This window comes from Vigna unguiculata, chromosome 6 (assembly GCF_037176805.1).
Source record: "Vigna unguiculata cultivar grain cowpea cultivar isolate G323 ecotype 2 chromosome 6, ASM3717680v1, whole genome shotgun sequence".
NCBI classification, from domain to species: domain Eukaryota; kingdom Viridiplantae; phylum Streptophyta; class Magnoliopsida; order Fabales; family Fabaceae; genus Vigna; species Vigna unguiculata.
Genome location: NC_140797.1, coordinates 24,280,293 through 24,352,381, shown reverse-complemented (window position 1 = coordinate 24,352,381; position 72,089 = coordinate 24,280,293). Strand labels below are relative to the sequence as shown.

General features: G+C 38.4%; 3 protein-coding genes across 3 annotated transcripts; all 3 read left to right on the top strand.

Moving 5' to 3' along the window:
• Positions 1-41,867: 41,867 nt before the first annotated feature.
• On the top strand, positions 41,868-46,173 carry LOC146885669 (uncharacterized). Its single transcript, XM_085675042.1, has 3 exons — positions 41,868-41,889; positions 43,680-43,748; positions 45,608-46,173. The coding sequence occupies exons 1-3, from the start codon at positions 41,868-41,870 to the stop codon at positions 46,171-46,173; spliced, it is 657 nt and encodes a 218-aa protein (XP_085531168.1).
• A 165-nt stretch (positions 46,174-46,338) lies between these two features.
• On the top strand, positions 46,339-48,579 carry LOC114175478 (uncharacterized). The gene is made up of 4 exons (XM_085675041.1): positions 46,339-46,698; positions 46,903-47,223; positions 47,716-48,125; positions 48,474-48,579. The coding sequence occupies exons 1-4, from the start codon at positions 46,339-46,341 to the stop codon at positions 48,577-48,579; spliced, it is 1,197 nt and encodes a 398-aa protein (XP_085531167.1).
• A 5,237-nt stretch (positions 48,580-53,816) lies between these two features.
• LOC114188375 (AT-hook motif nuclear-localized protein 21-like) lies at positions 53,817-54,618 on the top strand. Its single transcript, XM_028076965.2, has one exon. It carries the CDS (start codon positions 53,818-53,820, stop codon positions 54,424-54,426), a length of 609 nt encoding a protein of 202 aa, XP_027932766.1. The 5' UTR covers position 53,817; the 3' UTR covers positions 54,427-54,618.
• The last annotated feature ends 17,471 nt before the right edge of the window (positions 54,619-72,089 follow it).

The following is a 72,089-nucleotide window of genomic DNA, read 5'->3' as shown; positions in this document are numbered from 1 at the left end:
ACTTACATGAAGAGCATTTGACTTGATAAAATCAATTGGGGATGATGTTGTTTCAATATCAATATGTTTACACTTTAGGAAAGGGGAAGTGTCATTCTTGAAGCAATATTTAAAGAACAACTTGTACAAATTTTCTTTAATCATCTCTAACTTTGCTTCCCAACTGAGAGGGTATATCTTCTCAAAGCACTATTCCAAGGTTTCCAACTAAAATTGCCCTAAATGCAAGGAAACTGTTATATTCATCCCAGTATTTATCAAACTTTACCATCATCTTTTTTGCCATATCTTTGATAACTTGATCTTCATCTTTTACACTTTCCAGTAAAAAGGTTTGGATGTTCCACACTTGTAAAAAATACAAGTTTGATGTGGTGTGCACAAAAATGCACATGCAAAAACTCACCATTAGAAACTAGAGAATTTTGCAAAACAAGCTCACTTTTTAAAGTTTTGATCAAAACATCATTAGTAGATGCATTATCCAAAGTCAAAGAAAATATTATTTTCTCAATTCCCAATCATTCAAAAATCCATTTATTTTCTTTGACATCTCAAACCCAATGTGAGGTGGAAAGAAGTGGCAAAAGTCAAAATTTTACTGAACAATTTCTAATTTGTGTGAACATAATGTGCTGTCAAAGCAATCTCACCGGTTATAGAAGTCCACAAATTCGATGTCAAAAAAATCCTATTTCTGATTTTCCTGAACTCTTCCTTTAACATGTTTTTTCTTTCATATGTATTTTCATAACATCACTTCTTATCATATTTCTAGAAACTAAACATGCATCAGGATTCAGATAAGTTATCCAAATTCTAAGTGCTTCATACTCAACAAAGTTGAAAGGTAAACCGTGCTGGATAATTAAATTGGCACACAGCTCACGGGAAACCATTGGATCTATTCTTCTAGCTTTTAATTTTCATTGCCCCTCCACTATCATTTGCCTCACATCTTCAAATTTAAGTTTACTACGTCTCTCAATGTTGCGCTTCAAATGAGAAATGTCATACTTTTTACTCCTAATAATGTATTTTTGATTGCACTCATTACACTTTGCCCTCTCTTTTCCATCATCACCAACCTAATATTAGTGAAATATTTCCAGCAATCAGAAGTTGTTGACTTATCAAATTTCTTATTAGAAGGGGATTCTCTATGATGAGTCATTATTTCCCATTATTTCATTGCCTTTTTGTGTTCATCTTGATAGTTGTTTGGTGCTTTATTGTCTATTTTAGTGCATTTTCAACCATTGGCTTTATTGGGCCATTGTTCCGAATTTTGATTAATTTGGGATTAATTGGTCTAATTTTTGTTTCTAATTATTTTTAGGTATTTTGTGAAGTAATTTTGGAGCTTAGACACTAATCTTAAGATGAAAAGAGAGTTGTCACATCATTTCCACGTCTGTCTATGTCATTTCCATGTCATTTAAGTGATTAGGCCAACATTTTGGGTTTAGAGTGACATTTTTGTAATTTTGTTGACCATAATGGCCTTTTTGTAATTCTGCTGACTAGAATGACATCTTTGTAAATTTGTGGGTTTGTGGTGATGTGACCACGAAAATTTAGGTTTCCTTCGTAGTGGCAGCCAACATCTCTTTGATACACTCCATTTTCACGTCGTTTAGCTTGTGTTGGTGACCCATGGAGGTGTCTTCTTCATTTTTCACGTTTTAGCACTCACTATTAACGTTTGTATGCATTATTGACAACACCTAATGTGGGTTTTGCGTTTTCAGCTCATTGCTAGCTTGGGCATTTCGTTTTCTGGATTGTAATGACTTAGAACAGCACCCATGTATGAGGTTTTCATTTTTATATCACAGTAGCCATTTTTGTTCCATTAAAGCCTTAGAAATCTCATTTGCTCTTGAATTTACGTTTCAATATGACCCAATTTAGGGTTTGATGTTCTATTTTGGTTGTTTACATTTTTGAATGTTCTCCTATGAGGAATTTCCGTTTTGAAGTGTTTAATTGCTTTATTTTCATATCCTTGATGAAAAATGCAATGAAGCTTTGAGGTTTTGTTGGTTTTGTTAATTTTGCCATCTCTTTATCTTGAATTTTTGGAGTATATGTGGTTCATCTATTTATGCTTAATTTACAAATTAAGTGCATATGTTTGGGTTAGGTTACGCTCATGCTTAATGTATGTAGCTTGGTTGTCATGCATTCATGGATGTATGCATTGCTTAATTGCGTAATGAAATTGGATTGTAACTTTTGCTTAGTGGTTTATTTTCTAGTGGATTAAGAGTAGGCAGAGGTGTTAATTTGGGGGCCTGTGATAAGTCGATTTATATTTGAATCAAGGAAGTTAGTACGTTTTAATCACTGTTACATTTCATTTAATCTATTGTTAGCATTTGAATCTGCCAACCCCCTCTCTTTTTCTGTTGAATCTAGAACCTTTGATTGAAAACAATGGTCATTGGGTGATGACCTTAGGTTAATTCTTGGGTATTGCATTTATATGTTTTATTTGGTTGGGTACGACCTCGATCACTCTAAGTTTAACACTCTTATCCATATCCTCTTCAACCGCATCAACATTCTCAAATTCATGATGAATATTCTACATTTCATTATCAACACTTGGAGGAGGAATAGTATTTGACTCATCCATTATATCTTACTAACCAACCTAGGTTCACTAAATCCTAACACAAACAAATACAAATAGCATAACTAAGTAAAAAAACACAAACAACATAACTTAGTAAAAAAAACAAAAACAAGAACCCAACCACCAAAACAATTGAAACACCAACGCTACTGTGTAGTAAAACAACAACACTTTCAACACAAAATTGTGTGCTAAAACAACAACATTTTCAGCATAGAACATCAATAGTGTGAGCTCCAAAAAAGCAACACAACATACATAAACGGCAGGCCAAAAACATACACATCAAATAACAACAAGAAACATCTCAAACAACAACATACATCTCAATATATTACAGCAATTTACTAGTTGATCTCAACAAGCAGTCCAACAATTTGGGGGAAAATAGAAGCAACACTAGCAATCATAGAACGACTCCAAGGAATGGGAAATAGTAGCAAAATTAATCAAAGATAGACTTTCATCTCCAATTAGGGGAAATGAAATTTAGGTTTAGGGAATTTCATCCATTATGCTTACAAATTGAAAAATAGGGAACCAAAACACAATCACAGTTCCTTTTTAAGATTATTGAATATGGTGTGAGTTGATTAAGAAAGCTAAGTGAAATCCCTATTAGATATTAAGATAGCATGCTATCTAGATGTGAAGGTTCCTTTCACAAAGCTCAAGAGAAGAAGATGATGGATTGATTCAAACAAAAAGGAAATGGAAAGCACATAAACCATAGAAAACCAAGAACAATTAAAGGAAGAAGAAAACATAAAACGGAAAGGAAAGAAATGGTAAAAATGTGAGAAGCACGCCACTAAAAGGCTAGGCTAGAAGCCATGGCAACCTTGAAGATGAGTGGATGTGTGCCGTCACTTGCTATGCAAGATAAGGCTTAAAAGTATTCACTCCCTAGGGAGGAAACTCTCACAAATGGTTGAGACACAAAAGTGTTTTTACTTCAAAATCTTCAACCCTTTTACATGTCTAGGAGCACCTCTTATATAGAAGAACTTAGGGGCCTCTAAGCAAATAATAGATACATAAGGATGTCTCTACAAAAACCTAACCCTAGCTTCTAGAAACTAGGTCAAATAAGGTTACAAAAAATGAGAGACAAAAGAGCTAACTATGGTGTGTGCAAGGCTAATTTCGTTCTAGCACAAAAGGAGACAAAGAATGTGTCTCATATGTCTCCAAAAAGTGGCCAAAGTGTGCTAAAAACAAAGGAGACCAAAGGTACATAGGTACATTTGCTTCATGCCTTTTACTTTATGCTTTATGCCTTTGCTTTACTCACTCCTCCACATCATTTATGCTCCCCAATCACCATGCACCACCTAGCATTGCTTTCTTACTCCTAATTAACCTACAAAGCAAATAAACATAGATTAGCATGTTGGCTTAAGTCAAGTCAACTATAGTCAACAAGTCAAACCTAGTCAAAGGTCAACAAGTCAACTAAAGTTGATTCAACTAAGTCAACTTTGGGAACAAAAATAATAAACACAAATGAAAGGGATGAAGGATTAGTGAACTTCCTTTCTAAACATGCTTAGTCTTCTTAAGCATGTGCCTCCATCCTTGGTTGGGGTCAATCCTTCATCATATCTCAATATATTACAGCAATTTACTAGTTGATCACAACAAGCAATCCAACAATTTGGGGGAAAATAGAAGCAACACCAGCAATCATAGAACGACTCCAAGGAATGGAAAATAGTAGCAAAATCAATCAAAGATAGACCTTCATCTCCAATTAGGGGAAATGAAATTTAGGTTTAGGGAATTTCATCCATTATGCTTACAAATTGAAAAATAGTGAACCAAAACACAATCTCAGAACGACTCTAAAGAGAGGGAAATTGTAGCAAAATCAATCAGAGATAGACTTTCACCTCCAATTAGGGGAAATGAAATTTAGGTTTACGGTATTTCATCCATTACGCTTACAAATTGAAAAATAGGGAATCAAAACGCAAATTTACTAACAAACTTGTCCGCGGTGGTCTGGTGGTCAAAATCGTCCCTCACGTCATAGTGTGGTGGTGGTGGCTTTGCGAAATTGCATTCGTTTCGTTTTTTCCCTACACTATAGCCAGTGACGTCTCATGGATGACGGAGGAGGAAGAACACCACCCATGACAACTAACATGACACACAAATGGAGGACTGAGAAAGGGTTGGCTGATTTGTGTTTTGTAATTCGTAGACTGTGGTTGGTAAGGCAAGGAGGTAACATCAAGGTTCTTTCTATTTTCGTGAGAGAGAAAGAATGTGTCTACTAAGTCTAAGACATTTTGTTTCTTTCTTCTATAAAGGCTGGCCTGGCAAATGAATTGAACAACACAAAGCAACTACTCCACTACACCTACGTTGCATGTAGTTTTTAATTAAGTAAGGAGGGTTGTGAGTTAGCCTGTTTTGGCCCGCGTGTTGGTGGGCTGGGCGAGCCAGGTTGGTTTAGGTTCGCATGTTGATTTTCTTATCCCAACCCATGTTTTTAGGGCTGGGTTGATGGGCTGGCCTATTGGGCCCAACCCTTTTTTACATCCCTAATTAGAACCCAGTGGCATGTGCCCTCCCTTGTGCCCAAGTGCATTCAACCAGCACCAGTGCAATCTTCCCCTAAAGCTCTATGTGAAAGGAGCGCCCAATGCCTAACCATTTCAACTCACTATGAAATGATCGCCTAACGTTATCTACGTGACGCCCGATGCCAAAACTTCTAATGCTCTCTGACTTGGAGCATGCCTAACATAAGAAGAGTGGTGCCTAGCGCTAAAATCCCTGTAGCTCTCTACCAAGAGGAACTCGACAATTGTCTCTAGACTTTCCTTGGCTGCCCATTGTCTCTAGACTTTCCCATCCTTTAACATTTAGACCACAAGTACTTTAACAAAAATAAAGAGATTAATTCGTTCTCAGCAAGGGTTGAACCCACAACCACTCAATCACAAGGCAATTTACACAACCAATTCAACCAAGTCATGTTTGTGATAAATTCTCTAATTATATAATTATGTTAGTACCGAACATAACAATGCAATTTATTAAAATTAATAATCAATCAAATAACACACATATGGTATACATAGGACTCAAACCCAAGTCCTTTCACACAATTAAGTACTCTCAACCACTTGAGCTAGTACTTTTCCACGTCACAACGATTAGCATTAAAATCCATAAAGGCTTCTACTACCCACATTTACTAACTAATTATTAATTTAATTATTTAAATTTCTTGGGTCTTACATTCCCTCCACCTTCAAAGATTTTCGTCCTCAAAAATTGCACTTACCAGGAAACAAGTGTGGGTAAGATTGCCTCATGCTATCCTCCATCTCCTAAGTCATCTCCTGAGTGATTGCATCCCAGAGGACCTTCACTGTCTTTATTTCCTTTCCTCGCAACTTTTTGACTTGCAAGTCAAGGATCCGCACCGGCCCAGCGTTCACCGTCAAGTCTTCCCCGATTTGAATATCGTCTGACTCTAGTACATGGGATGGATATGCTATGTATTTGCATGAGACACGTGAAACACATTATGCAAATTTGCCAAGTACGGTGGCAAGGCAATTTCATAGGCTACAGCACCAATCCTTCTCAGTATCTAATAGGGCCCAACAAATCTTGGAGTTAACTTTCTCGATTTGATAGCCCTTCCTATTCCTGCCGTCGGTGTTACTCGGAGGAACACATGATCCCCCGCTTCAAATTCCAAAGGCCTCATCCTATTGTCCGCATAGGACTTTTGCCTGCTCTGAGTTACCTTCATTCTATCCTGAATAACTTTGACCTTCTAAGTAGTCTGTTAGAGGAATTATGGACCCAACACTAGTGATTCACCATATCTTGATTCCAACACAGTGGCGTCCGGCATCGCCGCCCATACAAGGCCTCATATGGTGCCATACCAACACTGGAGTGATAACTGTTGTTGTATGTAAATTCCACCAAAGGAAGCATATCACCCCAACTGCCCATATGGTCCAGAACACAAGCTCTCAACAGGTCTTCCAAGGACTGAATCGTCCTCTCAGACTGCCCGTCCGTCTGAGGATGATAAGCAGAACTCATTCATAACTGTGTCCCTAAAGTTGCTTGCAACGACTGCCAAAAATGAGAAGTAAATCTCGGATGTATGTCAGATACGGTACTATTTGGCACCCCATGCAATCTGACTATCTCTCTCACATATAACTCAGCCAGCTTGTCTATTGACATCTTCTGATTAATTGCCAAGAAATGGGCACACTTAGTCAATCTATCTACAATCACCCAGATTGAATCATTTCCCTTAGTTGTCCTCGCAAATGCGTCACGAAGTCCATTGCAATACTATCCCATTTCCACTGTGGAATGTCTAATGGTTCTAGTGTACCCCCAGGTCGCTGATGTTCAATCTTGGCCTTTTGACACACCAAACACGACGCCACAAAATCAGCGACATCAGTTTTCATTCCATTCCACCAGAAAGACTATTTCAAATCCTGATACATCTTAGTCATACCTGGATGTATGCTAAGACGGCTTTTGTGTCCCTCCTCCATAATTTGCTTCCTCAATCTCCAATTTCCCAGTACATAAATTCTATCTCGAAAACGCAGGATGCCATCTGATCCCATTCTGTAGTCCTTCCCTTTCTCAATACCCAACCAACTCATAAACTGTTGTAATTCAGCGTCACCCTTTTGTCCCTCACGCATCAACCCCATGAGGTCACTAGTCAAGGTCAGTACACTACATCGGATAGAATATTCTCCCAACTGCATACCCAGATTCATATCCTTGAATCCTTTGTCGACTTAAGGCATCCGCCACTACGTTTGCCTTACCGGGATGGTAAAGTAACTCGAAGTCATAATCTTTGAGATACTCCATCCATCGTTGCTGTCTCATATTCAACTCTTTCTGGTCAAACAAGTATTTTAGACTTTTGTGATCACTGAAAACTTGGAACTGGGAGCCATACAAGTAGTGTCTCCATGTTTTGAGAGCAAACACTACGACAGCCAACTCTAAATCATGAGTGGGATAGTTCTTCGCGTGCACCTTCAATTGTCGAGAAGCGTAGGCTACAGGCCTCCCCTCCTGCATCAATACACACCCCAAGCCCTGATAGGATGCATCACAAAACACCTTAAATTTCTTACTAGTATCTGGTATCGATAGCACCGGAGCTGTTGTCAATCTCTTCTTCATCTCCTCAAAGCATTCCTCACATTTCTCCGTCCAGGAGAATGGTTGGTCTTTTCTAGTAAGCTGTGTCAAAGGACTCACCATTTTAGAGAATCCTTCCACAAACCTTCTGTAGTACCCAGCCAAACCCAAGAAGCTTCGTACCTCAGTCACAGTTCGCGGTCTTTCCCATTTCAACACCGTATCAATCTTGCTTGGATCCACTAAAATACCCTGTGCTGAAATAACATACCTCAGAAACTGCACTTCTTCTAACCAGAATTCACATTTAGACGGCTTACCATATAGCTGATGTTCTCTGAGTACTGCCAGTACCACTTTGAGATTATCTGCGTATTCCTCCTTGTTTTTGGAGTAGATAAGAATATCATCTATAAACACCACCACGAACCTGTCCAAATAGGGTCGAAAAATCTGATTCATATAGTCCATAAAGACCGTTGGAGCATTAGTCACTCCAAATGGCATTACTACATACTCGTAATGTCCATACCTTGACCTGAATGTTGTCTTCTGAACGTCTTCCGGTTTGACCAAGATCTGATGGTATCTAGACCTCAAATCAATTTTGGAAAACACAGCTGCCCCTCTTAATTGATCAAGCAAGTCATCAATCCTCAGAAGTGGGTATTTGTTCTTTATCGTCAGTTTATTCAATTGTCGATAGTCTACACATAACCGAGAACTTCCATCCTTCTTTTTCACTAGTAACACAGGTGCTCCCCACGACGATGCACTAGGTCTGATAAACTTCTTCTCTAACAGATCCTCGATCTGCCTTTTCAGTTCTACCAATTCTGCTGGTGCCATTCTATACGGAGCCGCTGACACTAGACCCACCCTAGGTATTATATCAATAGAGAAGTCTATGTCCCTGCTAGGTGGCAATTCAGGTATTTCATCGAGAAAAACATCAGCATACTCGTCGACTACTGGTATACTTCTGATCTTTTCCTCTGAGCTTTTCTTTTCTCCCTGAGCCACTATCATATAACGGGTAGCTCTTTCTTCAATCTCCTTTAAAGCTCTGTTGGTTGAAATCAACTTCAACCCTTCCGATTCTGGGAACACCACTTTGTGTCGTTTGCAATCAATAACAATGTGATTACTTGACAACCAGTCCATCCCCAGTATCACGTCCAGTCCTTCCAAATTCATGCATACTAGGTTCACCTTGAATCGCCTGCCCTCTACCTCCATTGAGCATCCAACACAGGCAGAACTAGTTGAAACCTGTCCAGATGCTGGTGTTGAGACTATTAACTCGCATCCCAGATCACGAGTCGACAATCCTAGATTCTTCACGTAGTCATGAGATATAAAGAGTGCGAAGCTCCTGAATCAAACAACACTAACACCCAATTACCCAACAATAAGCAAAAGTCGAGTATAAGACTACCTAACTGAGTGGCCTCTGTGCTGGTCAAAGCAAAGACTCGGCCTGCTGCTATGGGCCTGTCTGACGAGGATGGTAGAGGTCGTGTTCCCGTGGTAGTCTTCTTATTAGGACACCTATTAGCAAAGTGGTTGGCTGATCACACGCACAACACTTGCGAGTGCTAGCACTGTTTCCCGCACTACTCGAAGGTTGTGTACAATCTCTCCTCAGGTGCTCTCCTCCACAATTATAGCACCACAACTTCTGTAAGATGATGACGGTCGGCTGTAGGGCTTCTTCTGTTGTCTGCCCTCAGCACTATTCTTCTGGGATCTGTTAACTCTGCTGGGTCCCATCTCCAATTGCTCCACACTCTTGGCCTGCTTGACTAAGACGGGAAACTACCTCGAAGATTTTCTCACATTCGCATACCCACGCATCTGCTTCATTCGGGGTAGCTTTACCAGTAAACTTCGCCAGCTTGTGGCGCATGAAATCCTCCATCGTCGCAGGCCTAATAGGCGGAACCATTGCCCTTGGCTACGCTGCGACAGGATGCATAGCATCCACCATCCTGTGGATTGCGTTCACAATCTCATTTGCCCCCGCATTATTTCTACGCCTCCTATAAGCCATTGCTTGTGCACGCCATATAATTCAGTTGTTCACATTAACCAGCTCAGATTATAACCAAAACAACAATCATTACACACCATAACATACAATCACACACAACCGCAGTAAGCTCACTCCCCAAGTTCCCCAAAATCTTAAAATATTTGCTCTGATACCAAATGTAACATCCCTAAAAGGATATTACTTAAAATATTTTAAATATATAAAAAAGAAGTTGGAACGTCACATCTTCATTACCATACGCCACGGAAATAAAACAAAAATTTAATATTCAACGCAACAATTATTGAATAAAGATAAATAATTCCAAAAGCTTTTACAAGTTCAAAATAAAACTTTAAAGCATAGTAAATCCCTAGCTCTAATTCACAGCTAGTCCCTCTCTCCATCTCGAGTGTTAGCAGCATTACCTGTATCATCAACTGCTCTCGTGTAAATTACACGATCATCGCCAACCACAGACAGAAAGGGTGAGCTCAAAATGTATATAAAAATCACAAAAATTAAATAATAGAAACCACCCAATTTTATTATCATAATTACGTCTTGGTTACATTCTCAACACGCCCCAAGGCTGTTCAACTACTAACATACAACAAGGTTAGTCATGGACTCAGGATTCCTGATGCTCACACGAACCTGCCCGCTCGTGGTCCTGCCTCTACGAACCTCCCCGCTCGTAGTCCTACTCTACGAACCTACCCGCCCGTAGTCCAACACATGTGATCCACAAGCTACATACCTTCCCGCACGCAGCATCTCTCAACTGTGAGCACGGAACATACGAACCTACCTCGCTCGTATCCCCACAGGAGAGTAATCGAGTATGAACCTCCCCATCCATACCATCACATGTTATCCACCATCCATGAACCTACCCGCTCATGATACATCATCTGCTGATCCATGTTTCATCAAAGTATACAAACAATACCCATAGACCGTCCTAAACTCGCTTGGGCTAGAAGCCTTAGCTTAAGCGACCAGGCCTGTCTCGCTCAAGCTAAGGTTTCTCGCCTGAGCTAGCTGCAAACAGGTCTCACATGCGAAGGCTCGCTTAGGCTCGCTTATCTCTCCTGGGCGAGATCCCACTTCGCTCACCACAACAACACTCGCCTAGGCGGTGAGACATCATAACACACAAGCATCGAACTTGAGTTTTCGCTTAGGCGAGTACCTCTCGCCTAAGCGAGGTACTCTATCGCTCAAAACATGGGCTCCTCGCCTGGGGAGACCCTCGAGCTCCACCTCACGTTTTCACGAATCCTCGCCTGGGCGAGCAGCTCTCGCCTGGGCGAGCAGCTCTCGCCTGGGCGAGCAGCTCTCGCCTGGGCGAGATGTGCAGACATAACCCAAAATCTCCTTTCTGCTATTATCGCCTAGGCGAGCCTAGTTAGCTCGGGCGAGAATAGAGGACCTATTCGCTGTCACGCACACAAAGACACCAAACCAATTGCCAAAAGTTCACACACCACTATGCTAAGTACTCCATTACTGATTGCAATTGTCAAGAGCACGAATTGTACACAAAGTTGATCCCCAATCAAGCGCAATTGAACCACAATCCATTAACAGTACCACAAAACCCCAAAATTTACGTGCACTCTCAAAAGGGTTTAATTCCATTACCACAAAACAATCCAATTCCCCAATTTATAGCACAAATATCAACAATTCGCATGGCAAAGTTACACAAATCAGTGCACATCACAGAATACATCAAGTTTCTACACAAACATATAAATGCATGGAAAGGAGCTCTCCTAACCTGTGAATCTTTCGTTCCAAAGGTTGCCTAACCTTGACTTTGTGCTACCTAAGAACCCTGCCTTCTTGCTTTCTCAACCACCACCGCTTGCCCTCAATCCCAATTCACCTTCACACTCAAAATTCGTACTCCCTTCTCACTCTAGGTTTCAGACTTCCAAAACCCTTCAAATTGGTTAATTTTCCCCTTTTATATGGCTCCTAATTGTGGTAAAAAAAATAAAAATGAATAATAGTTCTTTTTAATGTTTATTACTACCTTTCATAGACCATTATGGGTTGTTTCTCCCAACTCCCTTGGGAGCCCATTGTCTCTAGACTTTCCCATCCTTTCACATTCAGACCACAAGTACTTTAACAAAAATAAAGAGATTAATTCGTTCTCACAAGGCAATTTACACAACCAATTCAACCAAGTCATGTTTATGATAAATCCTCTAATTATATAATTATGTTAGTACCCAACATAACCATGCAATTTATTAAAATTAATAATCAATCAAATAACACACATATGGCATACATAGGACTCAAACCCAAGTCCTTTCACACAATTAAGTACTCTCAACCACTTAAGCTAGTGCTTTTCATGTCACAACGATTAGCATTAAATGCCATAAAGGCTTCTACTACGCACATTTATTAACTAATTATTAATTTAATTATTTAAATTTCTCGGGTCTTACACCATTTGTGAGGCCCATTTTTCTACCCTAATACTTTAAGGGTTGCCTTAAAACTGTTGAGCTTAAAGGCTAGCCCAAAGGATAAAACCCACTCCTAGTCTGCCCTAACTCACACTTTCCACTCACTTTCAGAGAACCTTGAGCTGCAGCCGTCAACCTCTCTGCTAGGGTTTGCTTCCACTATACGTTGAGCTAAGAGGACTCGTTACTCCACCCCTATAGTTCATCGCTAGAGTTGTTGTGCTCGTGGTCGTGCCGTCAGGGTCCTTGCTAAACCTTTTCTAGGTACAGGGAAGTTAGGGTTTTGGGTCTTGAATGATTTTTGGCTAATTTAGAGTTTGTTGGGTGTTGTATGAACTATATGATTGTAATGAATGTGTGAAATGCCTTGTACTGCTATTTGGGTGTGAACATGTGACTGTTGCAAGAAGAATAGTGGCGAGATTTGTTGCTCTCGCCCAAGCGAGACTAACTTGCCCAGGCGAGACTTGTAGGAGCAGACTAGGGGTTTCACGAACTCTCGCTCAAGCGGAGAGCTCTGGTTTTGAGCGAGGCACTGTCTCGCTCAAGCGAGAGTCACTCGCCTAAGCGCGGAGGCATGGAAGCTTTGGGACGCTGTTGTGGTTTAGCGCAGGCGAGGGACCTCACCTTTGGGCGAGGGGTTGTCTCGCTCAGGCGAAGCAGGGCTCGCCTAAGCGAGCTTGCGAAAATCTCCCAACACCCGGTCGCGGTCTCGCCTAAGCGAGGGTCTACCGCCTAAGCGAGAGCACCCCTCTCGCCTGAGAGAGGGCTCTTGGCTTGAGCGAGAGCTGCTGCAGTTTGTGTGGTTTTCTTCAATGGTAATTGGATTGTTAATTTATGATATATTTTGTATGATGCATGAAGCTTGTGAAATGAAATGCATGGTATGATCTGGGGTTCTAAATTGGATAGATGTGATTGAGGGATCTTGGCATGTGAAACTAATGAGTGGGTTGGAAATTAAAGAGGCATGGTATTGGTATGAGGTGAGGCCCTATACTCATGGATTGGGAATCACTAGTGGTATGGATTCAACATGTGATACGAATGAGGATTGATTTTCAGAGGTTGGTATGAAATTATAAGCATGATAAGTGTTCTCTTGTTGTTGGTTTATGATTGGTCTGTGGTCAGTGCGTAATCCCTTGGAATCTCTAGGTGAGATTTCAAGGTCGTGCTTCAGTGGTCGGGATGTAATTTCATAGCCTCTGTTAGTGGGTGTCCATGGTGGTGCCACATCTATATGGTCTGGTAAGGATTCAAGGTAAGGTTGCATCCTGACACTCTAAGAAGTCAATTAGTCTCACTTAGAGTAGACTGGCTTTTATGGTGAGATTAGTAGGAGGCCTGAAACTCATTAAGGGCTAATCTTATGTGTGTGGGATTGATTCATCGTAACACTTGTAACACATAGCTCGGGGGTGAGCAGCTCGGGGGTGAGCAGAGGTACTCACCACAAGTGCAAGCATCCGCTGAATCCGACCAGACTATATGTATTCGGATGAGTCAAGTCAGAGTCTAGTGTATTGTTTGAGAAGTCGGAACATGTTTGGATGATATATAAAATGTTTGGATTGTGTATTGGCATGTAACTACTTGATGAATTGTTTTACTCTAGCTTACCATGTTTGTTTGTCTGGTTGTCTTATATGTGGCTCTTCTCTTTTGCGATGATCATCAATTTATTGATGGGAGCAAATGTGAGAGGTCCTCGCGATCAACAGGGGAACAATGACTCCGCTTCTTAGCCATCTGGGCTGGATTTTCTACTATGAGCTTTCTTTTAGGGTCACGACCCATGTATTGGCTGTCCTTTAAATTTCCATTTCATTTCTGTTAAATTTCGGTATCTGGTTTAGCTTGGCATCGTTGTATTCCTTGGATTATTGTAAGGCGTTATGTGGAAACTCTAAGACTGTGCTACTATACCATTTTGTTGTGACACTTCCTTTAATTACGGTTATTAATTAAATGGGGTGTTATACCATGATGTACTTGATTTCTTAAAAAGATGAAAAAGAGTTAAAATTCTTAGAATGAAAATAAAGAAGTTTTAGATAATAAACTTCTAGAAATTGAAGTTCTTATAAAATATTTTCACTCTTAAATCAATTTTCTAAGACTTCACAAATAAATTGCAAGTTACAATTATTTTATATTTTTAACTAATACGGTATTTAAAAAAATATTACCTTTTGTGTAATGAAATATTGTGATTACAAATTAATAACATTTTAAACTCTTTAACATTGATAAAATTAGTTGATAACAAAAATAAAAAATTAAAATAAATATATATATATATATATATATATATATATATATATATATATATATAAAAGTCAATATTCTAAATTTATATTTATTTAAATGTGTTAAAAATTTTATTTCTAGATAATTTGAATTAAAATTTAAAATAAATATTAAAAAAATCATGCACTAAAATGATATGAAAATTCCTAAATTCAAATTAAAAGAACAAATCAATAATATATGCAAAAAGGATGATTAAATTTATAAATTTATTAACAATAGAAGACATTATATATTTAATTAATATTAATTAGTTAATATTTTATATAAAATTTAGTAAAATAATAATTATAAAAATTAATTTTACTTAATTATTTTGAATTAATTTTCCATAATTTTAATTTTAATTTTAACTTTTTTTATTTTCCCTCCCTATATTAGGAAAAAAAAAACAAAAAAACAAATAGTAAATAGGTCTGTTTAGGAAAATAATGTTAAAATGGTCTACTTAAGAATTGTGAATTTCAATTAACATATCTATACAATTAGTAAAATAATTTATATGAAGAAAAATTACAAAATAAAATAATTAATAGTTCATTATAAAATGAAAAATAACATTTGAATGAATTGAAAAAGTTAAAAAAGAAAGAAAAAAACCTGAGGCAGAAACAATGACACGTATCATTGTGCTTAAGAAAATATCAGAAACGTTTGACAACTCCATCAATGAAAGAGGAACAAAAGATGACAAAGAAACCCTAATTTATGCACGAAAATTGGCCAGAGGGAAAGGAAAAGCATGGCCATAAAACCAATATACACAACCACATGACAGTTGTAAGGCCCATTTAATTCTTTTCAGCCTTGTAGTTGGGCCTAAGGCCGGCCCAACATATAAGCCCTTAGGTCTGCCCTAAAACCTAGGGTACCCTACACTTTCAGAAACTTGGTCCTTGCCTTGAGCTGCAGCCGCCACACATCTTCTGCTAGGGTTCCGCCCCCACTGTTGTTGAGCCAGTTCGAAGCTATCCTCTACTCCTTTTCTCCCGTTCGTTCCTTGAAGCTGCGGTGCTCGTACGTTCGGTAGCGAGGGCTTGTCGGAGCGTTTTGCTAGCTTGAATCCCAGGTATGGGAAGTTAGGGTTCTAGTTTCGAGTCCCTTTTGAACTGTTTATGAGTTATTTGTTGTTTGTACGGTTGGATCTGTCGTTTGGATGTGTGAGAGTGCTTTGCATGTGTGGTTTGGCCGAAAAACATGGCGGTACAGCGAAGAACAGTGGCGAGACCTGCTAATCTCGCCCAAGCGAGTCCATCTCGCCTAGGCGAGATGAAACAGGGAGCTCGCCTAAGTTTTTTGCGCGAAAAGTCGCCCGGGCGGCTCGCTCAATTTTTGAGCGAGCAGGCAACTCGCCCAAGCGAGATCCCGTGTTGCCATGCCCTTGTTTTTTTTTGTACTCTCGCCTAGGCGACGGGGAGGCTCGCCTGAGCGAGCACGTCTCGCCTGAGCGAGACCCCTCAGCCTGAGCGAGATGCTGGGCGAGACCGTGCTGTGTTTTGGATGTTTGATGTTTCCCGAGTGATCCATGTTGGTTGAATATGATTGTATGATGATGAACATGTATGTAATGGAGCATGAAGTATATGTTTGGCATGATTCATGAATTGTGGATGAATGGGTTGGTATGAGACTTAGCATGTGAAATGAGCATGCGGTTTGAAACTAAAGGAACATGATATTGATATGAGGCTAGGCCCCAGACTCATTGGGGTGGTGATGATCAGAGGTATGGATTTGGGATGTGATTGATATGAGGATTAAACTTCAAGGGTTGATATGGAATTGAAAATATAATTTAATATTCTCTTATTGTTGATTTATGAATGTTGGTCCGTGTCAGCGTGTAATTTCCTTGGGGTCTCTAGGTGAGACCTCCGGGGTCGCGCTTCAGTGGTCGGGACGTAATTCCATGGCCCCTGTTAGTGGGTGTTCATGGTGGTGCCCCATCTGTATAACTAGGTAAGGATTCAAGGTAAGGTTGCATCCTGACGCTCCGAGGAGTCAGTTAGTCTCACTTAGAGCAGACTGACTCTTGTGGTGGGAGTAGCAGGAGGCCTGAAACTCATTAAGGGCTAACCTTGTGGTGGGAGAGATTTTGATTCATCGTAACACTGGTAACACATAGCTCAGGATCGAGCAGCTCAGGTTCGAGCAGAGGTATCCACACAAGTGCAAGCATACGCTGAATTTGACCGAGTTATACGTATCCGGATGAGTCGAGTCGAGTCGTAGTGTATTGAATGAAGAGTCATAACATGTTTGGTTGCTATGTGGATGAGATGATGAAAATATATTTGATTGCATGTTGAATATGTTGATTGGCTCTAGCTTACCCGTTTCGTTGCATGTTTGTGTTGTATGTGGTTGTTCTTCCTTGCGATGATCATCAACTTGGTTGATGGGAGCAGATGGGCGAGGTTCCAGAGGTCAGCATAGAGATGGAGTTTTCGCTGCCTAGTCCGTGTGGATAGGACTATAGTTTCCTTTGTGTTTTTCTTCAGGACTATGGCCCCTGTATTTCGTCGTTACTGGATCTGTAAACTCTTAAGTAAACGGTTATCCTGCTTTTGTTGGCATCGTGGTGTCCCTAGTTTTGGTAGGGGTTGTGTTAGGGACCTTAAGACTACGCTGATGTACCTTTATCGCGTGACATTTCCTTTAATTTCCTTTAATAATTAAATGGGATGTTACATTTATGGTATCAGAGCAGTTCGTCCTTAGGATGACCTGAGGTTGTGGGTTTGTCGTGCTTTGCGGGCGTAAGTAGTCATGTATAGTCGAGTTTGTCAGTGAAACCAAAAGTTTAGGAACAGAAAACGCCTTGATAGAGTAATGAGGGTGCACACTCATGACTAGATTAAAGGTTGTTTTCCTTTCTTAATTCTGATGGTTCGGGAAATAGGGGCGACAGACAAAAAGGGGTTCGTTGTCCGTAAGTGATAGATTGTTGCTGGGTATGGTCTAGTTTGTCTTGCTGCGCCTCTGTGCTTTGTGTTTAGTATTTACAGAGATAAGGGAATTAAGATTTAACGTCTTGGACTAATAAGCTGGAGAATATGCTAGAGTCCCCAAAATAAAGATACTACAAGTTTTCTAAAGAGAGTGAATCAAAAGGGTAATAACATTAAGGAGTATCAGTGCATGCAAGTGCCACGTCGTTTGAGGAAATCAAGCTGGTTCTACACCCCGACGATGGTGGGGTTCCGAATTATGAAAATGCATACGGTGTTAGATGGAGTGTCATTGAATATAGTCATATGGTTACATCTAGTGCTTCTTGGAGTGGTGTAAGAGGAACAATTGGCAAATCTGAGGTTCCTAAAAGTGGAGGAATTGCTTAGCGACAAGAAGGGTAAGAGAGGAGGAGACTGGGAAGTGCAAAAGATGGCAAACCTCTAATGAGAGGCTGGGATGGATGAGGGTTACTGGTCAGCCAGGAAAGATGACGTTCCAAAGTAAGGGAAGGAACAATTGATGGATAGGGAGGAAGTGGCATAAGGGATTCATACCAGGATTAATAGTCAGCAGGTAGTGAGGGGTATTTCCAAATTTGTGAGTGGGATGCTTCAAGGGGAAAGTAGTTCCCATGAGTAGGACATCTGACCTTGGGTATAAAGTGAAAGGTTTCACGTACTAGAAGAAAGGCAAGCCTTTAAAGGATTATTCTCGTATGGAAGGACAACCCAACTGATGTCATAACACAATGACAAGGGAAATGAAAAGAGAAGTTTTGAGTGGTTGACACGATGTCTACGATAATTGATGCTAAAGAGGTTGGCACGAAAGAATCTCATACAGAGATGCACCTTACGGAGAGATGTTTGGACTAAGGACCAATCTTCTTGAGGTCGTGTACTCTTTGATGTCGTCGGTATGGTAAAGGAGTCATGGTTGTCTTTAAGAGAGGACTTAGGTGGAGACGATGGTTTTGCTAAAATTGCGACCAAGTGGAGACCCGCTCGAGGATATGGTGCCTTCGGGATGATCAAAGTATTTAAATTTAAATCCGATCTGAATTGTGCGATGTTGGGACGTGGTCTCAAGGGTGAATCAGTTGTTTTCTCAATCTCATCCTGACGAGCTGGACAACCCACGAGGTGGTGTTCTTGGATTAAAAAGAGATGATTCAATGGTGGCGTGTGAGGTATGGACCAAGCTAAATAGTGGGGACAAAGCTTCACGTGAATCAAAGACATTTGACGAGGGAAAATGGATGGTAGACGAAGAGGATCTCAGTGGTAAGGGGAGTTATAGACGTGTTGTGGGACAAGTACCAGAGTTTTGACCTTGGTGTGATAAAGTTTCCCTTTGCATTGGTGCCTAAAGAGGAAACTTGAGACATTAGTCCCTAATGGAATGGTTTCTACAGCAAGTCTGAAATAAATACGGAGGTAGAGGAGATGTCGGAGAAGTAGTGGCTTATACTAAGTATGACCACAAGGATGACAACAAATTTGGTGAACATCAGAGGAAAGGTAGTGGTGGAATAGATTGTTCAAGGGAAAACGTTAAATAAGGGAGGACTGGCTTTTCGGACCTATGGTTGTATAGAGTGGAAAACATGATGGAGGTAAGGCAATCTCAAACATGTTAGTTGTGTCGTCAAGGTTTAACGGCGAGTATCCAAGTGCGAACAGAGTCTTTAAAATGTGCAAGAAAGGGGTATTGACAAAGGATGAAGTGCCTAATAGGACGCATAGTTAGGAAGGGTGGATGCAATGTTGCGAAAATGAGACGCTAGGACTATAAAGAGGTGAGTCCAAAGGATTTTACAAGTTGCATAGAAGTTTTGGAAGAAGGTTTCTCGGTGATGATTGATTCCTTTTCACGGTAGACATGAAAGGGGCATCATTTTAAGTAAATAAATGAGTGGCTTTTTGTGGTGATCAGAGTAGCGCAGCGGGATGATGGCAAGTGATACTTATGAGGGGTAAAAGGTGTGTGGAAAGAACTATCTTACTTGTGAACAACAAAGGTGTCGTTCTTATGAGTATTAGTTAAGGATGTTCAGTTACCAGTTAAAGTTAGAATTATGAAGTTGCTCAAAGAGAATTGTGCAAGAGAAGTAGGGGATGGTTTGAGTTATGATCTTAAGTTAGGGTGCCAACTTGGAGGTGAGGAAGTGAGAGTAGGTGTTTGGTCAGAGAAGGGAATTGAGGATCCTTGATTTGACGAAGTAAGAGTGAGAGTTGGTAGAGAACCATAAGTGTTTGGGTTGGGAAGAGAATGTGTGAGGGGATTTCATTGGTCTCGTCATCTTATTAGCACTAGTGAACCTCTCAACAAGGTTGAGAAAAACCAAATCGGAATATCTTAGTTTGAGGTGTATCGTGAAGTTGCGTGGTACGAACCAGACTAGAAATTTGAAGTCAATAAAAGTTATGGTCCTGAGGTTTTGTGGAATGTTGCCTATAAGTTAGGGGGGAATTAAAGATGAAAATAGGATGCCGATGCGATATGGTGAAGAAAGCAGTTGAAGGTTTAAATGAGAAGAAGATGTAGGAGTTTCAATATACATAAAAGTGGTCAAAAGTGTTGATGGTGTGGCAGTAGGCCAACACTCAAGAGTGATCAAGTCAGTGGAGTGATGCATAAAGGAGTGAACAAGGTGATGTGAAGTGATACGAGCGTGCCTTGGTTGGAGACTTAAGGTCATCTGAGAAGTTGATAAAAACCTACAAGAGGTAGCGGAGAACACATAGAAAGGGAGTCAATATGTTAGATACAAGTTAGAGGGGCATGCATGGAGGAGCATTCAGATTTTTAAGGTTGGAGGATTTGGAGTGCTTCGAGTAGTGACTAATTTAATCTGCATAGTTGGACGCATGTCGCTTAGCACAGAGGCAAAATTTCCAATGACTATAGGTGTGGGAGTCGTTGTATATGTCATGTTTGAGTAGTGGTTCCCAAAGGAGATAAGGAGAACGTAGCTCCTTCCTATCTCATCGACGAATTTTCGAGGACGAAAATTTTTCTTGTTGGGGAGAATGTAAGGCCCATTTAATTCTTTTCAGCCTTGTAGTTGGGCCTAAGGCCGGCTCAACATATAAGCCCTTAGGTCTGCCCTAAAACCTAGGGTACCCTACACTTTCAGAAACTTGGTCCTTGCCTTGAGCTGCAGCCGCCACACATCTTTTGCTAGGGTTCCGCCCCCACTGTTGTTGAGCCAGTTCGAAGCTATCCTCTACTCCTTTTCTCCCGTTCGTTCCTTGAAGCTGCGGTGCTCGTACGTTCGGTAGCGAGGGCTTGTCGGAGCGTTTTGCTAGCTTGAATCCCAGGTACGGGAAGTTAGGGTTCTAGTTTCGAGTCCCTTTTGAACTGTTTATGAGTTATTTGTTGTTTGTACGGTTGGATCTGTCGTTTGGATGTGTGAGAGTGCTTTGCATGTGTGGTTTGGCCGGAAAACATGGCGGTACAGCGAAGAACAGTGGCGAGACCTGCTAATCTCGCCCAAGCGAGTCCATCTCGCCTAGGCGAGATGAAACAGGGAGCTCGCCTAAGTTTTTTGCGCGAAAAGTCGCCCGGGCGGCTCGCTCAATTTTTGAGCGAGCAGGCAACTCGCCCAAGCGAGAGGGATCTCGCTTAAGCGAGATCCCGTGTTGCCATGCCCTTGTTTTTTTTTGTACTCTCGCCTAGGCGACGGGGAGGCTCGCCTGAGCGAGCACGTCTCGCCTGAGCGAGACCCCTCAGCCTGAGCGAGATGCTGGGCGAGACCGTGCTGTGTTTTGGATGTTTGATGTTTCCCGAGTGATCCATGTTGGTTGAATATGATTGTATGATGATGAACATGTATGTAATGGAGCATGAAGTATATGTTTGGCATGATTCATGAATTGTGGATGAATGGGTTGGTATGAGACTTAGCATGTGAAATGAGCATGCGGTTTGAAACTAAAGGAACATGATATTGATATGAGGCTAGGCCCCAGACTCATTGGGGTGGTGATGATCAGAGGTATGGATTTGGGATGTGATTGATATGAGGATTAAACTTCAAGGGTTGATATGGAATTGAAAATATAATTTAATATTCTCTTATTGTTGATTTATGAATGTTGGTCCGTGTCAGCGTGTAATTTCCTTGGGGTCTCTAGGTGAGACCTCCGGGGTCGCGCTTCAGTGGTCGGGACGTAATTCCATGGCCCCTGTTAGTGGGTGTTCATGGTGGTGCCCCATCTGTATAACTAGGTAAGGATTCAAGGTAAGGTTGCATCCTGACGCTCCGAGGAGTCAGTTAGTCTCACTTAGAGCAGACTGACTCTTGTGGTGGGAGTAGCAGGAGGCCTGAAACTCATTAAGGGCTAACCTTGTGGTGGGAGAGATTTTGATTCATCGTAACACTGGTAACACATAGCTCAGGATCGAGCAGCTCAGGTTCGAGCAGAGGTATCCACACAAGTGCAAGCATCCGCTGAATCCGACCGAGTTATACGTATCCGGATGAGTCGAGTCGAGTCGTAGTGTATTGAATGAAGAGTCATAACATGTTTGGTTGCTATGTGGATGAGATGATGAAAATATATTTCATTGCATGTTGAATATGTTGATTGGCTCTAGCTTACCCGTTTCGTTGCATGTTTGTGTTGTATGTGGCTGTTCTTCCTTGCGATGATCATCAACTTGGTTGATGGGAGGAGATGGGCGAGGTTCCAGAGGTCAGCATAGAGATGGAGTTTTCGCTGCCTAGTCCGTGTGGATAGGACTATAGTTTCCTTTGTGTTTTTCTTCAGGACTATGGCCCCTGTATTTCGTCGTTACTGGATCTGTAAACTCTTAAGTAAACGGTTATCCTGCTTTTGTTGGCATCGTGGTGTCCCTAGTTTTGGTAGGGGTTGTGTTAGGGACCTTAAGACTACGCTGATGTACCTTTATCGCGTGACATTTCCTTTAATTTCCTTTAATAATTAAATGGGATGTTACAACAGTGGTCCTCCATGATGCAAACGCAGCAATCAATTCATACATAAAAGAGACAAAAAATTTCAATATAGATATAAATTGGCCAAATTATATTTTGGGTTTTTAATATTAATAGTAAATTCATTTTTGTTTGTAAAATGATGGAATTGTATGTGTTTGTACGATTTTTTTACATACATTTTAATTTATTTTATTGATAAAAATATATTTAAGAGTCTTTTTAATTTTAGTTTAAATCTATTACATCTATCTATTACATCTATTAAGAAAAAAAGATACCACCAAAATTACTACATTACCCATATTCTTTTATTGACAAGTGTCATAAAATTTAGTTTTTTTGTCATTTTAAAACTGTGTAACAAAAGGATCCGGATTCAAATCCTACAAAAACCACTTTGTTTTTATTTTTTCATTTATTTATGATCTCAACTATAAGTAATATTATTATTTTTAATATTTTTATAATTATTATTATTTGTAATTATTAATAATATTATTATTATAAATATTATTTGTAGTGATAGTAATAAACTTATAACCAATATTAATATAATAATAATAATTATTATTATTATATGTTACTATTATATATTATTATTATTATTATTATTATTATGAATAATAAAAAAGTAATTAGAGAAATTATTAACTATAATATACGAAAATTAATACTTAAATTAGTAGTGAAATTATTAATATTACTATTAATATTATTACTATTATATTTTGTTATTATAAAAATTATTAACATCATTAGTAATAGTAAAATTATTTTTGTTATTATTATTGTTATTATTATTAGTATTATCAACAATATTAACATATAATATTATTAATATTATGATTATATATGATTATTAGAGAATATAATTGTAAAAACAAAATAGGAGACCATGTATCTCTATATATGTAGTTGTGTATTATTATTATTTTTATCAATACAAGATATTATATTTACTACATAATCATGTTTCAACTACTTGCACTTTTTTATTTCTTTTGTTGTTGATTTATCATTACATTAGATTAATTAATTCAAAAAAATAGTTATTACTATTATTATATATTATTATTTTTATTATTATGAGTAAAGAAGTAATTAGAAAAATTATTAACTATAATATACGAAAATTAATACTTAAATTAATAGTGAAATTATTAGCATTAGTACTATTATTATTATTTATGGTTATTAGTACTATACTTATCATAAATAATATTAGTATTATTAATATTATTTCAGTTTTTGTAAGGCCCACTTTTATTCAGTGCCCTAATGTTAAGGGCTACCTCACTGTTGGGCCTAAAGGGCTGGCCCATAGGGTGCCAAGACCCCTAAAGCAGCCAAAGGTCCCTCAATTGCAAGGCATTCTGAAAAACCAGTGCCCTAACTCACCCTTTTTCTCTCCACAAAACCTCTGTTAGGGTTTCGAAGTATGCTCAGATTCGCGTTCAGCTTGACCTTGGTTTCGCTCACTTTTGCAAGTTTGGTTCTAGAGTCGTTGTGCTTCGTGGTTCAGTGTCGAAGTCTCATATAACCCCTTTCCAGGTAAGGGAAGCTAGGATTATCTGTGTGGTTTAAGTTTTGGTTGTCCTGCTGTTATTTTTACGATTCTATGGTTGGTGTGATTTTGTGAATGCATGAAATGCTTTGGCATGTTGGTTGGAATCTGTGTTTGTGGCAGCGTAAGAAAACAGTGGCGAGAAACTGACGAACTCGCCCAAGCGAGCCTGTTTTGCCCCGGGCGAGACCTGCAGAAAACAAGTTAGGTTCACCTTCGAGCTCTCGCTCAGGCGGAGAACTCTTGTTTGAGCGAGGCAATGTCTCGCTCAGGCGAGAGGGGCTCGCCTAAGTGAGACCGTGTGGGGATCTTGACTTATCGCTGCATTTTAGCCCAGGCGAGGGGGGTTTCGCTTTTGGGTGAGGGATGGTCTCGCTTAGGCGAGAGGGGCTCGCCTAAGCGAGAACTCGCGTAATTTACACTTTCCGCTGTTTGAAGTCTCGCCTAAGCGAGGGCTTGTCGCCTGAGCGAAAGGACTTGTTCGCCTAGGCGAGGGTTCCTGGTTTGAGCGAGACCTAACTTGGGTTCTTGTTGTTCTCTGTTTCATGAATGATGTTGGTTGTTGATTGGCTGGGTAAATGATTTATAATATATAAGGGGGTGGATATGCATGTACCGTGAATGTTATAGGTGTGAACTAATGAATTAGTAATGAGCTTGGCATGAGATATGATTGATGGTTGGTCATGTATACTAAATGACATGTTAATGGAATGCATAGGAACTTCATGATTGGTTGGTTATGTATAAGTAAGGCTTGTGTAGGACGTAATCCCATGACCCTTGTAGTGGGGCTCGTGGTGGTGCCTCATCATATGGACATAATTCCGTGGGCCCTCCTAGAGGGAGTTCACGGTGGTGCCTCAGTTATCGGACTTAATTCCATGAACCTCGGGGTGAGAGTTCATGGTGGTGCCCCAACATAAGGACGTAATTCCACGGGGGGTATCATGGTGGTGCCTCAAGGCCAAGACGTAATTCCACGGAGGTCTCGTGGTGGTGCCTCATGTAATGATGTAATTCCGCGAAGGCCTCGTGGTGATGCCTCACTTCTAGGACGTAATTCCACAGTTTGGTGGTGGTGCCTCATCGTATGTATCCGGATAGTCAAGTCTAAAAGCCCTAAGTGGTTTGGGTATATCATGTGTGGATATATGTTAATTATGTTTGGTTTTGAATTTACCTGCTGAGTGTTATAATGTAAGGATTTGTTACACTAGCTTACCCTTTTGCTTGTTTGTATAATTGTGTGTGGTTTCTTCCTTTGCGATGATCATTAACCTTGTTGATGTGAGCAGATGTGATAACCTCTGGCAGTGGTAATAATAGAGATGCTACAGTTTGATGATATCATGGACGACTATCAGGCTCACGATGGGGGCCTCAATGTTTGGAGTTTAGTAGTAGTAGTAGTTTCTCTCGCTCTTGGTGAGTTTTTGTACCTAGTTTAGGCCGGTGGAGCCTTTTCCTTTTGTTATGGATATGTTAGGGTACTGTGTACGTCATATTCCGTTTTTCCGCATTCTTTGAATATTTAATATATGTGACGTTTATTTAAAATGGAATTATCTATTTAAAATGGGATGTTACATTAATGGTATCAGAGCAGTTCATCCTTAGGATGACCTGAGGTTGTGGGTTTGTCATGCCTCGTAGGTGTAAGTAGTCATGTCTAGTCGAGTTTGTCAGTGAAACCAAAAGTTTTAAGAACAGAGAACGCCTTGATAAAGTAATGAGGGTGCACACTCATGACTAGATTAAAGGTTGTTTTCTGTTCTTAATTCTAATGGTTTGGGGAAAGAAAGGTGACAGACAAAAGGGTTGGTTGTCTGTAAGGGATAGAGTGTTGCTTTGTATGAAGTAGTTTACCTTGTTGCACCTTTGTGCTTTGTGGCTAGTGTCTACGGAGATAAGGGAATGCAGATTGAATGCCAACTTGGTCTGCTCACCTTTACAAGTGTTGGATGGAGGCTTTGAGACAACGTCTTGCCTCCGAGATAGGAAGTTGATGTATGTAATTGAGCAAGGAAGGCTAAGTTTTGGGTTAATAAACCGGAGAAAGATGCTAGAGTTCACAAAATAACGTTTGGTCAAAGGGAACTTTAAGGATAGACTCTCGGAAACAAATACTACAAGTTTTCTAAATGAAGTTGAATTCAAAGATTTAGAACACTGAAAGGTATTAGTGCATGCAAGTGCCACATCGTTTGAGGGAAGTCAACTTGATTCTACATTCCGACAATGTTGAAGTTCAGAGTCATGGAAAATGCATACAGTGTTAGGAGAAGTGTCATTGAATATGGTCATATGGTCACACCTAGTGCTTCTTGGAGTAGTGGAAGAGGGACAATTGGCAAATTTTAGATCGCAAAAAGTGGAGAGATTGCTTGACAACCAGAAAACTAAGAAAGGAGGAGACCTTGAAGTGCAAAAAGATGGTAAACCTCTAGTGAGAGGCTGAGATGGAGAAGGGTTCATTGATCAGTCGGGAAAGATGACGTTCCTAAGTTAGGGAAAGAACAATTTATGGTTAAGGAAGAAGTGGCATAAGGAATTCATACTTGTGTTAATAGTTAGCAGGTGAGGATGGGTCTTTTCAAACCGATAGTGGGATGTTTCAAGGAATAGTAGTTCTCATGAGTAGGACATCTGACCTTGGGTATAAGTGGAAGATTTCACGTACCAGAAGGAGGGAAACACCTTTAAAGGTTATTCTCGTATGGAAGGACAACCCAACTGATGTCGAGGCACAATGATAGAGGGAGCGGGAAGAAATGTTTTGAGTGGATGACATGGTGTCTACGATGGTTGATGCTAAAGTGGTTAGCACGAATAATCTCCTCCAGAAATGCACCTTACGAAGTGATGCTTGGACTAAGAGCCGAATTTCTTGGGATCGTCTACTCCTTGGTGTCGCCAGTATGGTAAAGGAGTCATGGTTGTCTTTAAGAAGGGGCCACGATCGAGATGATGGTTTTTGCTACAATTGCGACCAAGTGGAGGCCCGCTCGAGTGTGTGGTGCCTTCGTGGTGATCAAAGTATTTAAATTCAAACCCAATTCAAATTATTCCCTTTGCAAGGTTGGAAAATAGTCTCAAGGGTGAATCCATTGTTTTCTCAATCTCGCTTTGATGGGCTGGGACAACCAACGGGGTGGTGTTCTTAGATTAAAAAGAGATGAGTCAGTGATTGTGTATGAAGTATGGATCAAGCTAAATAGTGGGGGCAGAGCTTCATGTGAATCAAAAACATCTGACGAAGGAAAGTGAATAATAGAAGAAAGGGATCTAAATGGTAAAAGGATTATAGACGTGTTCTGAAAACAAGTACTAGAGTTTTGACCTTGGTGTGGTGGGGTTCACTTCTGCGTTGGTGTCTGAGGAAGAACTTGTGACAATAGTTCCTAATGGAATGGTTACTATTGTGAGTTTGAAGTAAATACGGAAGTGGAGGAGATGTTGGAGAAGTAGTGGCTTATGCTAATTATAATCACAAGCATGACTGCAAGTTTGGTGAACATTAGAGGAGAGGTAGTGGTGGAATAGATTGTTCAAGGGAAAGCGTTGGATAAGAGAGGATTGGCCTTTCGGGCCTATGGTTGTAAAGAGTAGAAACGTGGTGAAGGTAAGTCAATCTCAAACATGCCTACTATACCGTTAAGGTTTAGCGGCCAGTTTCCAAGTGTGAACAAAGTCTTTGGAATGGGCAAGAAAGGGGATTGACAAAGGTTGTAGTGTCTAGTAGGACATATGGTTTATAAAGGGATGGATACGATGTTGAGAAAATGGGACGTTAAGACTATAAAAAGGTGAGTCCAAAGAGTTTTGCAGGTTCCGTAGAGGTTTTGGAGGAAGGTTTCTCAGCGATGATTATTTCCTTGTCACGGTAGACGCGGGAGGAACATCGTTTTGAGTGAACGAATGAGTGACTTGTATGTGTGATCAGAGTAGCGCAGTGGGATGGTGGGAAGTGATACCTATGAAGGGTAAGAGGTGTGTGGAAAGAACTATCTTACTCATGACTTAATGATTACTATGACACCCAGTTCTTCATAAACAACGAAAGTGTCGTTCTTATGAGTATCAAGTGAGGATGTTCAGTGATCATTTAGAGTTGGAATTATGGGGTTACTCAGAGAAAGTTATACAAGAGAAGTAGGAGATGGTTTGAGTTATAATTTTAAGTTAGGGTGCCAACTTGGAAGTGAGAAAGCAAGAGTAGATGTTCAGTCAGAGAAGGGAATTCAAGATCCTCGATTTGATGGGGTGAGAGTGAGAGTTTATTGAGAAACATAAGTGTTTGGGTTAGGAAGAGAATGGGTGAGGATATTTCATTAGTCTAGTCATCTGACTAGAACTAGTGAGTCTTTCAACAAGGTTGGAGAAAAAGCAATTCAAAAAAACTTAGTTTGAGAAGTATCTTAGAGTTTATAGGTATATATCACACTAGAAATTTCAAGTCAAGGAAGACATGGTTCTAAGGCTTTTGGGGAATGATGATTAAAAGTTAGTAAAATGAAGATGAGATGCCAAAATGAATTTGGTGGTTGTAACAGATGAAAACTTAATTTGGAAATGGAATGACTTGGTTGTGGACCCTGCTACCATTGGTGGAAGTCAGTAAAGGAGGCAAGAGGTTATGAGCGCCGTTATACATAAAAGTGGTCAAGAGTGTTGATGGTGAGGCAGTAGGCTAAAACTCCATCGTGATCAAGTCAGTGGAGTGATGCATAAGGGAGTGAACGAGGTGTTGGGAACTGATGACGAACATGCTTTAGTTTGAGACTTATAGTGACATGAGGGGTAGTGGAGAGCATATGGTGGATGAGTCAGTATATCAGATACAAGTTAGTTGGGGCAGGTATGAAGGAGCAATTCAATGTTAAGGTTGCAAGTTGGAAGTTAGTTCGAGTGCAGTGACTAAACCAATCTACATTGCTGAACACATATCGTATAACACAAAGGCAAAGTTTCTAGTGGCTATAGGTGTTGGAGTCATCAAATCTGTCATGTCGAGGCGGTGGTTGTCGGAGGGCGTGAGGAAAACCTAGTTTTCTTCCTACCCCATTGGAGAATTTTCGAGGACGAAAATTTTTGTTGTTGGGAAGAATGTAAGGCCCACTTTTATTGAGTGCCCTAATGTTAAGGGCTGCCTCACTGTAGGGCCTAAAGGGCTGGCCCATAGGGTGCCAAGACCCCTAAAGCAGCCAAAGGTCCCTCAACTGCATGGCATTCAAAAAACCAGTGCCCTAACTCACCCTTTTTCTCTCCACATAACCTCTGCTAGGGTTTCAAAGTATGCTCAGATTCGCGTTCAGCTTGACCTTGGTTTCGCTCACTTTTGCAAGTCTGGTTCTAGAGTCGATGTGCTTCGTGGTTTAGTGTCGAAGTCTCATATAACCCCTTTCCAAGTAAGGGAAGCTAGGATTATCTGTGTGGTTTAAGTTTTGGTTGTCCTGCTGTTATTTTTACGATTCTATGGTTGGTGTGATTTCGTGAATGCATGAAATGCTTTGGCATGTTGGTTGGAATCTATGTTTGTGGCAGCGTAAGAAAACAATGGCGAGAAACTGACGAACTCGCCCAAGCGAGCCTGTTTTTCCCCGGGCGAGACTTGCAGAAAACGAGTTAGGTTCACCTTCGAGCTCTCGCTCAGGCGGAGAACTCTTGTTTGAGCGAGGCAATGTACCGTGAATGTTATAGGTGTGAACTAATGAATTGGTAATGAGCTTGGCATGAGATATGATTGATGTTTTTGTAGTAGTAGTAGTAGTTTCTCTCGCTCTTGGTGAGTTTTTGTACCTAGTTTAGGCCGGTGGAGCCTCTTCCTTTTGTTATGGATATGTTGGGGTAATGTGTTCGTCATATTCCGTTTTTCCGCATTCTTTGAATATTTAATATATGTGGGGTTTATTTAAATTGGAATTATCTATTTAAAATGGGATGTTACAGTTTTGACACAAGATTATATTTTTATTATTTTTATTTTTATTATTTGGATTGTAGTATTTAGATACACATCTTATTTTATATACTACGAGATTATATTTTAATTACTTGCATTGTTATTTGTTTTGTTGTTGGTTTGTTTTACATTTGAATAATTAGTTGAATCCAAAAAAGTAGTTACTAAAATTAGTAAAATAATAAAACTAAAATGTAGTTTTTTTATTATCAATAACCATTTAAATTTAAAAATTAATAATTAGCATTAGTATTAATATTAATATAATAATAATTATTATTATTATTTGTATTTTTATTTTAAATAATATTAGTGTTATTATTATCATATTAATATCAATCTTAGTGTTATTATTTGAATTGTAGTATTTAGATACACATTTTACTTTTATCTATTACAGATTATATATTAATTACTTGCATTTTTATTTGTTTTGTTGTTGATTTATCTTTGTCATTTTAGATTCTACACATATCGTAATCTAGCATATCACATATCATATGAGTCAACGATATTAGTAGAAGAACATGATTCAATCATAATTTTTGAAATATTAAGTACAAAGAGACCTTGATCACAATATCCCTTTCTAAAAAAACATTAGTTTTTGTCATTACAATATTTTCAAATTCGAATGATACTTCACCCTCACTTTTCCCAATAGTGCTACAAAGACTAGATTAATTCTAATAGAGGGTACATGTAGCATATCACTCAAGGCCAGAGTCTTCCCAGATGTGAGTTTTAAAAGAACCTTTTCTTTTCCTAGGACAGGAGTTGTCCTGGAATCACCAAGATAAACATTTTCTTTTTCGTGCCCTACACTAGTGTAGGAGGTAAAAACACTTTTGTTTGCATAAATGTGTCTTCCCCTTAGGCTATATTTGCCTTATGAAGATTGTCATTTCTTGCTCTACGACTGCATTGAAGTGCATGATGGCCTAGCTTCCCATATACGAAGCAATTACCCTTTTTCTTAAAGGTGGGTTTAGATCCATTGGGACGGGAATTTCAATTTTATTTTTCTTTTTGTGACCAAGTTTTTTTTTTGTACCCTCTTGAAGCAAGTTTGTCTTCAACCACATTTCCTTTGCAAATAATGTTTTGGCCCTTGCAAAAGCACACTCCTTCCTATTGGTATCGTCAATTATGATGTGTGTAATGATCTCTTGAAGTGTCATTTGTGTATGTCAATGTTTCAGTTGTTGTTTATAGTCAGTCTAGGATGATAATAGTTTCTCGATCAGAAGTTCTAAAACAAATTCATCACGCATAAGTATGTTCTTTGCTTTGATATCTTCAAGTAGCTTGGGATATTCATTGATTTGAATCTTGATGTCTTTATCTTCAATCATCTCCTAGTAATTCCTTATGACAAATCTTTGTCGGACGACGTCTTTAGCAGTACATTTGAGTATCAAAAAATCCCAAATTTGTTTTGCTTCCTTATATGAGCAGTACACATTGAACAAGTCATTAGACAACGCACTAAGTAAGGTGTGTCAGTATACCATGTTCGCATGAGTCAAATCTTAAATTTTTTTAGCTCGAGCATTAGAGTTAGGTTTTGAAGTTAAGAGAGCAATAACTACTCCATACATGTCTAAAAGGGTATATACACGTTCTTGCCAACACCGAAAGTTTTGTCTAGAGAATACCTTAATATTTGATACATTCGGAAATGGTTTTGCAAAGACATTTGAGTTCCAAAAATGTTTTCATTATTCGGAGTAGAGTTGTTATTGTAATTTTCAGCCATAAGTCCTTAAAATTGTTGTAACAGCTAACAAATCATGAACAAAAAAGCATTTTCTGAGACATGTAAATTCACTACCCTTAAGGACTTATTCGTGGTGTGTTGTAGATTTTTCGAGGATCTCAAAACTAGTAAGAAAGTACTCTTGAAAGAATAAGTAACCCACGATAACAAAAAAAAAAATGAATGGAAAGAGAATAGAGTTTGAAGAAAGAAGAGAGAAGAATGAGAGGTGTGGAGGAAACATTTATTTATAGGTGGAGAGAGGGTTTGAAATGAGCTAAACTTCCCATGGCCCGTGGTGGATCTTTGTGACAGCTCAACAGTTAAAATAAATTTTATAATGATCAAAATCAAAACAGAAAAACTTACCTGTTTTAAAAACCAAAACAAAACCGAAGCAATATTAAAGCATTGTTTTTATAACAAAAGGTGAGATCAATTTAAATTGAAATAACATGTTATATTTATAAGAGGGACTTTAATATATTCCTCTAAAAAGAATTTCAAAAGCTAGTTGAAAAATGGTATGGGTAGGCAATCTAAGGGCCAACATCTACTGGTTCAATTTTCTTTCAAAATCACTTTCATAAATCCTATGAATGGATAGATAGGTTGACTAGTATAAGCACGTGATAGAAGGTTTAGTAAAGAATTGTTTTACATTGGTTTAATCAACATGACGTAAGTGTAGTTCTCTATCAATAAAACCTTAAGAACTCAACTATGATAAATGAATTACAACAATTTCCACTTTTTTCTTACACGAGTACACAAAGCGACTCTAGATTATCCCCTTTATATCTTTATATCTCCTTGACATAAAGAATGTAATTAGTCTTTTAACATTAAGTCACACGTAGCTTTCATGAGTATTATTAAACCATCACTCCTGACTTACAAAATAAGATAGGTGTTTTATGTTTTTCTACTCTTAAAAGAGGGTATAAAATGTAGGCTCTCCTTAACTGAGATAAGTTCATTAAGTGAAGAATTTATAAATAAATCTCACTTATGAACTACCATTTATTTAATTTGTCTAGTGTAATTTTATTGAGACACAGAGAATATTCATGTAGAATGCTTGCATGAAAAGTTTATGCATGTTTGATTTAGAACATTGTTTTCATGGATCAACACAATAATTAATATATATATATATATATATATATATATATATATATATATATATATATATATATATATATATATATATATATATATATATAACATAATGAAATATCATTATTGACAATCGATGTGTTTATTTTTGTATTGTGTCAATACTTTATCTGACTTGGTAGATATGTAACATTGATACCTTTATGCATGTCACTTAATATTTTGTTTTCTGATTTTTTTTTGTCATAAAATTCATTCTCTAGTAACAACATCTCATTTCTAACATTTTGTATAGGAATGTCAACTGGACAAGTAAGGTACGAGTAGTAACTCTTATATATTCTACCTACTAGATAAATATTTATCATGTACCCATCTCCATATCCATGAAAGTATCCATTATGCGGGTACCCGCATATTTTTTTAATATTCATGGATATTCACGGTGTATTTACAAAAGAAAAAAAAATATTTAACAACATATTTTAACCATAAAATTCAAATAAAAATATAATATATAACATTCATAAATTTCAAACAAAGAAATGAATATTTTTTTTAAAATCAATTGATAAAAAATAACTCATTCAAAAACAACGAGTTAATGTCTTAATCATTTTTTATTTTTGTTTCATTTAAATTAGAGTATAGCAAGTACGAGTATCCACGTATATGGATACTATGATATCTATACATGTCCCGTTATCATGTGCGTATAAAAAATATTTGTACCCTTACTTGTAGATATCCATTTACAATATTCATTTCCTACTTGCTGCTCGTTTTATCTACAGATACCCGCATATACGAATTTTTTTGACATCCCTAATTTTATACATTTAGATAGTAGAGGAGTCATTATATCATAATCGTCCTTGATATATATGTAATGAATAGGTCCAACATTTAAATTAGAATTTTTAATAGATTTTAAAACTAATTATGATAAAATATGTTGGTAGGCAAATCATATACATGATTTGAAATAATTTAAAAATTATATAATTTGACACATACCTAGTAATTTGGAAGATACCTAGTCATTTGGCTAAGATTCAGCCTTGGAGTTTCACTTAAAATATGTCACAAGTTGGGTAGTGAGAACGTGAGAATACTAGAAGGTTCTAAATAGGGATTACAACGGGTCAGATCGGGTACGGATAGTGCCTACTAGCAATCCGACCCGCAACATAAAAATATTTGTAGGTATTTTAATGTCCTTGGGTACTTGGGGATACCCACAAATATTTAAAAAAATATATTTTATAAACTTTTAAAATTAAATTTAAATAAAATTACAAAAAAGTGTTAAATAAAATATAAATTTAATTTAATTCAATTTAATCTTAATCTTAATCTTAATAAAATTTAATCTAATAAAATATGAATTAAAATTTATTTTTAATTAAATTTAATCTAATAAAATATGAATTAAAATTTATTGTTAATTAAATTTAAATTCATAAAACATAATTTTAATTTTTTGCGAGTAACGGATACTCGCGGGTACGAATAGTATGTTACTCGCACCCGACCCGTTTATAAACGGGTATTAAAATACACATTACCTGCGAGTAACGAATACATGCGGGTACCAACTATCCATTGCGGAATTTATCTGCAGATATCCACGGACACAAATATTTTTGTCATCCCTAGTTTCAAACAGTAAAATACAATAATAGATATTTAAATAAATAAACTGAATGAATGAATTTAATTAAAATATCAATAATTAAAAGTGATAAAAATAATATATGATAAAAGAAAGAAATTGAGATAAATGTTTTTCATAATTAAAATTATCTTTGTAAATAAAATTTAAATGAATTAATCAATTAATTAACACAAAAACTAAAAGAATAATAAAATATAAATAATTAATAGTGATAAAAATTTTATATTATAAAAGAAAAAATTTTGGGACAAATGTTATCCTATAATTAAAATTAATTTTATCACTAAAATTTAAATGACTTAATTAATTAATTAACACAAAAATTAAAAGACAAATAAAATATCAATAATTAAAAGTGATAAAAAAATAATATTGTAACATCCCTATTTCAGCAACTAAAAAAAATTAATAAATTATGATGTTTCATCATAGTGTTCAAAATAGATTATCCATTGTATAAAATATATTAATATAGTCTTATAGAAGATAGGACTTAAAAAATATATCATTTATACAAACCAACTAAAATCAACCAAGTTTTATACACATGCTAACCATTTACTACAACTCCCAAAAACCTTTCACTAGCCTAATAGATAGTTCCTCATCCTCTAAAGGTGCCTATAAACCTGCAACCTCATCTGCTCCCATCGAATAGGTGATCATCACAAAAGAAAGACAAACAACAAGAGACACAAAGTGCAAGGGTAAGCTAGTTTATAAAAGAAATAAGCATATAACAGTTAAATTTGTTACATTATAAAATAGCATATTTCAAGCATTCATAAAAAGAAATACCAAACATATAATTTCAAACTCTCTAGACTTATTATCCGGATTTATGCATTGACTCAAACACAAAAATTGTGCATCTGTCATAAAAGTGGATTGTGGCAAAGGCCCTAGCTCCACTTGGCTTAGCGAAAAGTGGATTGCAGCAAAGGCCCTAGCTCCACTTGGCCTAACCAACATGAATCAATTTTCTCTAGACAGGGTAAGTTACTTATGGCATCGCCAGATTAGTGGTCCCACTCCTGATCATGCCATAAGAATTTCATTCAACTCTCACCACCTAGGCCACAACACTCTATATGAGTTTGTAAGCTTGGTAGAGTATAGGATAGCTTCTGACCAACACATATCCCTAGCCAATGCATAACAACTAACTAGTGAGGACTGCATTTCTTCCTTAGAAGCACAACCCTTATGCAACAAACAATTCAAATTGACTTTTCTCATTCCATTCCATTAAGATCCACTTCCACTCTCTTACAATCATCACACTTCCTCATAATTAAACACTTCAAAACAAAGATGCAATCCAAATTTAACTATTTCGTTCCACTGATTCTCTTTTATACTCATAACCTCATCACTTATTCATAAAACATAATCTCACATTGAGTTCCGCATACCAAACAATCATACACAGCTCATTCATCATATTGACATATATTATTTCATAATTTCATGCAATAATCACTCAGTAACATCAATGTTCAAGATCAGCTAGTAAAACGTCATAAACACAAAGAAAAACACAAATGTCACGTATGATATAGGGGGGATGACAAGTCATGTTAAAGGTGAAGAAACAAACAGAAGGTTCCACAAGTAACCTGTGGATTTTTCCTCAACTTGTGGATTTGTCTCCAGGATGCAGAATTCACACCAACATGTTCCATAGTTAACCAGTGGATATTTCTACAACTTGTGGATTCAACTACGACAAGCATAATTCAAATAGCGAATTCCACATGTAACTAGTGGATATTTCCACAACTTGTGAATTCAGCTCTAAGAAACATAATCCAAACCATTCAAGCAAAAATAACCATACTCATCACACATCAAATTCATCAACATGCATTCATTAATTTAAAAAAACACTACAAAGCAAAATAATACCAGCTTCCCTTACCTGACAAAGCGGCTCAATTAGCCAAACAACTCAACATACTCAAGGAACACCAAAACACCTATTGCTCCACAAGACGCTCTATCTATACCTAGGAACAACATAAGAGCGATCAAGACCTATCGTTACGATCACTGACCAACAGAGATTCATATTGATGATTAAAACGTCACATGCAACCAAAGTAGGGTCACATGCAAGCAAGGACAAAGAAGACCCATAAGAAAATGAGCAGAAGTTCAACTTACACGGTTAAAGAAACTAATCGGATAGAAAGGAAGAGTTCGCCAAGAGGATCACCCTAACGGTCTCCGATCTTCAAACAGATGAACAGAAGGTGAGAACTTCTAGAGAGAAGTAAGAGAACTCTAGAAAAGTGGTTTCTAAAGAGATGGTGTGATTTTAAAATAATAAAACTCGTTTATAACAAAACTATTTATACTAAAACCTTTTAACATTAAAATAATCGAGTCTCACTATTTTTAAACCACTATTAATTTTAAAATTTCATTTTCTAGAATTTTACATATATTATAAAAGAAATTGTTTTTGAAATAAATATTTTCCTATAATTAAAATTATTTTATCAATAAAATTTAAATAAATTAATTAATTAATCAACTAAAAATTAAAAAGAAAATTTGAGAAACCAGTTTTCCCATAATTAAAATTATTTTTATCTATAAAATATAAATTAATAAATTACTTAATTGACACAAAACCTGGAAAAATAATAAAATATTAATAATTAATAGTGATAAAAATCTTATAGTATAAAAGAAAAACAATTGAAATAAATATTTTCCTATAAGTAAATTATTTTTATTAATAAAATTTAAATGAATTAATTAATTATTAGTAAGATAAATATCTTATATTTACATTATAAAAGAAAGAAAATTTGGATAATTTTTTTTCTATAATAAAATTTACACTTATCAATAAAATTCAAATGAATTACATAATTAATTAAAATAATAATTACAATAATAATAAAATATCAAAATTAATAGTGATAAAAAATTATATTATAAAAGAAAGAAAAATGAGGATAAATATTTTCCTATGATTAAAATTAATTTTATCAATAAATTTAAATGAATTAATTAATTAACACAAAAAATAAATAAATAATAAAATATTTGATTGGATCAATTATGGGTGGATTTTAAAGTGTGCAATTACAAACTAATTTTGTTACGAATTTTGTTGTCGGAAATATTTGTCGGTAATTGAAATTTGTATTATCGATGGGTTTTATCGACGAGAATAAATTCGTTGGTAAAATTTGTCAGTAATAAAAATTTTAAAATTCGTCCGAATATCGAATTTACTAACGTATTTATTTCCATCGGTAAATTCAAGCTGAAATAAGCAAAATATGGAAGAGAATAGAAAGGGATAAGGGATGGAATGAGGCACACCACATGAGGTACTAGGCTACCCAAGATAAGTGGTTGTAACATTCTCACTAGAAGGGAACATTTTCACTAGAAAAAAAAACTCACAAAAGCACACTTAGGTGTCTTAAATTAACACTAATCAATCCTTTAGAAGTGGTCGTAAGCAATTGAACAAAGATGGGAAGGACTATATAGCAAAAGGAGAATGAAAACTAGGTAATACAAAATGAATCTTTCTAGAAGCCTAATAATGAGGTGGGATGTCCTTGTGTGGAGAATATCCCTTCAATCATTGCAAAATCGTCAAAAAGGAAGCTCTCTCCTCCAAGTGTCCACATGGTACCCTCCTTCTAGATGCTTTCCTTTCCACTTCTAAGGTTCTTAGAAAAACAGGATATGGTAAGTACGGTAAGACTCGAGAAAATTAAATAAATAAATAAATATTTATCTAATAAATGCAATGGCGGGAATCCCTATGTTCATTAATATGGATAGAGAAGACAATGAGCAATGGTAGCTCAAGTGGTTAAGAGTACTTAACTATTATGAGAGCACTTAGAGGTGTAATATGCTTGATCATGGTGTGTGATAATATAATCTTAAAGGTGTAATGGTTCTGCAATGTTAAGGAAAATCTATAAACCCCAGTAGCCGTTAGAGAAACCAAAGAGGCATGAAATAATCTGTTACACTTAAATGAACTCACATGTTAATGGTGTTAATTGTTATTTTCGTTTTGGGTAATTAAGGGATAATTAATAAGGCTAATAATGGATGAAAGGGAGGAGAGTCGTGCTCTTGGGAAGGCATTTTTGTGTGGCTACCAAAAGGGAGATTTAGAACCCTAAAAACGGAACTTAGGAAAGTGTTAGAAGGCTGGAAGGAGTGCCCAAGGGTGGAGATCAAATGGGAGATTAATTATAGTGTAAGGAAAGATTCTAGGAGTACTTTTGGAGCTAGAATTCCAAGTTAGGGAGCTGCCATTTCTTATTTTAATGATATTATATGTAATTATGTTATATATTGATGCATGAAAGCTTTCTCCTGAATCAAATTCTTGTATCGTTTAACTTGTTGATGTTTGTCGTATGTGGTTTTAGAGAGAGCATGTGTGTACTTGTGGTTTCCGTTGTATTGAGTTCTCTTTGTGACCCAATCATTGTTAGGATTATCATAATTCTTCTTTTTGGCTTGATGAGATATTTAGAGTTTTTCTTCTAAATACGACACACTTAATATTATTCTTATTATTCGTATTATTTATTTTATTTTATTTTATTTTACCATTATTATTATTATTACCCTTATTATTATTTTTTATTATTACTATTATTATTATTATTATTATTATTATTATTATTATTATTATTATTCTTATAATAATAATAATTATTATTTTATTTTACTATTATTATTTTTATTATTTTATTATAACTATAATTATAATTATTATTACTATTATTATTTCTATTATTATTATTGTTATTTTTGTTATTATTATTATTATTATTCTTATTATTATTATTATTATTATTTTATTTTACTATTATTATTACAATTACTATATTTTTTTATTTTTATTATTATTGCTATTATTTTGATTATTATTATTAATTACATTTTATTTTATTTTATTTATATTTATTAGTATTATTATCTTATTTTATTTTACTATTATTTTATTATATTATTTTTATTATCATTGTTTTGTTTTATTAATGATTTTATTATCATTATTATTGTTTTATTATTATTGTTTTATTTTATCATAATAATTATTTTTTTTATTATTATTTTATTTTATTAATATTACTGTTTGTTTTATTATTATTGTTTCATTTTATCTTATGATTATTTTTATTTTCATTATTATTTTTAAATTTTTAAAAGTTCATTTTATTATTATTATTATTATTATAATTATTTATATTATTATTATTATTATTTTTATTTTTATTATTATTATTAATATTATTTGTATTACAATTTTTATTTTTATTATTATTTTTATTTATCATTATTATTACTATTATTCTCATTTTATTTTATTTTATAATTATCTTTATTATTATTATTGTTATTATTATTTTATTTATTTTATTTTACTTTTATTTTATTATTATTGTTATTATTATCATTGTTTTTTTTATTGATGATTTTATTATTATATTATTGTTTTATTTTATTATTATTATTATTTTATTATTTTTATTATTATTTTATTAATATTACTGCTTTATTATTATTGTTTTATTTTATTTTATTATTATTATTATTTTCATTATTATTTTTATTTTTAAAATTTCGTTTTATTACTATTATTATTATTATAATAATTATTATTATTTATATTATTATTATTATTTTGTTATTATATTTATTATTAATATTATTACTATTTTTTTTTATTATTATTATTTTCATTTCATTTTATTTTATAATTATTTTTATCTTTATTATTATTATTATTATTTATCTTATTTTACTATTATTTTATTATTATTTTTATTTTATCATTGTTTTATTTTATTTATGATTTTGTTATCATTATTATTTATTATTATTGCTTTATTTTATTTTTATTATTTTATTATTATTATTTTATTTTATTAGTATTATTGTTTTACTATTATTGTTTCATTTTATTTTATTATTATTTTTTTCATTATTATTTTTTTATTTATATTGTTTCATTTTATTATTATTATTATTATTATCATTATTTTTATTGTTGTTGTTTTTTTATTATTTTCGTTATTACTATTTTATTGCCCGTGCGATATTTTGGGACAATGGTTATGTGTTTTTCCTGGTTTGTATATTGTTTGGTTGTGCAGGATTGTGTGTTGGGTATAACACTTTGTTTTAATAGCTTTATGTGGATTTATTATGATTCTCTGGAATGTATAAAAGTAAGAATATGGTTGTGTTTGATGTATGACCATGTGATATTGTGTAGTTGAGTTTAACTTAATGATATGAAAGTGTATTTACTTGTCATGGATGCATGTTTTTCGTGCACTGAGTCTCCTGTGTAAATAGGTTCGTTGGAACCTATTCTAGAGTGCCAAATACCAATAAATTACCAGTTACTGGTGTAGCGTTTGGCGGAACAGTGTAAACTGTCAAGAGATAAGCTACAAAGTGAACTCTAGAGTAAAACCCAAGAGTTGGCGCTTGGCGACGAAAGTGGTTTTGCCAGGTAGTGTGTTGTAGAACTGGGCTTGGACCAAAATCCAGTGGGTTGGTGCCTGGCGACGCCAAGTGTTCTGTCAGGTGGTCTAGAACGCGAGTTAACTTAGCGACGTGGATGTTGTGCTAGGCGGTTTAGGATGCAGTAATGGATTACACGAGGGATTCTACACAGCTTTGGATAGCGATCTTGATGCGATGCTTTGCTGGGGGCCTAGTTACGAGTGTAACTTGTATTGGGATAACACGTGGCAACTCGAGGTTGTAGCTTGGTGGTTTTGAAAGTTCAATGGAGTGTGCGAGATTGTGGCTCGTACGGCGGAGTTCCGGAAGATTGCCCTCTTCAGTGTAACTGATTGAGTTTGGTAGTCTGGGGACAACTACGGACTGCGGTTCGTTTTGGGGAACTCAACTTGGTGTCGTAGATTGTGGTCGTGGCAATTTATTCCCGTGTGTGGACTATTAGGTGGTGGCCTGCAGTCGGAGGGGCGAGTATACACTCGTGCAACAAAGATCGATCAGTGTACTCATCAAAGGGTGTAGAATCAAGAGGCGTCCAAAGAAAGATATGAAAGTTTGGGTCCGGATTTGAGTGTAGTAGAAGTGTTAGGGGTTTTTAATTGTTATTATAATGTACCTTGTAATGCGTTTTTATTTTGAGCTCACCATATCTGTGTGTGTTTGGCGATGATCATATAACTCGTTACATGAGAGCAGATGTTGATGCAGGTGAGCACGTGGATACTTAGAGTCGGAGTGGGGTCAGCATGGGAATTTTTACATGGAATTATTTTATTGATTTTATGGATTATTTTTGTAATCAGTTACTATAAATTGTTTTATATTTGTAGGCGTTGAACGCATTTATGAATTTTGTCTTTTAGTATTTTTAATAAAGTTTGAAATTTTCCCGCATTTTGGGAAAGAGCTTTGGTTATTAAATGCATTTTATTTTAGCTTCATTTTATTTTATTTAAAATAGTAATATTCGACTGGGATGTTACAAGTACACTCCCTTGGACTATACCCCTCATAAGCCTTTCATTCCTTTACAAGATGGCAACCTAGCAACCTCCAAAACATAAGAAACAAACATAAGTTTTATTTTAAAATAAAAAAACTAAACCTAGTAAAAGAAAGAATGTGAATAAACTTTTCTCCTAAACATGTTTATTTTCCTTAAACTCCTTCTTTCATCTTTAGTAGGGGTTGGGGACTCATCATCCTCCTCATCTTTGAGAGAATTTAACCACAAATTCTTGGAGCCCTTCTTGATTGAATTTGACTTCATTGATGAAGTAATTTCTCCTTCCTCCCATGAGGTCTTACCCAACCCCTAGCCTTGAAAATGCTATCTTTTCTCCCTTTATGGTTAGGACCTTGTCCCACTTTCTTGGGTTGTGCATGTAAGGGGAGAGGGAAGAGAGGAAGAGGTTTCATAAGTTTAATCTTATGCTCTACCTTAAAGGAGAATGCGGAGAAAAGCGACCAACTCTCCTTTTATGGGCAAGTAACACTCTTGTGGAGACTTGCCCTTTTCCTTTCTTTTCTTCTTTTTTTGTTTCCTTTTTCATTTTATTTTGGTTCTCATTAACCTTGATTACAACATTTTTTATCGCACAAAATATTAATCAAAGTTTAACAAATTAACTAAACTTATGCAGTATAGCTAACCCATGTCGAATTTCACAAGGACGTAATTGTAGGAATGTACCAATTACTAAACATCATTCTCTCTAAAAAAAACACTAAATAAAGGGAGGTTTGTTTGACAATGGATTAATGATTATAAAATAAAAGAGTGATAAAAATAAATTGAAACAAAAAAATGAAAATTTAAATAACTAGATTTATTTATTTTTTAATTTTAAAACAAAAAAATTATAAATAACTTGAAGCAAAATAACAAAAATTTAAATTACTAAACTTGGTAGCTAACACCCTTAGCCACCAATTTCGTCGGTGGCTAAAATATTTTTTTCTAACAGTGATGAGTTGTCGGGTTGAAAATGACAACCTAATCTGCCCCGTTTTGATAGGCTTGACCGTCGGGTCCAACCCACTTTTCCACCATAGTTTTCTTCAAGTATTTATCCTCACTTATCAGCGTTTTCTTAATAGAGTTCAATTTCCAACACTGAAAAAATGTAAAACCAACTTCTGAAACATTGTTTTCAATTTGCAATTGTAAGGCCCATTTCTTTTCTGAGCCCTAAAAGTTAGTGGGCTGCCCTACAGTATTGGGCCTAAAGGCCGGCCCACAGTATAAGTCCTTAGGTCTGCCCTAAACCTAATGTACTCTACCATTTTCAGAAAAGTTTGCCCTTGCCTCGAGCTGCAGCCGCCTTTCACTTCCGCTAGGGTTCCGTTCGACTGTCACGTAAGCTAAAGGGGCTTCTACTCCATGTAAGTGTCTCCCCCAGCCGTACTGATTCCCTTTTCGCTGCCTTGTTTCATATTTCCAGTTAACAAGCCTCTGTTGACTCAGTTTCCCTGATTTTTTTTCGCTGTCCTGCCAGTTCTGCGAGCCATCCTTGGGTTGGTGCACTCCGAGGTCCCGTGTCGAAGCTCCGTTAGCCCTCTTCCAGGTACGGGAAGTTAGGGTTCTAATCTCGAGTCTTTTTAGAACTGTTTTTGCGTTGGTTGTTGATTGTATGGTTGGATCTGCCGCTTTGATGTGTGAAAATACTTTGTATGTGTTATTCGGTCGCAAAAAAACATGGCTGTGCAGTGAAGAACAGTGGCGAGACCTGTTAATCTCGCCCAAGCGAGTCAGTCTCGCCTAAGCGAGATGAAACAGGGAGCTCGCCTAGAGCTCCTGCGCGAAAAGTCGCCCAGGCGGCTCGCTCAACTTTTGAGCGAGCAGGCAACTCGCCCAGGCGAGAGGGATCTCGCTTAAGCGAGATCCCGCGTTGCTCATGCTTCTGCTCTTGTGCCCTCGCCTAGGCGAGGAGGAGGCTCGCCTGAGCGAGCATGTCTCGCCTGAGCGAGACCCCTCAGCCTGAGCGAGGTGCTGGGCGAGACAGTGTTGTGATTTGGATGTTTGATGGTTCCCGAGGAATTTATCTTGGTTGAGTATGATTGTGTAATGATGGATATGTATATAATAGAATATTCTGCATGTTTGGCATGAGTTATGAACGACGTATGACGGGTTGGGTATGATTTTGACATGTGGAATGAATGAATGGATTGGAACTAAAGGAATACGTGATTAATATGAGATGAGACCCTAGATTCATGGGGTGGTGATGATCCGAGGTATGGATTCGAAATCTGACGCGTATGAGGAATTAATCTCAGGGGATTGGTATGGAAATGTAAATGTGGTGTTAATATTCTCTTATTGTTGAATTATGACTGTTAGTCCGTGTCAGCGTGTAAATTCCTTGAGGTCTCTAGGTGAGACCTCTGGGGTTGCGCTTCAGTGGTCCGGACGTAATTCCATGGCCCCTGTTAGTGGGTGCCCATGGTGGTGCCCCATCTGTATAACTAGGTAAGGATTCAAGGTAAGGACTGCATCCTGACACTCTAAGGGGCCAGTTAGTCTCACTTAGAGCAGACTGACTCTTGTGGTGAGAGTAGCAGGAGGCCTGAAATTCATTAAGGGCTAACCTTGTGGTGAGGGAGATTTGATTCATCGTAACACTTGTAACACATAGCTCGGAGATGAGCAGCTCAGAGTCGAGCAGGGGTATTCACCACAAGTGCGACGCTGAATCCGACCAAGTTATACGTATCCGGATGAGTCGAGTCGAGTCGTAGTGTATTGAATGAAGAGTCATAACATGTTTGGTTGCTATGTGGATATGAGATGAGGAAAATATATTTGACTACATGATGAATATGTTGTTGGCTCTAGCTTACCCGTTTTGTTGCATGGTTGTGATGTATGTGGCTGTTCTCTCTTGCGATGATCATCAACTTGGTTGATGGGAGCAGATGGGCGAGGTTCTCATGGGCAACAAGGGAATGGCGACTCCGCTACTTAGCCATCTGGGCTGGATCTCACACTTCTTTATTTCGTGTTTTCTTTAGGGCTATGGCCCCTGTATTCGTGGTTTTTAGATTGTAACTTTTAGTTAAACAGCTATCCTACTTTTGTTGGCATCGTGGTGTGCCTAGTTTTGTAGGGGTGATGTTGGGAACCCCCGGACTGCGTTGTTATGCTATATCACGTGTGGCGTTTCCTTTAATTGCGTTTCCAGAGCCATAGAGGCGATGGTAGCACCTATGACGTAGCAGAGTGCTGCGATGATGCAGCAGCATGAGGCATCCATGCAACGATAGGCGGCGTCGCTTGAGCAGCAGCAGGCTGTGATGCAGCAGATGGAGGCTGCGAGAGTAGCTGCTGAGGATGCTCATCGGCAGCACATGGAGGCCCTCCGCCAGTTGGAGGAGAACAGGGCTGCTGCCCCTGTGTTTGGTCCCGAACCACGACCTGCAGTCAGGGAGTGGAGCCTGGAGGACTTTCTGAAACACCACCCGGCGAAGTTCGACGGGAAGACTAATCCTGACGCCGCAGACCAATGGCTGAAGGACCTGGAGCGCATCTATGATGCGAAGATGTGCCCTGCAGAGAACAGGTTGGCGTTCTCTGTGTATATGCTCACGGGGGAGGTAGAGCATTGGTGGAGCAGCACCCGATCCATCCTGGAGGAGAGGGATGAGCCAGTGATGTGGGAAACTTTCAGGGATAGATTCCTCTCCGAGTACTTCTCGGACAGCATCCGATACGCCAAGGAGGTGGAGTTCCTCCAGTTGACCCAGGGAGGGAAGACTGTCACTGAGTATGCTGAGAGGTTCAAACACCTCAGCCGTTTCTACACCCTACCACTCGATGAGGAGTGGCGATGCAGGAAGTTCGAGAATGGGCTTCGCGGTGACATCCGTTTGATGGTAGCTCCCTTGTCCATCAAGGACTTCGCCGCTCTGGTAGAGAAACCCAGGGTGATGGAGAAGATGAAGCGCGAGGTGGAAGGCCAGCGCCCACAGCAGCCACAGCTGCCTTAGAGGATCGGTGGACCATCTGGGTCCAAGCCCAGGCATGAGGAGCGGAGGAGACCGTATGATAGGCCCCACCATCAGTCTCAGGGGTCTAGGGGTCTTCCTTCTCAGCAGGGTCGAGTGCAGTGTTACACATGTGGAGGACCCCACCCGAGGTACGCTTGTCCGCGTATGGAAGGCTACCGCAGATGCAACAACTGCGGCAAGGAGGGCCACTTTGGGAAGGATTGTCCCACCCTTGCTAGGGCATCAGCACGCCCTCCAGTTCAGACTCCTCACCAGCACCAGCGGAGAGATAGAGGCAACCGGCCTCAGGCGACAGGCAGAGTATATGCCATGACCGGAGTAGAGGCTACAGATTCAGGTAACCTTGTCATGGGTTATTGTGTGATTTATGGGATGAGATGTTGTGTGCTATATGATTCTGGAGCGACACACTCTTTTGTGTCAAATGCATGTGTGGAACGGTTGGGTTTGCCGGTGTGCGAGCTGCAGTGTGAGCTCGCGGTGTCTACTCCGGCGTCGGGTTTGGTCAGGACGTCGTCCTTGTGTGCTAGGCTCCCAGTGGAGGTAGAGGGGCGCAGGTACAGGGTGAACTTAATCTGCCTACCTCTACAGGAGTTGGAGGTGATCTTAGGAATGGATTGGCTCGCTGCCAATCGCATTCTGATAGACTGTCGGGAGAAGAAGTTGTTGTTTCCCGACTCAGAGGAGCCTGAGTTGGTGTCATTCCAGGGTGTCATGAGGGAACTACAGGACGGTGCGCAGTGCTACATGATCTTCACACATATGGAGGCGGAGAGAGGGGAGACAACGTCAGCGATACCAGTTGTCCAGGATTTTGGGGATGTGTTTCCAGAAGAGGTACCAGGGTTGCCTCCTAGTAGAGAGGTGGAGTTCTCTATTGATCTAGCCCCAGGAACAGGCCCGGTCTCGATGGCCCCATATCGCATGGCTCCGGCAGAGTTGGTAGAGCTCAAGAAACAGATAGAAGATCTGATGGATAAACAGTTCATACGGCCCAGTACTTCTCCTTGGGGAGCACCAGTATTGTTGGTAAAGAAGAAAGACGGGAGTTCGCGTCTGTGTGTGGACTACAGGCAACTAAACAAGATGACGATCAAGAATAAGTATCTGCTCCCGAGGATTGACGACTTGATGGATCAGTTGCATGGGTCATCAGTGTTTTCGAAGATAGATCTGCGATCAGGTTACCATCAGATTTTAGTGAAGGCTGATGATGTGCAGAAGACAGCCTTCAGGTCGAGGTATGGTCACTATGAGTACGTGGTTATGCCGTTTGGTGTGACCAACGCTCCAGCAGTGTTCATGGACTACATGAACAGGATCTTCCGACCTTTCCTAGATAAGTTTGTCGTAGTCTTCATAGACGACATCCTTATCTATTCCAGGACTCAGCAGGAACATGCAGAACACCTGAGGTTGGTGCTTGGTGTTTTGAGAGAGAAGCAGCTGTATGCCAAGTTGTCCAAGTGCGAGTTCTGGATGGATGAGGTTCAGTTCTTGGGGCATGTGATATCTGCCCAGGGGATTGCTGTGGACTCAGCAAAGGTTGAAGCAGTGGTAAAGTGGGAAAGTCCTAAATCTGCCACGGAGATCAGGAGCTTTGTGGGACTAGCAGGCTACTACAGGAGGTTCATAGAGGGATTCTCCAAGATAGTGGCACCTTTGACCTTGCTTACTCGAAAGGACCAACCTTTCACTTGGACGGATAAGTGTGAGGAAAGTTTCCAGGAGCTGAAGAGAAGATTGACTAGCGCTCCGATACTAGTGATCCCGGATGTCGGGAAGCCGTTTGAAGTCTACTGTGACGCCTCTCACCTCGGACTTGGGTGTGTATTGATGCAGGAAAAGAAGGCAGTGGCATATGCTTCGAGGCAACTTAAGATACATGAGCGTAACTATCCCACTCATGACCTTGAGTTGGCAGCGATAGTGTTTGCCTTGAAAATCTGGAGGCACTATCTTTATGGTGCTCAGTTCCGAGTGTTCAGCGATCATAAGAGCCTCAAGTACTTGTTTGATCAGAAGGAGTTGAACATGAGGCAGAGGAGGTGGATGGAATTCCTGAAGGACTATGAGTTCGAACTTCTATATCATCCGGGGAAGGCAAATGTGGTAGCAGATGCTCTGAGTAGAAAGACGGTACATACGGCACATCTCATGATAAAAGAGGTAGAGCTACTAGAGAAGTTCAGAGATATGAGGATACAGGTGGAGTTGGGGTCTGAGTCCATTAGGTGTAGTACTCTTACTATATCTAGTGACTTCTTGGGCTCAATTAGAGAAAGGCAGTTATTGGATGCCAGTCTGAACAGGGTTAGAGAACAGATTGGATCAGATGAGGCTAGGGATTTTGTTTTGGGTGAGGATGGCATACTGAGGTTTTGAGGCAGAGTATGTGTATCGGATGATGCTGAGGTGAGAAAGTTGATTCTTGAGGAAGGACACAAGAGTCGTCTTAGCTTGCATCCTGGCATGACTAAGATGTACCAGGACCTCAAGGAGACTTTTTGGTGGCAGGGGATGAAGAAGGATGTGGCTCAGTTTGTATCCGCCTGTCTGACGTGTCAGAAGGCGAAGGTGGAGCATCAGAGACCTGGTGGCGTTCTACAGTCGTTGGAAGTACCGGTGTGGAAATGGGACAGCATCTCCATGGACTTCGTGACTCATCTTCCACGGACTTTTAGGGGACATGACACTATCTGGGTGATAGTAGATCGACGGACCAAGAGTGCACACTTTTTGGCGATGAACTTGAGAATGTCTATGGCCAAGCTAGCCCAGTTGTACATTAAGGAGATAGTAAGACTTCATGGAGTGCCCTCGAGCATAGTTTCCGACAGAGACCCGCGATTCACGTCCCAGTTTTGGTAGACATTACAGGGTGCTACGGGTAGCAAGCTCACCATGAGTTCAGCTTATCACCCTCAGAACTGTGGTCAGTCTGAGAGGACGATCCAGTCGTTAGAGGACTTGTTGAGGACATGTATACTGGACCATCTGGGTGCTTGGGATGAAGTATTGCCTTTGATAGAGTTCACCTATAACAACAGCTTTCATGCGAGCATTGGCATGGCGCCATACGAGGCTCTTTACGGTAGGAGGTGTAGGACTCCTCTTTGCTGGTATCAGGATGGAGAGGCCGTGTTGGTTGGACCTGAGTTGTTAGAGCAGACCACCGAGAAGGTGAGGATGGTGAGAGACAGGATGTTGGCTTCGCAGAGTAGACAGAAGGCTTATGCGGATCGCAGGAGGAGGCCTTTGGAGTTTGCAGCGGGAGACCATGTATTCTTAAGGGTGACCCGAACCACGGGCGTGGGAAGGGCTCTCCGCTCAAGGAAGCTTTCGCCTAAATTCCTTGGCCCATATCAGATCACGAGGAGGATTGGACCAGTGGCTTATGAGATAGCTTTACCTCCACAGTTGGCGAACCTTCATCCAGTGTTTCATGTGTCACAGCTGAGGAAGTATGTATTCGATCCGGCTCACGTGTTGGAAGCTGAGGATATACAGATCAGGGAAGATCTCACAGTGGAAGTATCATCCATCGCTCTTGAGGATAGCAAGGTTGAGGAACGCCGTGGAAAGACCGTCAGTCTTGTCAAAGTCATCTGGGATCGGAGGACGGGTGACTCGACTTGGGAGTTAGAGGAGGACATGAGAAAATCACATCCACATCTGTTTACCTGGTGAGTCTTTATTTTCGAGGTCGAAAATTTTCTTGTTGGGGAGAATGTAAGGCCCATTTCTTTTCTGAGCCCTAAAAGTTAGTGGGCTGCCCTACAGTATTGGGCCTAAAGGCCGGCCCACAGTATAAGTCCTTAGGTCTGCCCTAAACCTAATGTACTCTACCATTTTCAGAAAAGTTTGCCCTTGCCTCGAGCTGCAGCCGCCTTTCACTTCCGCTAGGGTTCCGTTCGACTGTCACGTAAGCTAAAGGGGCTTCTACTCCATGTAAGTGTCTCCCCCAGCCGTACTGATTCCCTTTTCGCTGCCTTGTTTCATATTTCCAGTTAACAAGCCTCTGTTGACTCAGTTTCCCTGATTTTTTTTCGCTGTCCTGCCAGTTCTGCGAGCCATCCTTGGGTTGGTGCACTCCGAGGTCCCGTGTCGAAGCTCCGTTAGCCCTCTTCCAGGTACGGGAAGTTAGGGTTCTAATCTCGAGTCTTTTTAGAACTGTTTTTGCGTTGGTTGTTGATTGTATGGTTGGATCTGCCGCTTTGATGTGTGAAAATACTTTGTATGTGTTATTCGGTCGCAAAAAAACATGGCTGTGCAGTGAAGAACAGTGGCGAGACCTGTTAATCTCGCCCAAGCGAGTCAGTCTCGCCTAAGCGAGATGAAACAGGGAGCTCGCCTAGAGCTCCTGCGCGAAAAGTCGCCCAGGCGGCTCGCTCAACTTTTGAGCGAGCAGGCAACTCGCCCAGGCGAGAGGGATCTCGCTTAAGCGAGATCCCGCGTTGCTCATGCTTCTGCTCTTGTGCCCTCGCCTAGGCGAGGGGGAGGCTCGCCTGAGCGAGCATGTCTCGCCTGAGCGAGACCCCTCAGCCTGAGCGAGGTGCTGGGCGAGACAGTGTTGTGATTTGGATGTTTGATGGTTCCCGAGGAATTTATCTTGGTTGAGTATGATTGTGTAATGATGGATATGTATATAATAGAATATTCTGCATGTTTGGCATGAGTTATGAACGACGTATGACGGGTTGGGTATGATTTTGACATGTGGAATGAATGAATGGATTGGAACTAAAGGAATACGTGATTAATATGAGATGAGACCCTAGATTCATGGGGTGGTGATGATCCGAGGTATGGATTCGAAATCTGACGCGTATGAGGAATTAATCTCAGGGGATTGGTATGGAAATGTAAATGTGGTGTTAATATTCTCTTATTGTTGAATTATGACTGTTAGTCCGTGTCAGCGTGTAAATTCCTTGAGGTCTCTAGGTGAGACCTCTGGGGTTGCGCTTCAGTGGTCCGGACGTAATTCCATGGCCCCTGTTAGTGGGTGCCCATGGTGGTGCCCCATCTGTATAACTAGGTAAGGATTCAAGGTAAGGACTGCATCCTGACACTCTAAGGGGCCAGTTAGTCTCACTTAGAGCAGACTGACTCTTGTGGTGAGAGTAGCAGGAGGCCTGAAATTCATTAAGGGCTAACCTTGTGGTGAGGGAGATTTGATTCATCGTAACACTTGTAACACATAGCTCGGAGATGAGCAGCTCAGAGTCGAGCAGGGGTATTCACCACAAGTGCGAGCATCCGCTGAATCCGACCAAGTTATACGTATCCGGATGAGTCGAGTCGAGTCGTAGTGTATTGAATGAAGAGTCATAACATGTTTGGTTGCTATGTGGATATGAGATGAGGAAAATATATTTGACTACATGATGAATATGTTGTTGGCTCTAGCTTACCCGTTTTGTTGCATGGTTGTGATGTATGTGGCTGTTCTCTCTTGCGATGATCATCAACTTGGTTGATGGGAGCAGATGGGCGAGGTTCTCATGGGCAACAAGGGAATGGCGACTCCGCTACTTAGCCATCTGGGCTGGATCTCACACTTCTTTATTTCGTGTTTTCTTTAGGGCTATGGCCCCTGTATTCGTGGTTTTTAGATTGTAACTTTTAGTTAAACAGCTATCCTACTTTTGTTGGCATCGTGGTGTGCCTAGTTTTGTAGGGGTGATGTTGGGAACCCCCGGACTGCGTTGTTATGCTATATCACGTGTGGCGTTTCCTTTAATTGCGTTTATAAATTAAATGGGACGTTACAACAATCTTATAAGAATTTCGCAAAAAATAAAATTAATATGATTTTATGAAATATAAAATTATGATATATTTTCAATTTTTATTCAAATAATAAAATAATAATTTTAAAATTTTAAAATTTGAATTAAAATAATATAATTATACAATTATACAATCATAATTTTATAAAACTATAAAATTTTAAAATTATAAAATTTTAAAATAATAAAATAACATATTTTGACACCTCGTAATATAATATGACAAGATAATAACACATCATTAACGGCCGCATCACCCAATAAATAAATGAAGTTAATTGCCGACTCAAATTAAAAACATTAAATTTATCGTCATAGTTGTTATTGTTTTATACTTATTTGTAATTTTGATTATTAGTAATATAATATTCCTAATCTAGAATGTTACATTGGGCCAAATGAAAAATAAGCATAAACTAAAAAAAATTGTACGGAAAACATCACAGATATATTCAATTATTATAAACAAATTTCTCCTTTACAAAGAATTTAATGATAAGAAACACTTCACTAATAGAAGAGGAAAATGGAATTTTTGTGACTCCTGTATATCATAACCAGTCTTAATCACAGGAAAATATAAAATAAATTGTACGAGTTAAAGTCATCCTTAATTATGACAAAATATAGAAAAAAAAGCTCGTATTCAAAAAAATATAATCAAGAAAAAAAAAATCTCATTTTTTTTCTCTCTAAAGTAAAACTGTCCTTAATCTTATTCTGCACTTTTCAATAAGAAATTGTATACATAAACAGAAAAAAAAATTAAAAAATAGAATTTAATATCATGTGACTAATCCTATAAATTAAAATCTTTTGTTCCATGCATATAAAGAGACCCTGAAATCTTGTAACTTCTTCCTCCCTATTTTGAAAGGAGTTTTTGTTTGGAAAGAGTAACTTTATTAGAAAGATCGTAAATACATTATATCTATATTCACACGGTTGTTAGTTATTGTTTTATACTTATTCTGTAATGCTTTGATTATTATTAGTATAATATTGCTAATTTAGGATGTTACATTTGGGCCAAATGAAAAAAAAAAAAAAAATCAAAAACTAAAACATGTACGGAAAACATCACCAGATATATTATAATTTATTTATTATAAAACAATTTCTTCTTTACAAAGAGTTTTACGATAAGAACCACTTCACCATAAGAGGAAAATGGAATTTTTCGTGACTCCTGTATATCATATAACCGGTCTGGATCACAACAAAATATAAAATAAATTGTACGAGTTAAAGTCATTCTTAGTTTTGACAAAATATAGAAAAAAAAACACATATTAAAAAAAAATATAATCAAGACGAAGAAAAAGCTCATATATATTTTTTCTCTGTAAACTAATATATCCCTAATTTTATTCTGCTCTTTTCAATAAGAAATTGTATACATAAACAGAAAAAAAAATGAAAAAATAGAATTCAATATGATGTGACTAACCCTAAACATTAAAATGTTTTGTTCATGCATATAAAGAGACCCTGAAATCTTGTAACTTCTTTTTTGCTTAAACCTTACATGTGAAACTCATATATATATATATATATATATATATATATATATATATATATATATATAATTTTGACATAAGATATTCATTAATATCTTGCAACTTTCTTTAACTTATGACAGTTACTAGTTAACCCCATTCAAAGAAACCGTACCATTAAAATTTACTTGTTTCATAATTGAAAGAAATTATTCTCCTTAATTCTTCTAGAAAAGTAACTCCTATCTTCTCTCTCCCTTTCTATTTCTCTTTATATATTAGCCTTCATATCCATCAAAAACTCTGACAAATACTTGCTACCCTTAACAATGGTTGAACCTGCCATTGTGATTCCATCATCCTCTTCTCATTCTTCTTTTGACCACTCCACTGATTCTGATAGTGTTGCTGGTTCACCCTCTTTCCAGAAACCATCTTCTTCAACAACTCGTCACCACCATTTATCAAGAAAGAGAAAACTTGGTAGACCCGTAGGTTCTAAGAACAAGCCAAAACCACTGCTTTTGATTGACAGAGCCAATAAGAATGTGGTAAAACCCGTTTTCATTGAAGTTCCTGATACCTATGATGTGATTAGGACAATTGTTGAATTCGCTCGTCACCACCATGTTAGCATCGTTGTGCTGAACGCATCAGGAACTGTTTCCAATGTCACTATTCGTAACACTCATTATCATGCTTCTCCTTTCACTCTTTATGGACCTTTCAAGTTAATTTCCCTCACTGGTACCTACCTACATAATGCTGCTTTCCATGGCTCTTCGTCTTTATCATCAATCCTTAACAACGACCCTCGTTGTTCTTTTGGGGTTTCTGTTTCTGGAATCAAAGAACAATGCTTCATCGGAGGAGTTGGAGGAAAAGTTGTTGCAGAGAATGGAGTTATGGTGGCTGCTGTTATAGTGAACAAATTTTAAAGTGTAACGACAATTATACTAATAATTGTAACCTAATTAATGCATATATATTCAGGGTAGCAATTAAATCATGTGTTGCTTCATGTGTATGTAGTAGCATGAAAGTTTTTTTCATTTTTTCTCTTTTTGTTCTCTGTATATGGATTGACATCATTTATCCCATTTGGGTTTTCCTTGTATTGTTTTCTTTATTTTCCGTTTTATAATAAATAATAACTCTTTTTTAATTTGACTCAGATTCATAGTAATAAATGGTAAGTGAAGCATTAAAACATAAAGTTGATATAAAAGGACCTTTTTATAAATCTTTCTTAACAAGTTGGAAAAGGGTTATTTATAAAAGGGTTTTTAGTTTAATTAATTTTTTTTCTTTAATATATCATTTGATTCTACACTGAAGAGAAGATATGGAATTATGAGTTGTAGAGAAGCAAAAAGTGTTCTCCAATGGCGATATTTTTTTCTTACCATGTACTTTTATTGTAAAACAAAGTGCAATTTTTGGAAATTTTTTGTAAGGTTTGAATGGTGGTCTCCTCTAGATTTGTATTTATTTTTCTGGCTTTTGGTGGTATCAATGTATATATGTCTTAGTGCGTAATTATGGAATTCTATGGGATACAATAATCTCATAACGTCTATTTACTTATTGTAATTACAGTTTCTAGAAGGTCTATTTAACCATCTTTAAAGCTTATTTTCATTATGATAAATGAAAGCACTAAAGGAATAATATATGGATATTCAGCTTTAATTGCCCAATTTAAGTGGCTTTCATTGTTTAGTTATGTAAAATTCATAGCAATTATTATTTTCGTTTACCTTTCTCGATTTTCTTTCTCATAAGCACAATTATTACAATTTTGTAATAATAAAGTGTCTTGAATTGTTAAAACAAATGCTAACTTTCATGTTTCCTTTTTAAATGACTTTTTTATAAACAAAAAAGACTTGTAGTTTGTACAGTAAAAGTTAGGGATAGCAAAACGAGTTAGTTTCGTTTTGTCCCATCAAAAATTGGCCGAGTTGGTCCATCATTGAAAACGAACTAGAAATTCTAACCCACCTCGCCATAGGTCGGTGGGCTGTTCATTACTCTTTTTTTTAAAATTTAAATTTTTATTTATAAATTATATATATATATATATATATAATATATATACTTATAAATAAATATTTAGAACATATTTAATCATATAAATATTTTTTAAACTTTTATTTGATCAATTAATATCTTTAATTGGATAAACTAAAATAATTATTATATTTGCATGTTAAATTACTCTATTATAACTAATAAATGAAACTTAATTTATAAGCGTCAAATATTTAAATTATAATAGTATTACATATTTACATTTATACGAAAATATAAAATAGTAAATTTAATGTTTTTAAATTATTTTTAATTTTAAAAAATAAGTAAATAGAAACGGACTACCAAGCTAGGGACAAGTTGGCCCGCTATTTTTATGGGTAATAAGGCGAGCCAGGCCAAAACAGGTTGGCGGGTTGAAAACTCCAACTTGACTCGCCCTTTAATTGGTGGGCTAGCAGGCTAGGCCTGCTTTGACACCGCTAGTAAAAATATGATGTACGAGGACTTATTATGTCGATTATAATCCATCCACCATAATAAGTGACGCACTGACAATTTCTAAATATGATAAGACTTTTTATGTCGACATAGAAAGTTAGCAGGAGTGACAATTTTGTAATAATGTAGAAGACTTTCTAGGCCGGTTAGCGACATAGAAAGTGAAAGGGTGACACTTTTGTAATATAAAAATTTTGGTTTAATCATGTCTTTGGTCCCCATTTTGGAGTCAAAATCTCAGTTTGGTACCCAAATTTATAAAAGTTTCAAATTAGTTCCTTTTTTTGTTATAAAGTCTCAAGTTTGCCCTTTCTATTAAGTCTAGCTAAACACCGTTAGAGGGGGTACCACATGTCAGTTTCTCGATTTTTTGATTTTTTTGAATTTTTGAGTGATGTGGCAGTGACAATGACATGTGTCAGTATTATGCTAGATGTCATTTCCTCCGTCTCAATTTTGTCCCTGTATTCTAATTTTTGTCTCAATTTAATCCCTTTTTTTGTAAAAATAGTCCAGTTTTGTCCCTCTCCAAATTGAAACAAAAATTAAATTTTATATAAATGTTATACAAACATTTTTATTAAATTTGATATTTTTATTCAAATTGATATTTTTATTACATATTTTTACAATAGCTAAGTTTATTTAAAATTTTGTTTCACATTCAACTTTACTTAAAATTGTTTTGAAATTTTAAATTTATATGTTTTTTATTGTCACATGAACTAGTTAATTGATGAATTTTGTTTCTATTAACATTATTTTCTATTACCAACTTTAAAACAATTTTAAATAAAGTTCAATGTAAAATATTAATTAAATGAACTTAATTTGGTTAAAAATATTTACTTCAAATATCAATTTTGTTCCTACCGAATACCGAAGTACCTGCGAACACAAGTTATGTAAGGACCAATAACCTATTAAATGCACACGTCCACCTACCTTGCTTCAGCTTCTAAGTACAGGAGCCTAAGTATCTCTTTCCAAGAGCCTGAGTATCTCCTTCCAGGGGCCTGAGTATCTCCTTCCAGGGGCCTGAGTATCTCCTTCCAAGGGCCTGAGTATCTCCTTCCAGGAGCCTGAGTATCTCCTTCTAGAAGCCTAAGTATCTCCTTCAGGTGGAGAGTTCCGCTGGCTGGAGGCCTTCTATGTTGTCCACTGCCGAAGTGTCCTCTCCAATTGTGTGGGATGATTTAGGCGGGGAGCCTTCTATGTTGCCCACTACCGAAGTGTCCTCGCCAGGTGTGTGGGATGATTTAGGCAGGGAGCCTGCTATGTTGCCCACTGCCGAAGTGTCCTCTCCAGGTGTGTGCGAGGATCTGGACAAGGAGCCTTCTGTGTTGCCCACTGCCGAAGTGTCCTCTCCAGATGTGTGCGAGGATCTGGACAAGGAGCCTTCTGTGTTGCCTACTGCCGAAGTATCCTCTCCAGATGAGTGGGGTGAACTGGGCGGGGAGCCTGCAAAGCCACTCCGACGCTCAAGTTAGATATATGATCTAGGCAGTGATAGCAGTAATAATGAACAATATGTTTTACCTCGTGAGCAGTGTCTTATATACTACCTGAATGGGCCTGACTTCGTGGGCCTAGGGTTTGTGGTGTCCACTTGCTTTAGGACCCTCCTAATTAACATTTATTAGTCTAAATCTATTAATTTTGCCAAAAAGGATATGTACTTCCAACCACCTGTCGTTGTACTTGTATGGAACGTTATTATCCCCTTTATGGTGGTGGATACTTAGGCCTTCATTTATAGTGCGTGGCACATTCAACTTTTTGGTTTGAGACATAGTCCTTGGTCTGGGGTCTGAGGTGTCTTCTGCTACTTCCGAGGTGTCTTCTCCTGTCCACCACGTACACTAGTCCCCCAGAGTTAAGACTGTACTGTCGAAGACTGTATTATCGAGACTCTAAATGTGCTTTTAATGATTCTTTTTGGTTTCGATATGCTTTGTTTTGGTATATATTAATAGGCCGATTAATTCCCCTACTTCTACTTTTGGGATGTTTCACCCTTTTATAGTTCTTCTCAATCGAGTATCCTACGAGGGAGTTGAAGGGCTTTGAGGAGTTTAAGTGGGCTTGGGCCCTTGGATGTGACCTTGCATAGGGAAGTGTGACCGTTGCCACTGTGTAGCCATTGCATCTTCTTAATATGATGGATGGGGTGAGATTGGCTCTGACTCTTCCTCTCCTATAAATAGCTTTGACCTCCTGGGACCCCTTGTGGTCGTATTTGAAGTTGAGTCGTTGAGATCATGATTTTAGGCAGGTATGTCTTCATCTTCTTTGTCTGATAGGTCAGCTACCAAGATCCACTAGAATCGTGTTGGGGCATCTTTGGCCTTTCCCTCCACTAGTAGTAGCACAACCTCTTCTGATGAGGAAGGAGTGGTAGGTTCTCCATCGCATTCGGGATACGAGTGGATTGATAAGGGTGTGCGTGAATACTTTTCAAAGTATCAATTGTCCTCATCCATTCGCAAGTTTGCCGCGGCATACGCGATTTTGGATGAGGATAGTCCGAATGAGGCAGTGTCTTTGGATCAAGTTGGTCGTGCGAATAATGCCTGTGATGGGCAAGGGGGGTATTCTGATAAAGGATTGACCCCAACCAAGGATGGAGGCACATGCTTAAGAAGACTAAGCATGTTTAGAAAAGAAGTTCACTAATCCTTCATCCCTTTCATTTATGTTTGTTATTTTTTATTCCCTAAGTTGACTTAGTTGAATCAACTTTAGTTGACTTGTTGAGCTTTGACTAGGTTTGACTTGTTAACTATAGCTGACTTCACTTAAGCCAACATGTTAATCTATGTTTATTTGCTTTGTAGGTTAATTAGGAGTAAGAAAGCAATGCTAGGTGGTGCATGGTGATTGGGGAGCATAAATGATGTGGAGGAGAGAGTAAAGCAAAGGCATAAAGCATAAAGTAAAAGGCATAAAACAAGTGTACCTATGTACCTTTGGTCTCCTTTGTTTTTAGCACACTTTGGCCACTTTTTGGAGACATATGAGACACATTCTTTGTCTCCTTTTGTGCTAGAACGAAATTAGCCTTGCACACACAATAGTTAGCTCTTTTGTCTCTCATTTTTGTAACCTTATTTGACCTAGTTTCTAGAAGCTAGGGTTAGGTTTTTGTAGAGACATCCTTAGGTATCTTTTATTTTCTTAGAGGCCCCTAAACTCTTCTATATAAGGGGTGCTCCTAGACATGTAAAAGGGTTGAACATTTTGAAGTAAAAACACTCTTGTGTCTCAACCATTTGTGAGAGTTTCCTCCCTTGGGAGTGAATACTTTTAAGCCTTATCTTGCATAGCAAGTGGCGGCACACATCCACTCATCTTCAAGGTTGCCATGGCTTCTAGCCTAGCCTTGTAGTGGCGTGCTTCTCACATTTTTACCATTTCTTTCCTTTCCATTTTATGTTTTCTTCTTCCTTTAGTTGTTCTTGGTTTTCTATGGTTTATGTGCTTTCCATTTCTTTTTTGTTTGAATCAATCCATCATCTTCTTCTCTTGAGCTTTGTGAAAGGAACCTTCACATCTAGATAACTTGCTATCTTAATGTCCAGTGGGGATTTCACTTAGCTTTCTTAATCAACTCACACCATATTCAAAAATCTAAAAAGGAACAACATAATCCTTCATCATATTCTGATGAATTCTTTTTTATGTATTTCGTGTTACTGACAAGCCTGCATGTTCGACTACCTTTCGATGAGTTTACTGTCGGGGTGTTATGCATCTTAAACGTGGCACCTTCCCAACTTCAGCCTAATGTTTGGGTTGCTTTGGAAGCCTTTAAGTTAGTTTGTAGAGTGTTAGGCTTGAAGCCCCCTCCTCCGGTATTTTTGCATTATTATTGTACCTGACCTAAGGAGCTTGTGGGATGGTTATCTCTGTTTGGGCAACCTAGGATAGGTCTCCTAGCCCTTTATTCTTCATCCTTTAAAAGTTATAAAAATTCCTTTTTTAGAGTGGTGGTGAATCCTCCTGGTCGACCTTATTTCTTTGATGGTGATGTTCCTAAATTTCCTTTCTATTGGACACGTAATCCACTACACTATGATGAGTGGCCTCAGAGTATGTTGTCTGCTGAGGATTGTGAGATTCTTAACTTGCTAGATTCCCTTCCTCGACGACTTCCTACTAAGCGTATTGTGGCTATATTGAATTCTCCTCGTCCCCGCGGGGATATGTTAGGTATGTGTCAACTTTTCCTGCTTTATGTTATAATGTTAACTTATCTTACTTTGCGTTTGTTGTTGCCAGCTTTGATGGCTTCGCATGAGGGTGTGGGTGCTAGTCAAAAGAGTCGTTTTCAACTACTTCGCGAGAAAGTGAATGCTCGTAAGAAGGATGAAGATGCTCTCGTGGGCTCTAGTTCGGGTGCAGCTGGGAAGAATAGTGCAGGTGGGGGTACTCCTCGGCCTCCACTTGCTGCAGAAAAGAAGAGGAAGAAGACTTCCCAGAAAGGTGAGAGCTCGTCTCGACACTCCTCTCCTAAGCGTAGTCGAGTATCGGAAGTCGTTGCTTATACTCGTTTGATGGGGACTGAGATGCAAATTTATGATGGCATGAGTATTACCATTTCCCAACAGGAGGCTGATGTTATTGCCCACTCTCCCTTGCCTATCTTGATGAAGGCCTTCGCTGAATATCAGTCTCGAGCATTAGTGATTGGGAGGCATATAGGTCACGACCTAGACAAATCAAGCCATGTGGAAGAGCTTGAAACGGAGGTATCGTCGCTGAAGGTCGAGAAAGAAAACCTAATGTCTGAGGTGAGCAATTTGCGGAGCCAGCTGAGCCAAGCTCTCAATGACAGGAAGTCTTGGAAGAATCGTTGTCTAGAGACCAACGAAAAGGGGAAGAAGACCTTCGAAGAGATTACTGCATCCAAACGTGTGGTGGAGGAGCTGAAGATTACTAATGCTGAACTGGATAAGGAGTTGTGGGAGTTACGAGAAAGCGTGATTGAAGAACATGAATTGGGTTTCAAGAAGGCATTGTGACATGCTGCTCTTCTGTTTAGCGTGCCTGCAAATGATCAACATTTTGATGTTGGTAAGGACGTGTATCAGAAGTCTTTGGTTCGACTTGAGGATATTCCCCCTTGTCCTGAACATGCCGAGGATACTCCCTCTAGGGAAGATCGCGAGGGTGTTGATGCAGATGGGGCTGAGGGAAGAGACTAGGTTGTTAGCTTGACAAATGTTTTTTGTGTTGTCACTGGCTTTGTAAGCCCTTTTTGGCCGAATGGTGTGTAGATTTTGGAATTTTTTTGTATAGGATTAAGTTTAACTTATGGGTGGTTAAGTATACCCGGCCTATCTTGGTTAAACATCGTTGGATTGCCGGAGACGTCTCCGCTGATTGCTTGTATCACCTACTCAATATTTGAGCAGTATGTGTTGATGAGAGAGTGAGGTTGTTATTCATGGCTGTAGTTTTCTGTCTGTTTGCCTTGCATCACTATTCATTCTTCAAACCAAGTCACCTAGGTGGAATTTCCTTGGTTTGACCTTATAGTTGTATCTTCGTGACATGCTTTGTTTTGCAGCTGCATCTTGGATTCCCTTAACTCTTCCATTCGCATGTATTTTGTCGCTCTTTGCCTTAACTCAACCATACTAGTTGCTGGTCTTTTACACAGACTATCAGCAAAGGTCCGCCTCTTAGTGCGTTAATCATCTAATGCAGGGCTATCTCTGGGCTCAAGTTATTGATGCTGAGGGCTAGCTTGCCGAGGCACTCCACGAACTCTCTCAATGATTCCCCTGCCTCTTGGCGTATGTTGATGAATGCTAGAGAGATGAGATCGTGTGGTTTTTGACGTAGCGAATTGCACTCCAAACTGGTATGATAAGGTGTCGAAATAATCTACGAAGAATGGGGCAAGACGAGTGAACCAACTAAGGGATGCACCCTTGAGGGATGTTGGGAAGACTTTGCAAAAAATTGTATCATCAGATGTGTAGAGTCCGATCTGGGTTAAGTACACATGTATGTGCTCATCTGGGTCGGTGGTTCCATCGTATCTGTCCATGGTCAAGGACTTCCATCCTCAGGGCAAGGGTGTTTCGATTATGCCATCCACAAAGGGGTGCTTATGCGCGCCCCGCCGTGGTGCCATGATATTTATTGTGCATTCCCTAGGGGTATGAGTGTTTTGTGTGTTTTCTCCTGCTGTTTCCATATGTGTAGGCAGGGAAGTAACATGAGTCTTGCTTGGATGTTGTTGATCACCCTAACCCTTTGTATTTTCAAGCTTTCGTTCAATTCTAACATTCTCTTCTCGCAATTCAGCTATCTCTTGTTGTATGGCTAAAATAACTGCCATCTGACTGCTCCCTATTGTTGCCTGGATGTTCTCAGTTATTAGTACATCGAGGTCGTTACTTGTCATGTTTCTTGTGGACACCATGTGCACTAATTTGCCTCGGCCCCACGGTGGGCACCAAATGTTCCTACCGAATACCGAAGTACCCACAAAAACAAGTTATGTAGGGACCAATAACCTATTAAATGCACACGTCCACCTGCTTCGCTTCAGCTTCTATGTACATGAGCCTAAGTATCTCTTTTCAAGAGCTTGAGTATCTCCTTCCAGGGCCTGAGTATCTCCTTCTAGGGGCCTGAGTAACTCCTTCTAGGAGCCTGAGTATCTCCTTCCGGTGGAGAGTTTCGCTGGCTGGAGGCCTTCTATGTTGTCCACTGCCGAAGTGTCCTCTCCAATTGTGTGGGATGATTTAGGCGGGGAGCCTTCTATGTTGCCCACTACCGAAGTGTCCTCTCCAGGTGTGTGAGATGATTTAGGCAGGGAACCTTCTATGTTGCCCACTGCTGAAGTGTCCTCTCCAGGTGTGTGCGAGGATCTAGACAAGGAGCCTTCTATGTTGCCCACTGTCGAAGTGTCCTCTCCAGATGTGTGCGAGGATCTGGACAAGGAGTCTTCTGTGTTGCCCACTACCGAAGTGTCCTCTCCAGATGTGTGGGGTGAACTGGGCGGGGAGCCTGCAAAGCCACTCCGACGCTCAAGTTAGATATATGATCTAGGCAGTGATAACAGTAATAATGAACAATATGTTTTTCCTCGTGAGCAGTGTCTTATATACTACCTGAATAGGCCTGACTTCGTGGGCCTAGGGTTTGTGGTGTCCACTTGCTTTAGGACCCTTCTAATTAACATTTATTAGTCTAAATCTATTAATTTTGCCAACAAGGATATGTACTTCCAACCACCTGTCGTTGTACTTGTATGGAGCGTTATTATCCCCTTTATGGTGGTGGATACTTAGGCCTTCATTTATAGTGTGTGGCACATTCCACTTTTTGGTTTGAGACATACTCCTTGGTCCGGGGTCCGAGGTGTCTTCTCCTACTTCCGAGGTGTCTTCTCCTGTCCACCACGTACAAATTTTGATAGAAATATTTGTGTACATTTATATAGAAATTAAATTTGATTTCAATTTGGAAAGGGACAAAATTGCTAATTTTTACAAAAAATGGGACTAAATTGAGACAAAAATTAAAATAAAGGGACCAAATTGAGAAATTGGAAATGACATAAGTGACACGTGTCATTGTCACTGCCACATCACTCTGGCAATTCCACGTGGCACGATGACAGCTTGACACGTGACAATTTTTTTGATTTTTTTAAAAAAATTATAAAAAAATCAAAAATAAAAAATAGTCAAAAAATCCAAGAACTGACATGTGGCACTCCCTCTAACGGCATTTAGCTAGACTTAACAGAAAAGGCAAACTTGAGAATTTTTAACAAAAAAGGGGACTAATATGAAACTTTTATAAATTCGAGTAGCAAATTGAGATTTTGACTCCAAAATGGGGACCAAAGGCATTAAACCTAAAATTTTCTATGTCGGTTTGTCACTATAATTGGCATAATATATTTAGAGGTGTCAATTTGGCCCAACCCACAGGGCTTGGCCTTGGCCCTTGTGGGCTAGGGCCAAAAAAAGCCCACATTGAAAAAAAAGCCCCCATCAAAGAAGCCCACAAGGCCAAAAACCCTCCAAAAGTTCTGTGGGTCAAGGACAACCCATGAGCTTTCATCTTTAACATGAAAAATATATTATTTTTTAAAATATATTATTATATGTGGGACAGGCCCAACGACCCGAAAAAGCACAATGACCCGAATAGGCCCAACGACCCAGACCTACCCGACGACCCAAACGGGCTCGACGACCCAGATAGGTCCAACGACCTAAATGGGCCTGATAACTCGATCATGCCCGACGATCCGAACGAGCCCAAGGATCCGTTTGGGCCCGACTATTCGGGTGGGCTCGACGATCCAAACGGGTCCGACGACTAGGACAGGCTTGACGACCCGAACAAGCCCGATGACTCGAACGGGCTCGACGAGCCAGACGGGCCCGACGACCTAGATGACCCAGACGGGCGCGACGACTCAGACGGGTCCGATGACCCAAACAGACCCGACAACCCAGACAACTAGGACGGGACTGACAACCCGGGTAGGTTAGAAGACCTAGACGAGCCTGACGACCTAGACAGGACCGACACCTCGAACGGGTCCGATGACCCGGACCGGCCTAACGACTTGGTCGGGCCCAAAAATCTAAACGAGTCCGAAGACCTGAACGGGCCCGACGATCCAGACGAACACGATGACTCGGACGAGCCCAACGACCCGAATAGGCCAAACGACCCAGACAGATTTGATGATTCGGACGTGTTTGACGATTCGGACGAGACCAACTACCTAGACGGGCTAGACGGTTTGGACGTGCCCAATGATCTGAACGCGCTCAAAAATCTAGACAGCTTTGACGACCAGAACGGGCCTGACGACCCAGACTCGTCAGGCCATTCCGGGTAGTCGGTCTCATTCGGGTCATCGGGCACGTCTGGGTCGTTGGGCATATCTGGGTCGTCGATCCGTCTGGGTGGTCATGCTCGTCCATGTCATCGGGCCCGTCCGGGTCGTCGGGGCCATCTAAATCGTAAAGCCTGTCCGGGTCATCGGGTCCCTACGGGTATTTAGGCTCGTCCATGTCGTCGAGCCCGTCCGGGTTGTCAAGGACGTTTGGGTCGTCAAGCCCGACCTGGTCGTCCGGCCCATATGGGTTGTCGTGTTGACATGAGAAGCCAAGATGGTTTGCTTCTTGAAGATTTGATGAAGATTGAATGAAACTCTTTTGAACTATCTTGAAGCCATAAACATTGGAATGAAGCCTACATTGATGAAGGAAAGGAGATTTGATGATATCCATGGTGATCAAGGCTGGAATGTGTGCTATCCATGTAGTTACATCATTAAGGAAGTGTACTTGTAGTTTGTCATTCATGTTGTGGACCTTACAGCATTAATTAGATGTAGTTTGGTCTTTGTTGTGTTTTTAATCTGTTGAATGGTTTTTCAACAGGTTAAAATGTCTCTTTTAATCTGTTGAATGGTTTTTTAACAGGTTAAAAGGTTGGCTGCAGTAGTCTTAAACTGCAACAAATTCAGTCAGTTGATTTAGTTTTTAATCGACTGATTTCACTTAAGTCAAGTAAAATCAACCGATTGATTTGAAAATCAACCTGTTGAATTTCGTAATAGTTTGACTATAAAAGCTGTGATTTTCGAAAGAGAGGTCTGTTGATCATTTTAGAGCACGATTTGGTTATGGAAACTTGTGGAAACTCTCTCCTTTGTGATCATAGGTGTTGCAGCTGTTGAAGATTGATCTTGGATCAATTCTTGAAGCTTTTGGCTTGGTTTGAAGCTTGGAGAAAGTGGTTTGTGGTAGGCTAGGCTGTGCTACCACTGAGGTTTGATCTTTCCCAAGCTTTGTGTGTGTGCCTGGTGGTTTTCCAGGTCTGTAAGAGGGTTCCTGCTGTGTTGGTGTGATTTTTGTGTGATTCAAGAGTTTTTTGTGGTGTTTTTGCATATTTTGGAAGTGTTAGGGTGGATTCTTTGTAAAACTTTTGAAATAGTGCAAAGTCAAGCTAAGGTTGCCTTGACAAACTAGATGTAGCTCAGGTTTGAGTGAACCAGTATAAAAATTCGTGGTGTCCTCTCTTCTCTAACCTTTCTCTCTGGCATTTTCATTTTAAAGTTTCAAGAACTTGTGCTTTAATCATCTTTTTCATGTTCTTGCATGTTTTCATAGCATCTGAAGCATAGAGCATGTTTGTATAATCATTTGGAACTGATCTTGATCATTCTTGAGCATTGTTTCTGGTTTAAAATTCAAATTCGAATTTTTGCATTTTTCTCAGTATTCCAGTCGACTGTTTTTCAGTTTCAATCGATTGATTATACCATAACAGAATTTGTCAAGTAAAATCAATATGTTAACTGTGTTTTTGATCGACTGAAAGTGTATAGTTCAGTATTGTTTGCATCCTAACTTGATGATCTATTTGATTTAGTCAAAGGTGGTTTTTAGCTTGCAAAGATAGCGTAAATTTTTAACTAGCCAATTCAACCCCCCCTTCTTGGCTTTTCAACCATTTCAAAACTAACAATTGGTATCTAGAGCAAGGTACTTGAAATTTGATCAAATAAGGTCCTAAACCTGTTTTGAACTACTTGAAATGGCTGAAAACAAGTTACCCTTTGGTGAAGGTGGCTCAATTCATAGACCCCCTATGTTTAGTGGCATTAATTACCAATTTTGGAAAATTAGGATGAAAATCTTTATTGAGTCAGTAGTTCAAGGGATATGGGATGCAATCATAAATGGACCATATACTCCTAAGCATATTGTTGATGATGTGCAGGTTAATAAGCCATGGACTCAATGGAATGACGAAGAAAGGAGGAGAGCCTAATATGATTGCAATGCAAAGAATATCCTCACTTCATCTCTCAACATGGATGAGTTTTTTCGTGTTTCACAATGCAAGAGTGCGAAGGAAATGTGGGAGGTTCTTGAAGTGACTCATGAAGGAACCAATGATGTTAAGAGAGCTAGAAAACATGCCTTGATTCAAGAATATGAGCTATTCAAGATGAAACAAGGAGAATCAGTCAGCTGAAAAATCTTGTGAAAACTACACAGTTTTGAAAAATCAAGTGAAATACCTTATAAAGACCTGTGCAAGGTTCACAAGAGGAGAAGCAAACTTAGAGGTTGTTCTTGGTTCACAAAATTGTGTATTTGGCAAAGATGGACTTGGTTTCAATCCTTCTTTTCAAAAGAAAACCAAGAAGTTCTCTAGTTTCTTTTCTAAAAGCATGCCAAGTGACCTGCCATTCATTTCATGCAACTATTGTATGCAAAAAGGTCATGTTATTAAGAACTGTCATGCTAGAAAATATGATGTTCCTAAAGGGATTATGAAATGGATCCCAAAAGGATCTAGAAAGGCATAACCATGATGGACCCAACCTATCAAAGGGTACCAAATAATCCAAATCTGTTTTGCAGGTCATGAAAGGTGATAAGAAAGATTTGTGGTACCTTGATAGTGGTTGTTCGAGACATATGACAGGAGATAAAACAAAATTTGCAAAGTTGGAGTTGAAGGAGGAAGGGTTTGTGACCTATGGAGACAACAACAAAGGAAAAATCCTTGGAAATGGAGTCATAGGCAATGGATCCTCTTTCAACATCAAGAATGTGCTGCTAGTTGAAGGACTTAAACACAATTTGATAAGTATAAGTCAACTATGTGATAAAGGCTTTAAAGTCATGTTTGAACCAAATGGAGTCAATAATATATATCTACTTGACTTGCATCATGCATCATTTAGCATCCATTGTTTGCTTACAAAAGAGGATGATACTTGGTTATGGCATAGAAGACTTTGTCACATACACATGCAGCATTTCAATCGACTGAATAGAAAACAGTTGGTTGAAGGACTACCAAAACTCAAGTTTGAGAAGGATAAAGTGTGTGAAGCATGTCAAAAAGGAAAACAAACTAAGGTCTCTTTTAAATCTAAAAATGTTGTTTCAACTGAAAGACCTTTAGAGATGCTTCACATGGATCTATTTGGTCCATCTCGAACCATGAGCCTTGGTGGCAATCTTTATGCATTAGTCATTGTTGATGATTTCTCTAGGTACACATGGACTTTGTTCTTAGTTGCCAAAAATGACACTTTTCATGCTCTCAGAAGACTTGCCAAGATGCTTGAAAATGAAAAGAGTTCCAAGATAGTGTCTATTCGAAGTGATCATGGTGGGGAATTTCAAAATAAAAAGTTTAAACACTTTTGTGAAAAGCATGGTATCAACCATAATTTTTCTGCACCAAGAACACCACAACAAAATGGAGTTGTTGAGAGGAAAAATAGATCACTTGAGGAGCTAGCTAGAACTATGTTAAATGAAAACTCACTACCTAAGTACTTTTGGGTTGATGCAGTCAACACTGCTTGCTATTGTTGGCAAAAGCAATACAAGTCTAAATGTTGAAGCAAGATTTTGATGATGATAAAAGAAGCCATGAAAGCCATCTGGAAGTCAATATGAAGACCATGTGTTTTTTGTGTTTAAAGCTATCTTGTAAAATGTAATTAGATTAGTTAGAATCAGTATTATACAAGAAAATTATGGTATTTCTCGAAAAACCAAGGTGATAATCGATTATCACTTAGAATAATCGATTATCCTGAGCTGAACCAACTTTTTCAAGAAAGCATTGGAATAATCGATTATCACCTCTGATAATCGATTATCTGCTCAAAAATTTGTTTTCATAAACCACATTGGAATAATCGATTATCACTAGTGATAATCGATTATCCTGGTCAGTTGGGCGCGACTGTTCAACTTTTTGACCTAATTTCTGGAACCCCTATTTAAGGAACCTCAGAGTTACTTCTCACTTACCTTTTTGAGAAGCTAGAGTACTAGTGTTGTGACTGCAAGAGAGTTCTCTGAGTGTTCTCAATAGAAGCTTTGAAAAACCTAGTGTGGGTAGAGCGATAACTTTTCCTGAGAGGTGTTCTAGGAGATTGAGTGCTGCTGTTGTTGCTAGGAAAGCTAAGGTCAAGGTTCTCTGTGTGATTCAGAGAAAGGTGTTCATCTCTTGTGTGATTCAAGAAAGGTGTTTTCTTTTCTGACACTCTTAATTTCTGATTGTAAATCTATTACTTGATAGTGATTTAGTTAATCTCGTTTTTGAGAGATTAACAACTGGACGTAGGGTCTTTTGATCCGAACCAGTATAAATACTTGTATTCAATCTTCTTCTCTATCTCTTTATTTCATCTATTATTGTGTTTAAAGAAATTAATTATTGATTTAATTGATAAATTTTGGAAAAAATTTTAAAGTATTAATTTTATTACTTAAAACCAATTCACCCCTCTCTTGGTTTTTGTCCGCACGCTCAAACATTCCGCTGCGCGATACCAATAATTGGTATCAGAGCTTGCTTTGATAGTTATTCAAAATTTTCGAAAATGGTTGGACAAAATCAAACCTTTTCTGAGGGTGCGTCTATCGACATACCTCCTCTATTTACTGGTGAAAATTATCCTTTCTGGAAAGTTAGGATGCAAATTTTTCTGGAATCTGTTGATAGAGGTATTTGGGATGCTGTTTTAAATGGTCCATTTGTTCATGTTAATATTGTAAATGATGTGTAGGAACCAAAACCATTTTCGCAATGGACAGCAGACGAAAATATACGTGCTCAATATGATGTAAAAGCTAGAAATATAATTTCATCTGCCTTAACCATAGATGAGTTTTATAGGATCTCAGTCTACACCAGTGCACAAGAAATGTGGGAAATATTGCGTGTAACCCATGAAGGAACAGACGATGTGAAAAGAGCACGCAAAAACTCCTTGATCCAAGAATACGAAATGTTTCGGATGCAACAAGGAGAAACTATATACGATGTGCAGAAACGATTCACACATATCGTCAATCATCTCACAGGTCTAGGTAAAACTTTTGACACTGATGAATTAAATATAAAAGTTCTTAAATCCTTGAACAGGACTTGGCAGTCGAAGGTGACAGCCATCACGGGGTCACAAAACCTTGCGACATTGACGATGGCGGCTCTGTTTGGAAAGTTGAGAGAACATGAGCTTGAACTAGGCAGATTAAATGATGAAGATGATATTGGAAGAAAGAAGAACATAGCCTTTAAAACCGAAGTGATTAAAGGCAAAAGGCAAAAGGAAGAAGAAGATTTGGATGATGATGAAAATCTTAGTCTTATGATTAAGAAATTTACAAAATTCATGAAGGCCAAAGGTAAAAATCAACTCAAGAGCAACAAGAAGGATAATCAAGGATCATCCTCAAATTTCAAATGCTACGAATGTGGAGAATCTGGACATGTCAAAGCTGACTGCCCAAATTCAAAGAAAAGTGAAGAAAAGAAGGGTAGAAAATTCTTCAAAAAGAAAGCATACATAGCTTGGGAAGACAACGCCTTAAGCTCATCAAATTCTAGCGATTCTGAAAATGAAGAAGCAAATCTATGTTTGATGGCTAATCATGATGATTCTGACAGTGAGGTAAATTCTACTTGCCACGAAAATGACTATGATGATTTGTATGATGCCTTTCAACAATTACTCATTAAATCTAGTAAATTGGATACTGCTCATAAAAAGTTAAAATCTGATTTTAAAGATTTGCAAAGTAAATTTGAAAAATCTCTTGAAGAAGAAGAATTTTTGAAAAATAAAATTTCAAATTTAGAAAATAAAGAAACTGTTGAATGTGCTTCATGTAAAAGTTACATATTTGATATATGTATTTTGGAAAAACATCTTGAAGATGCTTTAGAAAATAAAAACTGTGAAAAGTTTAAAATCAAGAAAAACCCAAATAAAACCAAGCATGCTCATAATCATAGTTTTAAAAATAAAACTAAAAGAACTCATAGAGTTTGGGTAGAAAAAGGAACATATCATTCTACGAATACATTTGCATGTACTGCTACATGTTTTTATTGTATGAAAAAGGGTCATTGATGAGTTCAAATTTTTGCCCTCATTTAATATTTAAATTTGGGGATTTAATTGAATTTTCTGTGCTTAAAGATTGATTTAATTAGGATTTGTGATTATTGGATTTATTGAGTAAGTTTGGTAAAAGTGGCGTAAAAATTGATTTTAGTTGCATAAAATATTATTGGATATTCTAACGTTTGTTAATGCAGTTGGAATTTATTTTTGGTCATTGATAGTGTGGATTTGAAATATTCAAAGTTACAAAATAAGTCCAAAATCAAGAAATTCTGGAAAAGAATAAATCAGGAGCTAAATGCACCCCCATATTTTATTTGCACACTCCTTCTAAAGTGGACCACCAAAAACCCTGTTCTGCACCCCCAGTTTTCACTAAGTTGCACCTCTCCTACCACTTAAACTCCACTCAACCAGATTATGCCATGTGGCAATCCCCACCTTTCAAATTAGGCCAACCATAAGCTGACATGTGTCATAATCTTCCACTCACCAAATTAACCAATTAGATCTTGCCACGTCACCATCTTCCTCCATCAAATCGCGACGTGCGCCCACCTGCAACGCCGGCAGCCACCATCTACCTCCATCACGTAATCTTCTCCGCGAGCGAAAGCAACCAGAATCACGCACCATCACGCAACACCATCTTCTCGCCACCACCGCAGACCTACCACCACGACGCACCAGCGGAGATGTCCGCACACGAGCCACAATTGCACCTGCAATGCGCAACCAGCGTGACCAGTCACGGCCACCACAGATTCTCGCGCAACCACCGTTCCTGCAATCTCCACCGTGAGCTTTCCCGCAACCTTCACGCACCATTGACGCAACAGCAGCGAGGAGAGCTAGAACCAGAAACGCGCATTGCAGATTTGCACCTTGTGTCTCCACACCACGCCGAAAATGTGTCCGCACCAGCGACCACCATCCAGACCCGTCGGACCACCACGAACCACCGCGCCGTCAGATGCGCAGCCAAGGGAGACTTTACTTTGATTTTATTTAGAAACTTTCATTTGATTAAATAATTTTTTGCCAATAATTTAGACTTTACTTTGATTAGTGGTAATTACTTTAACTAAAATTAGTCAAGACTTTACTTTGATTAATTAAGTT

Coding starts and splice junctions, on each gene's coding strand:
- LOC146885669 (XM_085675042.1), top strand. CDS start 41,868: ATGAGAGCAGATGTTGATGCAG. Junction 41,890..43,679: donor GAGAGCAGATGTTGATGCAG/GTGAGCACGTGG, acceptor CTGTCCTGCCAG/TTCTGCGAGCCATCCTTGGG. Junction 43,749..45,607: donor CTCCGTTAGCCCTCTTCCAG/GTACGGGAAGTT, acceptor CACGACCTGCAG/TCAGGGAGTGGAGCCTGGAG.
- LOC114175478 (XM_085675041.1), top strand. CDS start 46,339: ATGGAAGGCTACCGCAGATGCAACAACTGCGGCAAGGAGGGCCACTTT. Junction 47,224..47,715: donor GGGGAGCACCAGTATTGTTG/GTAAAGAAGAAA, acceptor ATATCTGCCCAG/GGGATTGCTGTGGACTCAGC. Junction 48,126..48,473: donor CTTGAGTTGGCAGCGATAGT/GTTTGCCTTGAA, acceptor GGGCTCAATTAG/AGAAAGGCAGTTATTGGATG.
- LOC114188375 (XM_028076965.2), top strand. CDS start 53,818: ATGGTTGAACCTGCCATTGTGATTCCATCATCCTCTTCTCATTCTTCT.